At 38.9% G+C, this 72,089-nt stretch overlaps 3 protein-coding genes across 3 annotated transcripts; all 3 read left to right on the forward strand.

Moving 5' to 3' along the window:
* Positions 1 to 10,560: 10,560 nt before the first annotated feature.
* Positions 10,561 to 18,887, forward strand: LOC135733743 (high affinity immunoglobulin gamma Fc receptor I-like). Its single transcript, XM_065252533.2, has 9 exons — positions 10,561 to 10,588; positions 11,769 to 12,029; positions 12,213 to 12,485; positions 14,527 to 14,799; positions 16,755 to 16,958; positions 17,205 to 17,261; positions 17,427 to 17,513; positions 17,817 to 17,876; positions 17,987 to 18,887. Exons 1-9 carry the CDS (start codon positions 10,561 to 10,563, stop codon positions 18,061 to 18,063), a joined length of 1,320 nt encoding a protein of 439 aa, XP_065108605.2. The 3' UTR covers positions 18,064 to 18,887.
* A 12,339-nt stretch (positions 18,888 to 31,226) lies between these two features.
* On the forward strand, positions 31,227 to 31,931 carry LOC135733744 (ecto-ADP-ribosyltransferase 5-like). The gene has a single exon (XM_065252534.2). It carries the CDS (start codon positions 31,227 to 31,229, stop codon positions 31,929 to 31,931), a length of 705 nt encoding a protein of 234 aa, XP_065108606.2.
* Positions 31,932 to 59,047: 27,116 nt separating this feature from the next.
* LOC135733746 (ecto-ADP-ribosyltransferase 5-like) lies at positions 59,048 to 68,206 on the forward strand. Its single transcript, XM_073813744.1, has 2 exons — positions 59,048 to 59,089; positions 67,463 to 68,206. The coding sequence occupies exon 2, from the start codon at positions 67,505 to 67,507 to the stop codon at positions 68,204 to 68,206; it is 702 nt and encodes a 233-aa protein (XP_073669845.1). The 5' UTR covers positions 59,048 to 59,089; positions 67,463 to 67,504.
* The last annotated feature ends 3,883 nt before the right edge of the window (positions 68,207 to 72,089 follow it).

Raw genomic sequence — 72,089 nt, forward strand, 5'->3', positions numbered from 1 at the left:
TGGATCATTTGAAGTGGGTCGTGTTACTAATTGCTAATCGCAGCGATATTCTCCCGGACCCCGCCCACCTGTCATACATTATGACCGGAAGTAAAGAGAGATCAATTCAGAGTATTTTGTTGTGTGTTCCAGTCATGTACTGCTGCAAAGCGGAATGCATTACGTCCAATGGTAGTTAAAGTAGGAGGGGTACTCAGACCTGCCAACTTTGGAAAAATTTTTTGAGTACAGTAGCATCGGCCGAAAGGACAGAACACGGGTTTTTAACATATAATTTAACACATGCACGCGCACACACACGCACACATCTTGGTAACTTTCAAGGTAACATGCTGCACATTGCACTCACTTTTTTCCCATCCTGCCATAATCTGCTTTAAAAATTATTATAAATATGAATAAAATCATGTTGAACAAAATTTGCCATACATGGTGATTAATAACATTATTAATGTTAAATACTGTATTCTCCAAAGTTTAGCATGTCTGCCCCAATACTGTTAAATAGTAGGTGATAGTTCACCCACAACTGACATTCTGTTATCATTTAGTCACCCTCATATTATTTCTAACCTTAATGATTTCTTTCTTGAGTGAAACACACACAAAAAAAATGGTTGTTTTCCCTGACTAGCAAAAAATACAATGTTTGGTTACCAACACTCTTTAAAATAACTTAAGTTCCACACAATAAAGAAACTCATAAAGGTTTGGACAGTCTGTTCTGTTATGTAAACTATGACTGAATTACTTTTTTAAGTTAACTACCCATTTAACTGTGACAGTACTGCTGTTTACTGTATGTCTGTCTTTAATTTATTGTAGCTTTGTTTACAGTACAGTACAGTACGGCATAGGCACCTATTACGTGAGTGCTCGAGACACGAGATATTCTCCATTTATAAAACTTTATTTGAGGTGGTTTATGACATTTTATTTTATTGACAATTATCAAGAGCGCGTTATTGCATAGTGCATTTTAATCCGCTTCACTCGGATGTCTGGTGGATTCCCTTCACTGAGATTGAACTTTCCGTTTTTATTTGACTAAAACTGGATGCTCACCCATGGTAAAATCATGGTACTTTTTCATAAGCGCTCATTTACAAATCAGAAGTAATGTTGGCGCATATTGCGGTCAAGTACACGTTATGAAACGGAGCCCGCGAGACCGTCGACTTAATAGGATTAAGCTAAATCATTATTTCAACTTTGCACATCCACCCTGACCAGTTTACCTTAGGGGTCAGACGTCTTTACTCTCCATTGAAAAAGATTGTCAGAAACTGCGGGTCGAGGTCACGCGGGATTTTGTGGTTCCGTCGATAGCAGACTCTTGTTACTGATTGGCCATACGACTTGTCAGTCATCCCCACTTTCTATGTGGCGGATGAGCCCAGTGCTATGATTGGACATATTTTCTTTTTTTCTGCTTGTTTTGAGTACTTCGCCCGGCAGAGGCGTCATCAGGTTTTTGTGTAGTTTAGAGTGACAAATCGTACCACCGTACTTTGGGGTCAAAATGAGTACCTGCCACGCAAAATGCGTACAGGTTGGCAGGTCTGGGTATTGAACTTAATAAAAATAACTTGATTTTGTGTGATGGGTGTTACGAACGGCATGATGGAGAGATGACAAATAGAAGGGTGTCTTGCCCAAAATTGTCTTGTATAAAAAAGAAACCAATGATGGAGCTGTCAGGTATGAAAGGAGGGCCAAGAGGGCCAGCCCACCAGTTTTTACCGGTCACAGTGATGAGTGTGAAAATGTGCATTAGTAGCAAAACGGATGGCTGAATGATAGTGGGTGTCAAGTTTTGTTAGGGCTGTGTTTGGTGCCATTCTGTAGATAATATTGCCATAGTCCAAAATTGACAGTACAGTCATCTTACGGAGTTGCATTTGGTTGCATGAGTACAGGAAGCTTTATTGCGGATAAGAAAGGCTAGTCTCGCTTTGACTTTTGCTTGAAGGTTATTTATGTGTGTAATGAATGACAGTGATGAATCCAACCAGATGCCTAGGTATTTATATGTTTTGACATATTCCAAAGCCATGCAGGTGATTGTAAGCAAAGTCTTAGTAAAAGGTTTTCGGCTAAAGAGGATGCATTTTGTCTTACTGGTGTTAATACATAAGTGTAGGTTGTCAAAAAAAAAGCTTTATAGAGGTGAACCTGCTCTTCAGACTGGAAGCCGCAGAATTGGGAACAAAACGGTGTCATCTGCATTGGTTATATCATTAATATTGAAAGGGTTGGGCCCAGGAGAGAGCCTTAAAGCACACCTTTAGAGAAGATAAGTGGGTCTGACATGATGTTTTTAACCTTCAATAGCTGGACACGGTTGCTGAGATAACTGGCAAACCAGTCACAGCTGGAGATGGACAGGCCAATACTGGAAAGCCTTACGAAAAAGGCTTTTGCTTGTTTCATGACTACGAGATTTGCCTGCCCTACATTGCTGTGTTTGCTGTTGTTTGACCTTGCTTGTTGGAATATGAGTGTGTTTAATAAAAACCTGCAGATGGATCCTCAGTGTCAAAGTGCTTTGTTACACAAATAGTATACAATAAGTAACCTACTAGTTTACTCAGAGTACACTAACAGAACACTTGCATGTACACTTTCAGTATATGACTAGTAAACTACTAGTTAACTCAAAGTATATTTAAAGAACACTTGGAAGTAGAGCCCTGCGCGGGACTGTTTTTTTTAAACCCGCGCCCGCCCGCACCCGCTGAATTTATGACCAGTCCCGCCCGCTCCCGCAACCTGTGTGTTCCACTCCCGCCCGCGCCCGCAATATTTGTGTCCAGTCCCGCCCGCTCCCGCGGATTTTCTCAGAGCTTGTGAAAACTGTACACAAATGCTCATACAAAACATTGGTTCAGATTAACATCCAGAATAACAGATTTTCAACACTATAGTGTTTAAAATTAGGGATGTTCATGAATGGTCGAATATTTGATCTGCAATAATAATTCTTATGGAAAATATGCTATTGGAATGTTAGTTCGTTTGTTTTTAATGCGCCACCGCAGGGTAAATGCTACTATTCATTTAATGTTTTCACTTCATGTATTGTCTTTTACAGTCTTTAATGTAAATATACATCAAATATAAATTACATATACATGAAAATTTATTTGTTTGTATGTCTGATTGTTTTGGCAATTCAGATCGCAGACTAATTTAAGTATTTAGAGTTTTAACGCCGGGTTGTCAGTTTTTGTCCACCGGCTCAGGTTTAATTTAGACGTGCTTCTCCACCGCATCAGCGCGCATCATGAGAGATTTGTTAGCTTCTTTTTATGGCTTGTTTTATTTTGTTATTACAGCTAAACGAGACAGACATGGAAAACGAAACGGAGAACATTTATTATATGCGGTGCTCTATATGGAAAATAAAGCGGAACTGCAAATGCCTGTTTAAGCAGAGTTTTCTCCGGTGGCATTAATAACAGGCTTTCACCGGAGCAAGTAGGCTAAATATGGTTGTCTTTCTTCATTAAAACATGTCAAACCAAATAAAGAAGATATTCATATGCCGACTGTGCAGTCTGTTATATAGTCTATGTTTTTTCGTTTGCTCCGGGCTCTTACTTCGTGTTTCGAGTCTGGTTGATAGCGTACTTTGTCATGTCCTCAAACTTTAAACTTTGCTTGCGTTTGGGGTTAGAGTATAATATTTGCTATACTATAATTTCTGTAAGATCAAACAGTACTGAATTCGTACTAACGACCGCATTGAAACCAAGGATTTGACTCAGCCTTCCCTCCGCGTGGGGTTTTACGCAGTTAAAATGACATAATTTTTTAAGCAGTGTTTTGTTACATTAACCGTTAAAACAAAACCTCAGTTTATAAATGTATACTGCATGATACACACGCACCAAATGATTAATTAAACAAACAAACAAACAGTTTAACTGTTAACAACCTGATTTGTCACTAGTGCTCACCAGTTCTTCCAGACGCGAGGCACATAGTGTATAACAGCATTGGGCATGTGCTCCCCGAAATTGCCACGGTATGTCCCACATAATGTTTAGCTTAATTTTCTTTTCAACTTCATGTGTTGACCCCATTTCTATTACATGCAAAATCCCACCGGGACCCGCAGGTCTCCCGCAAAAAAATTCTGACCGCCCACTCCCGCCCGCAGCAAAGGTGAACCCGCCCGCCCCCGCGAGATTTGCGACCCGCGGGGAGTCCAATCCCAATGCAGCCCTCTACTTGGAAGTATACCTGCAGCACACAATAAGTAACCTACTAGTTTACTAAGAGTACACTAACAGAACACTTGCATGTACACTTTCAGTATATGACTAGTAAACTACTAGTTAACTAAAAGTATTTTAAAAGTGTGATAAATTGGTTTCTATGATAAGCCAAAAGGACCACCCCCTTTATGGTATAGTTCAAGCTCAAATTAGTTCCCACAGTGTAAGATTAATCCATCCCCGTAGACTGTACAATCAACAGTATATAAGATGAAGAACCCTATGGAATCATGTAGATGTCCAAATAATAATCATGCTCTGCAAATTGATACTGCACAAAAATTGGATGGTGTGTTATGAATGTTAATTCTGTGATGTATTTATTATGTTTTATTTTTTAATGTATTTTTTACTGTTGTATGAGACTTGCTGTGACATTCTAAATTTCCCTTTGGGATTAATAAAGTTATCAAATCAAATCGAATCAAATCAAAAAAAGAACACTTGGAAGTATACCTGCAGAACACAATAAGTAACCAACTAGTTTACTAAGAGAACACTAACAAAACACTTGCATGTACACTTTCAGTATATGACTAGTAAACTACTAGTTAACTAAAAGTATATTAAAAGAATACTTGGAAGTATACCTGCAGCACAAAATAAGTAACCTACTAGTTTACTAAGAGTACAGTACACTAACAGAACATTTGCATGTACACTTGAAGTATAAGTCTAGAAAACTACTAGTAAACTCATGAGTTCACTTGCAGTACAAATGAAGAACTAATTGTGCACTAGTTGTACAATTAAAGTTGACTACTCTTACACTTATAGTACACTTAGAAGTATATTTTTATATACTAAAAGTGGGCCAATTTAGTCCCAAACTGTATTCAAGCAGTACACTAACATGTATACTACTAGAACATAAATGTTAGTACACTTACTACATAAAATATACTTAAAACTATACTCCAACATTACTTAAGTATACTTAATAAAATGAACTTGAAGTATACTTCTTTTTCGTAAGGGGTGTTCATCCTGGACTTTGGAGGTAGAGAGAAGCGTAAAGGAGAAGCCGCTGTTTCTTGATGAAGAAGATTGAAGTGTCCATTGAGATTTAGGTTTGACATCGAAACTGTATGGGTTGCATTAATAAAGTGATTATTTAGAAGTGAGGCCTTGAGGTGTGAAAAATTGTGAGAAGTGTGAATGTTAATATTTGCAAGCCTTTGAAAAACGTTAATGATAAACGTTCCCTATTTAAGTTGCATATTAATCCGCGAATCGCATGGGAGCCAAACCGCGGGTCCGTCACAGCACTACCCAAAGCTTCCGATGAATGCCACAGCAACGGCCGGTGCAGTCGACATGTATGTTCACTAATGTGTGGCAGCGCGCACAGAGCATATACGTAGTATGTCACGTGTTACGTCGTGGGCAGGTTTTAGGTAACGGAGGGAGGGGAATAACAGCGATCTCATCAGACGTTTCCTAAAAATAAACATTGTTCACGAGTCTCGCGTCTTGAGTGTCGAGACGAGAGTCGAGTCTGAAGTTTTTGAGGACGAGTCTCAAGTCGAGTCTCAAGTCACTGTATGTACGACTTAAGTCGCACTCGAGTCCGAGTCTCAAACTCGAGTCCCCATCTCTGGATAAGGGCACTGCCCTTTGCCAGTTTTAAGTCATGGGACAGTCTTGAACACTAACTTCCTGTCTCTCGAGTGGCTAAGACCACAAATGTGGTTTATTAGTCACCATTAAACAACTTGCCGATTGTCTGATTTTCCCTGTGGTGAATTATATAATAAAATAAGGGAGTTCTGGACTTAAATTCGTTCATTAAGAACTGATTAGATTGTTTGAAGTTGGGTTTTGTTGCTAATTGCTGAAATTTTTTCCTGGACCCCGCCCACCTGCCATACCAAATGACCAGAAGAAAGGAGAGATTGTTTTGAGGAGGGAAGGAGATTCACATTTTTGATTAAAGATTATGAAGGCATAGGCCTGTCACAGTAGCTACAGTAGCTACTCATAGGTCGGTTAATTGCCCCAGAAATAATGGCAATAGTCGATAGTATTGTCTTCTTTATACCTATTTATGTCATTGATTAGATATGACAATAAAATAGTCCATCCCTTCTAAGAACACAATTTTGATTTTTAAGAATATTAAACTCTTAACATCTTGTCAGTATGTCACGTTAGCAAGCGGCTAACGCATTGCAACGCAAGTTTATCAGCTTTGTTTAAACCCTAAGTTTTTCTCTTTGTTTCTTTTACAGTGCTGATTTCAAACATCCACTCTCAACGAACTGAAGGTGAATACATTTATTTGAATTTAAAATATGTGTTTGATTGATTTAGTTTGTTTTGTAATTTGTATTATGCTGTACAAAAATTATTGCAATGTTTTTGTATTATTTTGATGTAATTTGCATATTGGTCTGCGCAGTTTTATATGAAGTCAAACACGCCCGCCAGCATGGATTTTGAAATGACTTACAGTGAGAGAAAAAAAATGTTTTAGTGGCATAACATTGGTTTTTGGAAACACTTTCATTTCATAATATTTTTACTAAAATTATATAATATTTAATACATTTAGTAAATATCTCTAAAGTTTTGCGCAAATCTTTAATAGAACCAGGCTGTTGTGAACTGGAATAAATAGTAAATAATCTGCTTTGGTGCTCAGTACAAGCTGCTTGAAGTTATTGTAGGAAATATAGATATTGCTTACTGAATCTCAGAGGACAAATAAATAGCCTGAAGTGATTAGCAAATAGTTGTGCTGCTCTTCAACTTCAAATCACCATGAAATGGAAGTTGCGATGGTGTTCGCTTTTATGATGTATACCCGAGTGTGATGGCTTCTGACATGAGAAAAATGTATGTCGGGGTTTGGCCCAATTGAAGTTGGGCGTTGCTAACAAAATTCAATTTGTCCCACAATAATAGGTGTGTTCGACTTCATGCGGCGCTGCACAGACCGATCGGTGGCTGACTTGAAGCAGTGCATTCCGGTTAGTAACTTTGTCCGACTTAAGCTGGCGCTGCAGGCACGTGACTGTGTCATATGGTTTTTAAGTACCGCGAGAGCGGTCGGAGATCAGCCGCCTGAGTTAGCCAGCGCAGTTCGCGGAGAGGAGCTGCACGGGCTGTAATGACGACACAGCTGTTTCACGATTGGTCGGATTCACCACATGACAACAATCACGTGTATTTCGTGTTTATTTTCACGCCCTCAGTTCCGCAAATGCTCACAAATCTATATTTTTATAACAGTTAAAGCTCTTTTCATGTAGTCGCGATGTTATATTGTGTCATCTTCATCGAAATAAAATGGATAAAAAAACGTAGACCCCACAACATTGGTATTTAAATAATATATGCTTATGTTGAACTTTATTCTTGTAAAAAAAGATGATGTAAGCCTCTTCAGTTCCACTCATGCTCATACACGGACATTCAAAACAGTATAATTCACTTTTTATGTAGTTTACATCTAACAAATCATGTTTAATGCGATTAAGCAAGCAAACGACACGTGATCAGCCATGCTTGACGTAAATGCCGCAAACTACGGGAACCACAGCGCGTACGACTTCACGTCTCCGTTTTCAGCTCCTCCCCGCTTGCACGCGGCTAATCTCACCGATCGGTTACATCCAGCCACAGCCGATGTCGAACACACCTAACAACATGCTTGTTATATCCTTCCATGACCATGTGACCAAATCCAACATGATCATTTCAAACTGACCAATCAGAAGACCACCTTTAACCCCCAGTGTACTTAACCAATCAACTCTGCCAATAGTCTTTAATCACTATCAGTGAGCACAGGAATGCAGATGCTATACATGATGGAAATGGGGGTTGTGACAGAGTAATAAATTCCTACATTTTCAATTTTACACCCCCTCCCCCCAAAAAAACAACAAACATCCCGAAGGCCTTAACGTTCTCTATAACACTCCGCTGAGAAACACTAAAACAAGCATGAATGAGATAATGAAGCATAAAATGTCTTTATATTAAAGAGTTATTAGATGCAGTGCACAACAAATGAAACTCAGTGTGGTACCTAAGCTGTTTGACACAAAACTGAAGCCGCCCTTGAGCAACAACAAATCTACTGTTAATTTATCTCACCCTATGGACAATCAATACTTATGTGACATTGCTTCAGTAGAACAATAAAGAAGCTTTTTAGCTGTAATCCCAGCAGCTCCCTATGATATATTTATGTCTTATCAAGTAAATCAATCTCTGAATGAAACAGAAAATTATTTACAGCATTTTCCCAGTAATCTAGCGTCTGCCAAATGTCCTAAACTTCAGGTGAATTTCAATCTCATCCATGTGTCCTATTGAGTCCTTGAAATGAGAAACTCTGGAGGGAGATGAGCAGTTATATCACATAATACTGTATAGCTGTTTGATCACATTTTCAAACGAAGTAATAAATAATGCCACATTTCTTTATCTGTGACGGCCTTTTGTGTCTCCTTGTTGCCTGTACAAATGTTTTTAGTTTGTAGGGCAGTTGGACAGAAATTATAGAGATGACGTCCAACCCCTATGAAGGATTTCAGATGACAGCATCTCTGAATCAACACAAAACTGACAAATGTTTCTTATTGTACTTGTTAAGATGTAAACATTGCTATAACATGCTCATACCAGTTACAGCAAGATCTTGTTGAAAAACATTCAAAGCTCTCAATGATTTTATATTGACAGATATAACACCAACTCTGACTGTGCAGCCACAGACGCCTGTGTTCATTGGAGACTCAGTTACTCTGATCTGTGAGGTTCATCAGTCCACTGAATGGGATTTTTTATTTACCACACCACTCACCAAGACTGAATCTGTTGAAACTACAGAAAATAAAACAATCAGATCTGTGCAAGTCTCTGATGGAGGAGAGTACAAGTGCAGAGCCAGAAGAAGAGGAAACGTTTATGTTTTAACACAATACAGTGAACCAATAACATTGACAGTACAGAGTAAGTATTTATACTCCCATAATACACTTTGCTCTGAGATCACAATGAAAATTATTTTATTGGACACTGAACGCGTGGCAATTACTGTTACATGGGATGCAACATTCAGTGTTTTGGTTTGAATTTCGCAAACTATGTACAGTAAAGGCGACAGAGAATGAAAAACCATTTTACCTTGTCTTTGTTGAATAATGGTAGTCTATACCCACATTCACAAACATACAAAAAGTGCTAGATATGCTAAATATCTCAGTCTCATAGAAATTCCTCTTTTAGAAATGTCAGCCAGACAACAGCCCAATCTGAAAAACTGATGCTTATGACATCACAGGCATCTAACTGCCCCTCCACTTTAAAATAATTGGCTACATTTTTTGAGTGGCAGCAAAGTCAGCCAATCAGTAATGAGATTGCAAGTTAAGCCAGTAGGGGGAGCCAAATAGGTGCAAAACCACTTTTTTTAAATCCCCCACACTGATAGAGCTATCTGAGAGAGGTTTTTAGGAAGCTTCAAAGGCATTACAGACCCAAACTAAAAAAAAATTGTCTACATGTCACATCACAGAATAAGGATAAATACTCCGTTCAATCATTCTATGTCACCTTAAGACTAGTTATATAAAATCTATTCAAAACATTATCCTAAAGAGTTTTCAATTTCTTAAATAGTGCCAAATTTAAAAAAAGCCAAAAAAAAATCCCTCAATATTTTAATTGTAATTACATTTTGATGTGTATATATTTAAACAAAAATATTATCCAGATAACCAGTTTTTTATCTGTCAGTTGTATGAGTTTTTAGATTTATCTGTAATATATGAATGCACTATAATGCTTTACCAGTTACAGTAACAAATTCTTGCTTGGACAAGTCTCATTGATTTTATATTGACAGATAAACCAATTCTGACTGTGCAGCCACAGAGGCCTGTGTTCATTGGAGACACAGTTACTCTGACCTGTGAGGTTTATCAGTCCACTGGATGGGAGTTTTTCTTTATCACACCACTCATAAAGACTGAATCCACTGAAACTACAGGAACTAAAACAATCAGATCTGTGAGAGTCTCTGATGGAGGAGAGTACAAGTGCATAGCCAGAAGAGGAAACCCTCAGGTTTACACACAATACAGTCAACCAATAACAGTGACAGTACAGGGTAAATATGTATACATAATGCACTTGGTTCTGAGAAATCAATGAACATTATTTGATATGACACTGAATGAGTGGCAATTACAGTAGATGATACAACTTTTAATGCTTTAAAGTAAATGAGGGCAATTATGTTTTTCCATTTTAGTCGGTCACTATGACGTCATGTTGTGGCCGACGAATTGGTAACGTGCTTTGCAGGACCAATCTACTTAGAGAAGATAATAAAGCACCAATGAACTTGGAATGCAGGTATTTGCATCTGCTGGCATCGTTGTAGCGATTCAGCAAGAGGAAAGGGAAATGTTATTTAAAACACTATTGAACCTCCTACCAACTTACCCGGAAATAACGCCTCACATGAAGGAGAAAGAACTTAATGTATGTTTTAAGAATCGCTCTGCATCTGATCTCTATCAAAAGTCCTTCACAAAAATTTAATTATCTCAGCTTTTTGCTCAAAATTTGGTGTTTTTGAAGAAACCTACCCATATTTGAGAGGTGATAAGAAGAGAAGTAATCAAGGTAGGATTAAAAAAAAAATTCGTCTGAAAGCAGAGGGTCTGTTTAATTTGATATATTGTTTGTTTATATATTTGAAGAAGAACATTTTCTAGAAGGCATTAAACTTTTGTGAAAATCACGAAAAATGCTGGCGCTGGCTGGCAACTTTTTTAAAAGCGCTGGCGAGGAAAGTGTTCTTGACTCTGTCACGTGACCACGAACCAATCGAAACTCTTCCTCATACTCTTACGCACACATGCAGCTGGACACACACACGCGCCTCACAAAAGCCGATGCTAGTATCATTTATTCAGTTGCTGTGCTAAGTTATTTTTTACATTTTGTAATTAAAACCAGTTTTACTAGTCCACTATCGTGGGTTTAAAAAAAATAAAAAATGGCTGATTTGGTATTGCACCTGCCTCTCGTTAAATACTTGTGCAGCGGTACAGCGTCAGCCAATGCAAATACCTGCATGCCAAGTTCTTTGTCGCTTTAGTAGCTTCTCGAAGTAGATTGGTCCCTCAAAGCACGTTCCCAATTTGCCGGTCATGACGTGACGTCTCCGTTTCCTTCCTTTAGGGAACAAGGGTTACATCCGTAACTGAGACGTTTTATTTTTTAAAATAGTGCTTAATTTAAAAAAAAGTTAAAACAATCCCCTTAATATTTTATAATTTAATTTGAATCGGTTCATTTTTAAATAAACAAAATTTTAAATACATTTTATGCTGATTTATCTTTAATATCAGTAAGAAAACACCACTAGAGTTCATTATACAGTGAACACACAGATTTCCTCTGTCAATCATACTGGATGAGTTTTCAGATTCACTGTTTACATTGATTTTATATTGACAGATAAACCAACTCTGAACGTGCAGCCACAGACGTCTGTGTTCATTGGAGACTCAGTTACTCTGATCTGTGGGGTTCATCAGTCCACTGGATGGGAGTTTATCTTCATAAACCCTTCAAACACTGAATCCAATGAAACTACAGGAACTAAAACAATCAGATCTGTGAGAGTCTCTGATGGAGGAGAGTACAAGTGCAGAGCTGGAAGAGGAAACCCTCAGGTTTACACACAATACAGTGAACCAGTAACTGTGACAGTACATGGTAAGTATTTATACTCACATTATACACTTTGTTTTAATGGCATGATAACATTATTTCCTAAGACATTGAACAAGTGGCAATAACAGTTACAGAGGAAAAACTATAATATGATACAGCATAAATGTTTTGCAGTCAAGTGTTTATTTGACATTATTTTCAATGTGAATTGTTGTCATTGTACAGAAAGACCAACACCTCAAGTGTCTGTTTGGCCTGCTGATCATGTATTCAGAGGAGAAACTGTCAATCTCACATGTGTCATCAATGAAGAAGGAGTCAGCAGCTGGGAGTACAGCTGGTATAAAAATGATTCAATCATCCAGCAGAATAAACTTCAGTATTACACAATCAGATCTGTTACTGCGTCTGACGCAGGTAAATACACCTGTAGAGGAACAGAGACCAGTGGATCAAGATACTCACACATCAGTAATGCAGTTACACTGACAGTATCAGGTGAGTCTGTTTATCATCATTCACAATATACAGTCATATTTAACTTTTTATGACAAATTTCACTTCAACCTGTAGTATTAAAATTACTTCTACAAGAGGGACCTGACCTATACAACAAAATTTCATTATTATGAAATAAGATGTAAACATTTAAACAACAATTGTATTGAAAGTTGAATATACCAATACTTTTAAAGGCAGAGTGCATGATTTCTAAAAAACACTTTGGAAAAGGTAGGGCCAACTACCAAAACACACTTGTAGCCAATCAGCAAAAAGGGGCGTGTCTACTTACCGACATGTTGCCTGGGTTGTGTATGAGTGGGGCCGGTCCATCAAATGAAAATCCAGATTCTATTGGGGTAAGGGCGTGTTTGTTTAGGTGATTTCAAATGTCAACATTGGCTTTCAAAGATCATGCACCCCAACTTTTTTTTTAGCATTTATTAGCAGGTAGGCCTAATGGGGGTTATATTTTATTTACAACACAATATTGAGACAGACTATTTAACTTTTTAACAAACCAATGAAGGAATTTCTTTAATGGAAGCAAATGAAGAGTGCAGATTGAGTGACCATTTTATTTTAAATATATTTAAAATGTAAATGTCATCTAAAAGGTAATTGACAATGCAGAGAGGAAGTTGGTGAGCTGTCAAAATGATGAAGATCATGGTATTTGTCAGGGTTGGAAATTAGCACCCGGCACCAGCCAAACGTGGGTGATTTTGTGCCGTGGCGGGTAAACTCGCTTCACCTACCTGCCACCATGGCGGGTAAATAAAAATAGTATACTGTTTCACCCGGATACTTTTAGAGGAGCCACACCTTCAAAAAATGTGCCGTTACATCGTAGGCGTTAAGAGGTTTGCAGAAAAAAAAACAGGAGGAGCCAGTGGACAAAGAGGCGAAAGTCAAAAATGTTTTTTTTTTTTTTTAAAGAACGATGGAGAAAAGCAGACGAGTCCTGCGATTGGTTAGTTTATGATGGTCCCGTACACACTCCATATTATTCGGTTTTCACTTCACCTTTCAATGCTTAATCCTGTTGTGTACACACACAGTTCAGTAATTTACGGTGTTGACAACCGCATTCTACAACCGAATTAACTCCTACAAAATGCAGGTAGTGACAACCACATTTATAGAAACTCTGCATCGTGTACATAACCAAACTGAACAACGAGTAGTTAATAAAGTGTTTAAACATGCCTCATGGACATGACACGTCTCTCTTCTGAAAAAATAAATGCCTAGAAGGGGAAAAGTTCTTCTGTAAGCGCTAAAATTAAGTTTTTAGCTGTCACAATCCGAAACATTCTCTGGGGGAGAAATCGTCAGACATCCATTATTTTGTTTTTCAGCACCCCTGGTCATATATAGGTTCCCACGCGCCTGGGCATGTTTGTTTACGTGATTTCAAATGTCAACATTGGCTTTCAGAGATTCTGCATCCTACCTTTAAATGTACAGTAAGTAGGATTTTCCCCTTTCTATTGGTCACATTTTTTATTTTCCATTCAAATGAATAGTGCTCTCTAGCGCCTCCCTTTGCTAAATGCGTGTTGCAACTACAGTAGCCGTTGATCTCACTGATTTCCTTGTCCGTTTCAGCTGGTTCACGTGTTCTGAATGAAAACGCATTGCGGTAGGCTAGTGCTTTTTGTCCCTCTCTGCTATTAGAGTTTTTCAATATGGCAGTATGACATGCAAGCCTCTTTGGCCTTACCCGTTCAATGTAAATAAAGAGAATAAATTCTAAGCTTACAAAGAAAAGATAGATCACTTGCAGAGGTCATTTGACACCAACGAGGACATATTTATGAATAAAGACATTGATTTTGACTAATAAAATACTTAAAAAACTACACATTGCCCATTTTACTTTTCGAATGCTTAAAGAAACATCAGTGTTCACTGGAGAGACTGAAGTGTGAGGTAGAGGATCAGTACAGTAACTGGAGATATCAGTGGTATAAAGACACAATGAAAGTGTTTGAGACTGAGCATGACAGAGACTCTGTGTTTTATTCTCTTATAGGAACAAAACCTAAACTCACATCAGATACTGAAGGATCTGTACTGACAGGTAACACAGTAACTCTGAAGTGTCACATTGATCATTGGTCTACTGGATTGAAGTTTTACTGGTACAACAACACACAAAACACTGAGAAGACAACAACAGAAACAAACACTTACACAATCCACAGTGTTAAAGTTTCAGATGAAGGTCAGTACTGGTGTAAAGCTAGAAGAGGAAAACCAGACTATTACACAAACTACAGTGATGGACTGTGGATAAATGTTAAAGGTGAGAAACAACTTGAATTTTAAGATCTCAGTCAGTGTGGATGCCATATTTAATCTGACAGTCTGTGATAGGTTGTTAAAAAGTATTTTTTAGACAAAAATATTTAGGTCCCCAATTCTTTTGGTATTCCATAACTTTATAACTTTGTGTGAGAAATTGATGAAGATTAGCTTTAGAAGAATTGAAAAGACTATAATTTAATGCATATATGTTGCTTTTGTGTCAGTATATTCCGGTCTGAGTGAACACGGCGTGTGTCTTCCGCTACGTGTTTTAGACATTTTAAAGTTTTAAAGTGGTACTTGTGGCCTTTCAACGATTAAAGGGCTCAAAATGATTTAAAAGGACTGTCCTCACGGTTTGGAGACTATGTAACGCAATCTGTTTCTTCGGCTTGTCAAGAGTCTGAGATAAATAACGCGCAACAGGTCGATGCCTCTTGATTTCTGCTTTCTGCGCATCTATGGTAGGATCGATTACATCCCAACTGGCTCTGGACTGTACGGGGGAGTTGATAATATTATTCCTGCTGCTGGTCTTTGTTTGTTTATCTCAATCTTATCTGCCAACCTGCATGCTCAGACTATTTTATTTTCTTCAATGTGGTTTTACACTATTCATCATCTGATTTATTACGTTTAAAATCTTCGCTCCGCTTGCCAGCCGGAGTTTATAAACATTGTGCTGCCCTGGGAATTACGTGTCAGCCACGGTATGTGCATTGTATGTGCAGCTTTCAATCAGCTTCCTCTGACCGTTACATTCCGGTCATCTGGTTTATCTAAATATTGTGAAACGGGATGTCAATTTCAACAAGTTCAGCGTGTTAAAATATACTACAAGTGTCCTGTCGGGAAAGTCTGAAATTTACTTCTATAAAAGTGGGTCTCTTAAATGCTCATTCTATCAAACAAGCCTTTTATTTTGAATTACTTTTTACATCGCGCTTGTTGGATTTTTTTGTTTATTAGTGAGACTTGGTTAAATTCTGGTGATCAAATGGCTTTGGATGAGCTGACACCAACTGGCTGTGGCTTTCTGAACTCTCCCCAGGTCACTGGACGAGGCGTTGGTGTAGCCACTCTTTTCAAAGACTCTTTTAAATGCAAATTGTTATCCACAGAAATATATTCAAGTTTTGACGTACAGTAGCTTCTTCTGTGCCTTGGTTTAGACCTCCTAAACCGAATAAGGATTTCACCCAGAATTTTTCTGATTTTCTCTCTGGATTAGTGTCTCGTTGTGATAAACTTTAGGTCCTTTTAATGTTCATTGGATTTTAATTTTCATTTATGCTTCCCATCGAAGCCACTGGTTAATGAATTTCTTTCTCTTATTGAGACTTAATTTCACACAACATGTCACTGGTTCTGCTCATAAGAAGGTCATACATTAGATCTTATCTTTCAATCTGTCTCGTCTTGTCTCAGCTAGGTTTTTAACAGGAGCTAGGAAGAGGGTCCATATTACACCCGTACTGCAATCCTTAAAATTGCTTCCTGTCAAATTCCGAATAGATTTTAAATTCTCTTGTTTGTCTTCAAGGCAATTTCAGGATTAATTACTCAGTACATTATCAAACTTCTCATTCATTGGGTTTATGCAACATTAAATGTTGTTTTCTTTTTAATGTTTTCATTTTATTTTTGTAAAGCACTTTGGAGCAACGGCTGTTGTTTAAAAATGTGCTTGCTTGCCATATGGATAGCCTTGGTCCTTATTCACCTTTATTAAACTAAAACATTTGCCTGCATATTTTTCAATATTATTTGTTGTGCTTATGGATGAAAGACCTTCATGCAGGTTTGAACAATGTTCTAATTTTCACAACACAGTTTTTTTGTGAATTGAGAAAGTTTAGCTTTAATCATTTATTAAGGTGGATAAGCACAGTATTTTTTTTGCACAATTTGCATATGCACTGGTTATAAAAGGATGTATTTCTGCTTTTCCAGCCTCAGGATCTTCATCTCTTGGTCTTATTGTTGGTCTGTGTCTTGGACTGAGCGTCATGTTTTTGATCTTTTTCTTGGTCCTGCTGTGGTGCTACAAAAACAAAAAACTCTCCCAGTCTCCGTCAGCTTTCAGTCCACAGCAGAACATCAGTCAGACATCAGATCAGAAACAGACTGAAGATGGTTATAATCACCTGCATACTGGTCAGTTTACTGTACATTCATACAGTACTATCAGTGCCAGAAATCTGCTTTTATAAGAGCTGATGCATCCCAACATATACCCAGAACACCCTAGTAACTGCATACTGTAGCAACAGACTAGAAACACTATCACTAATGCTTAGTCAATATCAACATATTAAACAATATTTCTATTAAGGCTTTACTAGACCTAAAACTTTGACACATTGTCTTTTGAAACTTGATTAATTATTTTATTCATTACAGGAGAGGCTCATCTTTATGACTCTATTAATACAACAGACAATAAAGACACAAGCTCAGGTATTGATGTTATTTAATGTTCATCTCATTACAGTAAAACTATTTTTAAGGGTCAAATATTTTTCCTTTCTCAGTGACTCTGAAACTAAAGAGCAAATGTAGAAACTACTAGAAGAGTAAGACTGAGAGAAAACTCTTAATCATTTCTTTTATTCTTCACTGTAGACAATGTAAATGAATCAGCTGATCTCACCTATGCTGATATTGAACTGAAACCTAAGAAAGAAATGAAGAAAAAGAAAGAGAAGAAAGGTAAAACAAAATATCATGATCAACAGAGATATCCAAACATTTAAAATAACAAATAACTTATAATGCTTCAATAACATGCTGAATCACAGATGTGGTTTTATGTTGCTTTTATTGAACATATCTATAAACAGAAAGATAATCTGTTTAATATCTTTTTAATATTTATTTTTTATATTTCTGTTTAATATCTTTTAACAGGATCCTAAACTGTCATCTTTTCTCGGAAGTTACACTAACTGTCAGAAGAGATTTATGAATGTTGAGTTGTTTATAATGAAGTTTCCTCATTCTTGTTATTTTTAGGGAATAACAGTGAAGAAGGTGACATTGTGTACTCTAAACTGAAGAAACCAGGAGATCAAGGTGAGAAACTAAAATATTAAACAAATACAGGTATGAACCAAACAGCACCTATAAGCTTCACTTTGTATCTGGGTTCAGTATCCATTTTAAGTATTTTGCATTTTTTTCAGATGTTGCTTCTGGATCTGTTGATGTGACTTATGCTCAGATTAAAAGATCAGAGGAGAAAAAGACACCAATGCATTAACCAATGCTTAATATTATCAATCCAAACATTCAAGATTCCTAATCTTTGATTTTTCTAATAGCATAAAGGAGCATAGGTGCGGTTTAGCACTTAAAATGGTTTCCCTATGATCACGAGCCAGTAAACCAGTTTTAGTGCTACTTAGCACCATTTTTTTAAAGAGTGTACATTAATAAACTTTTCAATACAGTACATTCTCATAATGGCACAAATGCTACAGCAAGACTGTTGATATCTAAACGCTTTGTTTGTCTCTTGATACTTTTTTCAGCCTAATGGCCTAATAGGGAACATAGTGATATACAAAAGTTATATTTTTCTGTACACAGTAACAAATTTATGTAAAATAAACAAATCCTTACTATAGACATTTGTGCAGAATTCCGAATTATGGAAATTAAATCCTGTGTAATCTCACAACTGTTTACATGAACAATGTACATGAGCATTTCTTAAAAAAATTATTCAACGATCAAAATAAAAATAGGGTGCACCAAAGTCCTTTTAGGGAAGTCACGCTACTAGACGCCGGCCATCTTTGCAACGCCTCTGGAAAGTTATTTTAATCATGCAAGATTTCAAGTTAGTATCTAATTTATTAGGGAAATACAGATATCTGTCAAATTACATGCTATAGTCACAATTAAACAACATCTCTCTGACAAACACTCTGTACAGAATTTGGGATTTAAAACTATATTTTGTTAATCCTTTATTTTTTTACTGTATTTTTAGTCTGTTACAGTTTTTAAGAATGTTCTCACCATACTCATTTGCATACTACTTCTCAACTTGTGCTTTCTGTAAATAAATATAAAACTTAACACCAGTTGTAGTTGTAGTTTCTATTAACTTATCAGCTTTTTAATGTCACTGTTTGCACCCGTGTACACTTTCATAGTACAGCATACTTTTACAAGTTACCATTTTATCTAAAGACTTTTCTCACAAGGTTATATTTCATACACATGAATTTGTAACTATGCCCAATTCAACATTTAGCGTAGAAAACATGATCACTGATTTGCACTGTTGAATACTCAATGCCATTTCTGGTGTAAAATACAGTATTGTATTTTAGAGATTTTAGTAGGAGTTTTTCTACATAGTGGGTTGACCACTAAGTAAACTAGACACACTTAAAAGACTTTTAGTAATGTGTTCTATGTGTTCAACAAATACACCCCCTGCCCACCCTTGACTTTTTCATCATTTAAGTCTTATATTCAATCCCTGTTTATGGAGAGAAGTGTAAATAAGTTTACAATGATGATTTATATTAACATGCCAGCTCACTCAGGCCCAATGAAATCTACTTTTTCATTTTTTTATTTTTGTGCCATCCAAATCGCTTAGGTTTATTAGATTTTGTATACACACCGGACACTTTATTAGGTACACCTGTCCAACTGTGCGTTAATGCAAATTTCAAATCAGCCAATCACATGGCAGCAACTTGATATGGTCAAGACGATCTGCTGCAGTTCAAACCGAGCATCAGAATGGGGAAGAAAGGTGATTCAAGTGACTTTGAAAGTGGCATGGTTGTATTGGAGTATTTCAGAAACTGCTGATCTAATGGGAATTTTACGCACAACCATCTCAAGGGTTTTACAGTGAATGGTCCGAAAAAGAGATAATATCCAGTGAGTGGCAGTTTTGTGGGCGCAAATTCCTTCTTGATGCCAAAAGTCAGAGAAGAATGGCCAGCCAAATAACCACTTGTTACAACCGAGATATACAGAAGAGCATCTCTGAACGCAAAACGCGTCGAACCTTGAGGCGGATGGGCTACAACAGCAGAAGACCACACCGGGTGCCACTCCTGACAGTTATGAACGAAGCCTACAATTCACACAGGCTCACAATAGAACATTGGAAAAACGTTGCCTGGTCTGATAAGTCTTGATTTCTGCTGCGACATTCAGATAGTAAAGTCAGAATTTGGCGTCAACAACATGAAAGCATGGATCCATCTTGCCTTGTATCAACGGTTCAGGCTGGTGGTGTAATGGTGTGGGGGATATTTTCTTGGCACACTTTGGGCCCATTAGTACCAATTGAGCATCGTGTATGGTTTCTGACCATGTTCATCCCTTTATGACCACAGTTTACCCATCCTCTGATGGCTATTTCCAGCAGGATAACGTGCCATGTCATAAAGCACAAATCATCTCAGACTGGTTTCTTGAACATGACAATGAGTTCACTGTACTAAAATGGCCTCCACAGTCACCAATTCTCAACCCAATGGAGCATCTTTGGGATGTGGTGGAACGGGAGCTTCGTGCCGTGGATGTGCAGCCGACAAATCTGCAGCAACTGCGAGATGTTATCATGTCAATATGGACCAAAATCTCTGAGGAATGTTTCCAGTAACTTGTTGAATCTGTGTCACGAAGGATTAAGGCAGTTCTGAAGGCGAAAGGGGGTCAAACCCGGTACTAGTAAGGTGTACCTAATAAAGTGGCCGGTGAGTGTATAAGGACTTAAATAAGACAGCAATTTTGTTTGAAGAGCGTTTGTGCCTTGCAAACATGCTCACAGACAAATGGAAAACTATGTTTGAATTTTAGATATTACAATGGGAACTATGACAAACTTACATTTAATATTCACATGTATTCAGTTTTAGAACTGATCATGTTTTCTTAGAATTGGGTGCCTGCCAACATTAAAATAGTAAACCCCTCTTAGTTTGTTAATGATATGCATGAGATGTGCAACTTCTGTGCACGTCCTATCTTGATATTTTTGTTATAAACTTGTACTGTAGCCAAATTTATCTGACTTGAATGTCAAACTAATCATTCTGGATCATCAATTTAAAGAATTAGCAGAATTCATGAGGGTTCAAAAAAAACAAAAAACATCTTATTTCGAAATGAAGCATGATATTTTTTATATCCCTGGATCAAAAGTCTGATCTAAACTGGCAAATTTATGCAACTGTAAAACCTGTTGTGTGCTATAAACATGATTGACTGCATAATGCATTTGAATATTAAATGAAGGGTTTGTCATGGTTCCCATTATAACATCTGAGAATTAAATCTTTAATTTGCTGCTATAAAGATGGATGACTGCTGTAATGTTGTGTTTTTTTTTACCTTTCCAACTTCATTCCTTAACTTTAAATTAGGTACTTCATTCATTGTTCTACTTTTTACTATTGATCCTGATGTATTTGATGATGTTGTTCAGGACATTAATGAGAATTATTTGACAAAATTTTGCTGTCCTGTTTGTGAATTAAAATTTATTTAAATACCACTTTCACAAATTTAAAACTCTAAGAATGTCAGAACCAGAGACAGATGACTTAAAGGGACTTTTTAGTAATGTACGTGTTCAACAACTGCCCACCCTTGAATTCTGCATCATTCAAGTCTTAAATTTCAATCATCCGTTTATGGACAGTCTAAATAAACTATAAATAAAGTTTCAAAATGACAATTTATATTAAAATTCCTTGATCTTTCAGACCCAATGAAAACCAATTTTTCATTCTGTTTTTAATTTTTGTTTTTTTATGCCACTCAAATCACAAAGGATTATTAGATCTTGTATATGATGACTTAGTTTGAAGAGCGTGTGCTTCTGATCTTTGATATTTTTGGTTCATGACATGATGTGACACATTGAGGCCACATGTTAAGGTGTGAACATGTAGCTGAGTAAAGTATATTTGGGCCTTGCGAACATCCTTACAGATAAATTGAAAACTATGATCAAATTCTCAGATGTTTTAATGGGAACTTTGACAAACCCTTCATTTAGAGCAGACCTAAAATAAAATAACCCCTCTTAGTTTGTTCTTCTTTGCAACTCTCTGTTCGTGATATGCATATGAGATATTTTGTGCATGTCTTATTCTTATACCTCTCTTTAAATTTTGATATTTATTTTAAACTTGTATCGGACCTTTATGACAAATAAATAATTTTGCATTTTCAATTCAAAGGATAAGACTTCACTGCATGAGTTTTAAATGTTCAAAAACAACAAAAAATAATACTTTGGGGTTTTACACGGTCTAGTGAATTAATGAATATTAAATTAATCAGTGAATATAAAGGATATCGATGACAGGAATCAGACTCTAAATAAACTTTATGATGCATTGAATTTGTACTTTCACAATGAGTTATTCAAAGATGTTTTACTTTCATAGGAAACATTTACGGTTCAGAATTAACCATTACTGATGGTTATATAACAACTGAATAAGTTCATAATCCAAACACTGCTTCATCATACAGTATAAAATCACCTGGAGGTGTATTAACTTCTCAAATGTTAGTTTAGTACTGTAAGTATTTCGGTCTTACAAAGATGCTTGTGAATATGTAATTAATAGTGTGGATGTATTGTATGAATATATTCACAGGTAATGTTTTGCATCACAGGATAAGTTACACATGAGCTTTTCTGCTTTATAAAGTTTTTTTACTCCTCTTCCAGCTCTCAATCTTTATTTTTACTCAATTCTTGTATAGAATACACTGTAAAGTGTTACATTGTTGCCACCTACAGGTTATAACATGAATAACAACTAATCACCACATGCATCTGAGGATTCAGACTCAATCAGGATGTTGACCTCTGCAAGCTCTTATTTTCATAGTCACCAGTAAAGCTGTCATAAGACAAGTGAGCTTACATTTTAAGTGTGAATATTACAACCGTGATGACATGAATTTATAATTATGTTCCTGTAGCTCAATGGTGTCCTGTAGTTCATTTGAAGAAACAATAAGAAACAATTAGTAATAAACTATTCTCATTTTATATCCATCTGAGCCATATTATAATTATCAAGTCATCTCAAGTGAATGCTAAAAACTACTAGGCTACATTACCATGAAAATATGTTTGTTAACTATTTTCCCATGTTTTTCCAAAGCCAGAAATGTCTGCACAGATTTCTTTGTTTAGATATTTTGCCTTCCCCAGACTTTCCATGTCCGCCGTACAACCATCATACCGACAATCAACTGAATTCTTTGCTCTGCATATATTGGTACTTCAACATCCACGTTGTGATCCTATAGCATTGAGAAAAAATATCAGTAATAATACTTGTACGGCAGGGTTCCTCATATCTTACCCTGGAAGGCCGGAGCACTACAGAGGCTGCGTCCGAAAACTCTAAATTGTTGCCTTCTGCAGCAGCCTTCCAGGGCAAGAAGGCATCAAGGCATGTCTGAATTCAATGTTAGGTTCACTTCCTGACCCCTGAGATCTTGTCCCACAATTGTATGCGTGTGTGCGCATGGGGAATGTGATTGGTCGAGCCTGGTTGAGTTCGAAAAAAAAATGGCGGCCAAGAAAGTGGCTGGAGCACAAATTTAGTGTAAATAAATGTATTTTTCCCCTTTTACACCCTTTAATTCCATTTCTAGCGAGAAATTAGTATTGCATTTTTTAAATATGTGATTAGTTATCACAAAGGCGCTCTCTGTTTATATTTCAAACACGCTGCCTTTGAAGGGTGTCCGAAAGCCTTTCTCTGAGCTGCCCTCATGCCTCCGAAGTCACTGCCTCATGAGGCAGCAAGGCAACAAGTCAGCTGCCTATGGACGCAGCCAGAGTTTAGCTACAACACTAATCAAAGTATACCCACCTGTGATTTTCTAGCAATCATGAAGACCTTGGCTGCGTCAAATAACCACACTTGTGGTCTTGCCACTTGAGAGCGCGTGCACGCGACAGGAAGTAAGTGCGCAAGACTGTCCCATGTACTTGTATTCAATGTACTTGGTATTCAAGGCTCAGCGTATCCTGTCATGCATCATGTTCAGGATGTAAATCATGAGACTTTTGCCCAAATCTCGCGAGATGTTGTGGAAACTTTTAATTGTAAGTTAATAAATGGATTTTACATATTTTGGTAGTAAAACGGAAAGTGTTCCACATTTCATTGGTGCAAACATTGTTATGTATTTTGTAAAACATCTGTAACTACTTTATAACATTAAAACAACATTAATGTTGTCATTTATTCAAAGACTATATAAAGAATAAACTTTAATAAAGCTACATGCACAAAATTAAGAGTTTTTTACGGGTGCAAAGAATTCTGCGTCTGAAAGTTTCAGATAAGTGTAGATAATATTCTTTAAATGTTCATTTATTTATTCATTTGTTTATGTGTTCATTTTATTTAAAGAAAACCTTGAAAATGTATATTAGTAGCCTAAATAAAAAATGAACACATTTTGATGCAAATTGCTACCATTACTTGGATTGACATCTTAACACTTCTTAAGTGTGCCCCATTGGGTGAATAGTTTTTATATGCATGCTTGGGATCTTCACTCCCACTAGAACACTTGGGCAAAATACAGGAAATACATCATGTAAGTATTCAAACGGTCAAGTGCAAAGACCGAAAGTGTGGTTATTTGGACGCAGCCCTTGATAAGCTTGCTCAGGTGTGTTTGATCAGGGTTGAAGCTAAACAGTGCTCCAGACCTCCAGAGTAAGATTTAAGGAACACTGTTGTGGTATTATACAGACTCATAATTCAGTCTTACCTGTCATAGTACAATTTACTGGTGATAAGGAGAATAAGAGCTGCAGTGGTCAACATCCTGATTTACTCTGAATTTTCAGATGCACAACAAACAGGGATCAGGTAAATAAAGTAGAGTGAAGAAGCTGCAAAAGACAACAAGAACCTCTATCGTTTCCTGCCAACAATGGGGGTTTAACCCACAACTAAGCTTTGCGTTACAAGTGAAGAGTTCAAATGCAAAACCTTTGCGTCTAGCATGATTTCTTATTAATTAGCATTTTTTTCAGACTCTTTAAGCTTCATAAAAGCTCTTCACAAACCTATGGGTGACGTCACAGACACTACGTCCATATTTTGTCTATGGTGGTATAATAGTTTAGTCTTATGCAAATTGAGGTGGATATGTCAACTGGATATGACTTTATTTCGATTTTTATAATAACCATGAGTGTAAATATATTGTTTGATGTCTACATGCTCTATACATGGCACGCTAACTGTTCTACATATGTGATTTTAAGAGCCAATGAAGTACATAAAATGTTTCAAAAAACTGCTAATCCAATAATAAACATCAACAGATGGAGTAATATATTATATACCAAAAAACATATAAAGTGTTCAATCCACATGTGAGCAACAGAAATAACTCAATTTAAACCAGAAAGTGATGCTTAATCTTAAACGTAAAGTTAAAAGTCAAACAGTCATGTATTAGAGTGTGATTCAATAAACAATGTTTATATACTGTAACATACGAAAAACTAACTTACTTAATAAGCATAGCACAATGCTCAGGCCAGCTGACAGAATGACAGAAGACTCGAAACAAATCCCAACACCTTCGTTTTATAAGGTTTTTGTGCACCTCAAGCAACACCCAAAAACGATAAAGAAAGCACACAAAAGAATTTCAAAATGCAGTCATTATAAGCAATTGAGAAATTAAACGTGTGTGTAATAGTAGGCTATATTGGATCTGTGCACTTTAAAGACTATGCAACATTATTTTACATTTAACTACTTCAGTTTCTGTACTGTACCTGTAAACTAAAGACCAACCTGAAAAACATGAAACACACTGTTTATATTATTTCTAAGTTTGTTTTAATGTATTTATTTGTGCTATTGCTCATAAAGTCCTTAGCATTGAGTCAGCTGCTTTGAAAGTTTAGTCTCTCCACTGATCTATTAGGAAGATAGGCAAACTGTAAAGGGTCAAGGTTGTTGACCTCTGCAGCTCTTATTCTCATAGTCACCAGTAAAGTTGTTCTAAGACAAGTGAGCTTACATTTTGAGTGTGAATATTACAACTGTGATGACATGAAGTTATTATTATGTTCCTGTAGCTCAATGGTGTCCTGTAATTCAATTGAAGAAAAATAAGAAACAATTAGTAATAAACTATTCTCATTTTATATCCATCTCAGCCATATTGTAATTATCAAATCATCTCAAGTGAATTGCTAGATTATGAACTACTGTACTAGATATAGGGCTCTATCAAACACCCGGTGCAATGCAGCGCAATGTAGCGCAATGCGCGACACAATTGTCTTTTGCTAGTTTCAACCCGGCGCAATGATAATTTTCACGTTTAGCGTCACATTGTACAAATAGCAAATGCATTTGCGCCCAATTTTGCGCCCATGGGCGTTTTGGTCTGAAAACGAGGTGTTGGAGCGTTGTTATTTTGAGGCAACTAAAATAGACTACGCCATTGAACAACAAAAAGCGTGTTAGTAATATATGCCTATAAATGGGACAACAACGCAGGTTTGCTTATCACATTCATAATGCGCAGCAGCAAAAATCCATTTTTAAATATGAAAGATTAAAGGATTGAATGTAAAAGATTATTATTGAGTCTCTTGGACATAAATGAGGACAGATTATGAGACGTTAGAAAGCGTAACGAGCTGCTTCACATGTAGCATGGTAAGTAAAAAAATGCTTTGTACCTGTGGATATGATGAGATGAGAAACAGTTTAAGTAATGCTTTTTAAAAATCCTATGGCGCTGTTCAAATGCGGAAAGGCTTCGGCTCTTCGCACGTTTGTAAATTTTTCTCTCTTGTTGGTATTTTTAGAATACAAACCTTTTCTTGCATATTTGCAAATCATTTTATGAGATAACAATGATTATGTAGGATATCAATACATTTACAGCAATTAAAAGCCTGCTATTTTTACTTCTATGACTGAAAGAAAACGGCTTTTAAAGATTTTAATCAAAAAATTAAAATGTCAATAAAAATGAAAACAAATTTTTTTTTTACATTATTCTTAAACTGGTGGTCTTCTTCCTCTGCTTAGTTTTTCAGTTTACAAAGTCCGCCATCTTAATAGGGATTAAACATAGCGCCAGCGCAACTGGCTTTTAAAGGGGATGAGAGCTGAGACACTCATTGGTTTATTGCACGTTACGCCCAAAACACCCCCATTACTCATTACGAGAATATGAACAACCCTTCCCGTCGTCAAATTAGGAAAGTGGCATTGGACATGCCCATTTAGACAGTGCGCCGTGTGCTTTAGATAATGCGCTTAGATCGTTTAAGTAGGGCCCATAGGCTACATTACCATGAAAATATGTTTGTTAAAAATAGAGTATGCTGTAGTTATTTGTTTTCACTATTTTGGATATTGGTCCTTCAACAGCCACTTTGTGATCCTATAGCAATGAGAAAAATATATTATCAGTAATAATACTTGTACAATTAATTACTACAACAAGAATACTATTTGTTAAAGTGACCTAACTGACAATGTACCTGTAAACTAAAGACCAACCTGAAAAACCTGAAACAGACTGTTTATATAATTTTTAAGTTTGTTTTAACGTATTTATTTGTGCTATTGCTCATAAGTCCTTAGCGTTGAGTCAGCTGCTTTGAAAGTTTAGTCTCTCCACATTACTCCCCTCAAACTTTACCATGTGGGTGCGTTGTAGTCACCACAACGTGAGTCAAGAGGGGGAGTGGTAGAGGGTGTTTTCTACAGTACACATCATGCAAGTTAATACACTTATTTTGAATATAGTCTTTTAGCAATGTCCAAGTTCATTTATAAACTAAAGTTATTATTTTTTTTTAAATTCACTCTTTCTGGTTGGGGGTGGCCAGGATCTTTTTAGGGGTGGCCATGGCCCCCCTGGGCCCCCATTAAGGGCGCTACTGGGAACATAGACTTTTCCGGTGAGTCAAATACTGCTGAATAAACCGTGTATGTGTAAGACAACCAGATATTGATGGGCAGGATCTTATATAAATAACATTTGTCAACAAGAGACACTACTTGTGTAAAGAAACACTTGTTTTTTATGGTTGGCTAGACATTTTTGGAGGGGCAGAGGGAAAATCTGCCTGGGGGAAGATTCAACCCGCACCTACACTTGATTTTAGATATCCTTTTTCAAAACAGTCAAATGACTTTTACTAAAATATAAAGAGTACAGTATTTATTTCAGGAAATGTCTACAATTCTTCGTTAAAACAAGCTTTGCCAATTTGAGTTGTTATATTATAATAAATGTGTTTGTACAGGTCGAAATTGACAAAAAGCTGAATACTGCGTAAGAGACATTCCAAGCATGTAGTAGAGGGGGCACATCATGGTTTTTGGAAGGAGCACACTGGCTACACACAGCCTGATCAGAAATGCAAACAAAGATTCACAAGCCAAGTCTCCATTAGACCTAGTAAAAGTAGAACTTATTTTTAGGTATAACATTTTATTTTTGGTATAAAGTATTTTTGCCCTAACAGCAAATGTATCTTCATCTTATTATATTTTTCTCACACAGAAGTAGTTGTCTGTAATTTCTACATTTCTCTTAGGGCTGCTTTACAGGGAAAATGAATGATGAACACAAATTCCTAAACAAGTTTCTCATTCTGATTGATTGTATATTATATTTTCAATATTATGTATGTAATATTGAAATACATACATACCTATAAATATACAATAGATTACATACATTCCAATGCAAAACTGAGAGATAAGACACATACATAAGGGGCAATTTCAATACGCAATGTTATGTCTATAAAACCTTGTCTTTTTTATCTTTTTCTAGAGGGCACTGTTACTTGTTTACACTTGTGATGGGGAAAAATCTTTGTCTTTACATGCATTTTGTTTTTTTCCAAGCCGTTTTATATTTATAAATAATAATAATTGGCATTTTCTGAAGTTTTTATCTTTTTTCTGATTTAAAATTTGAGAAACATAACCTTGCCTTTTGGAGGCCCTGAATATCATTAAGCAGTCCTAAAGGATGAGTACACATAGATCTGTAAGAATCGTTCTACCTTCGTGATGTAAACATTTCTTCTGTACACTGTAACAAAAACAATGCAGCATGAAGTTGAAACGACTTGGTTTTGCAAGTCAATTCAACATAATTCTGCTTCCTTTAGGATCCCACAGGAAAATAATCACAAAAATCCTCAGGGAATAAATGTATATTATTGTAGTCGTGCTGTTGGAAAGAACAAGCACATGCTTGTCCTGAATCAGAGCACAAAACCTCCACAGGGCAAGCAAGACTGCCAGCAGTTTGAGGCAATTGATGTGCCAATAAAGACAGGGTCCTGTCCAGGAGCTCGCGGCCACATGCTTGTTGCACACAGCACCCCAGCCCATACTCGAGGTATCGGTCGTAACGACACCAGCTAGCAGGAAACTGAGGTCTGACCACAGGCTGAACAGATGACAACACGCAGGGGAGATGGGAATCTGCTGTGTGTCGTGGCGCCATGCCCACCAAGGGACTCGGCAATAAAGCCAATACTGAAGCGGTCACCTATGTGCTCGAGCACTAGGTCCCTGTAAGCACACAACTGTTCCCGAGAATGAGCTTAGATTAGTCAGGCATCAAGAGTGGCTTCCACGACCTTCGTGAATACCCTGCACTTAAATGCCCACCCTTAAATGCAAACTGCAGGACCCTCACCCTAGGGACGCCCATGGGGGGGTCTTGGTGGCCTGGCGTGACGATGAGTTCCTCCTGCAGTTGGATCTGAAAAACCGGGTGCGCACGGCATTAACGGGACTTCCACGACTTCATCAACTCTTATGCACCTCCGGAAAGAGAGGCACAGGGGCGGGCATGACTGGGTGTCACGTCTCGACGCTGGATACTGATTGTCCAGCTGCGAATGTTCTGGAGAGCGCTCCATTAACAGCTCCTACTCGCGAGTCCCAAAGGTGATGCATCCAATGTATCTATCCATTGTTTGTTTGTTTCAATGTTTGCCCTCCTGAGTGGATTCATGATTTTACAGTATGAGTACTTTTAAAACCATACGAAAAACACAATGTCACCTAGAATTATTTGCATGCATTTCACCACAAATACAATAATTAAAGAAACCCATTTCATAAGATTTAATCACTTACTGTAGTATTACATACGTAGTATATTGTCCCTAGTTACAAAAAATTGTTTGGCCATGTTTATATTGGCTTCATATAATATTTACATTGATATTTCTTAAAATACCACTTTCCTCTCGTTAAAGGCAGGGTTCATGATCTCTGAAAGCCAATGTTGACATTTGAAATCACCTAAACAAACACGGCCCTACCCCAACAGAATCTGGACCTTCTTTCGATAGACCCGCCCCACACATACGCAACCCAGGCAACAATGTCGGTTAGACAGTAGTCGGTCCAACTACGGTACCAAAAGTTTTTCATAAATTATGGACCCCGCCTTTAATATCAGAACTTTGACCATAATGCTTTGTATGAAATCTGACACAGCTGTTTTAAAAAGCTTTTTTTGTGATTTGGTGCTTGCCAAAATCGCAAATTATTATTAAATATGGTGCATGTGAAATGAAATAAGGTAGTTTTGTGTCTGTGCTCTTTGACACCTGTGGCCTATTAAAAGCACATGTAGGCTGGTGTCTAGCTTAAACAAATAAATCAGTGCATTGCAAACATGACAAACTGTGTGACAGGATTCTCAGATGTTAATGATACCAACTGTGGAAAACCCATTTAATATTCAGATGTATTCAGTTTTCTTAGGAACTTTTGACCCGCCTACTACTTTCAAATATAAAACCCTCTTAGTCAGTTCCTTATTGAAATTCTCCATATGTGATCTACACATTATATCGCAGCATTTCTTCATAATTACTGAACCATAACTTGGATACTTTGATACTTGTTACTCCATTTATCAAACCCTGGAACAAACATCACCTTAGGTCCCAACATCTGAAAAGGTTTGTTACTGTAAATGTTACTGTAAATCTGTCTCACAAAGTTAATTTGTATGATTAGATATCCACAATGCTCGAGGTAAAATACTGTGTGTTTATTTTGAAAAGTAAAAATGTCTCTTTAACACAATCATTGTCTTGCACATTCTTCACTGTATTATATCCTATAACTGATTTTTTTCCATTCATCTAAGGATTGAGACTAAATCAGGATGTTGACCACTGCAGCTCTTATTCTCACTGTCACCAGTAAAGTTGTCCTAGGACAGGTAAGACTGAATTATGAATTGATATATTACTGTATGATTATCATGATAACGATATGAATTTATTATTATTTTTTCTCATTGTTATAGGATTACAGACAGGCTGTTATATCCCAAGCACCAATATATTCATTAAATATGTCTGAGAGTTCAGTTGATGACTGGTATGATGGTTGTACAGAGACGATGGCAAACCTGGTGGAGACAAAATATCTATCTGAAGAAATCACTGCTAACATATCAGGCTTTGGAACTGCTTGGAAGACCAGTGAAGGAGAAATCCCTGAACCAAAAGAAAACTTAAATAGAAACCATTTAATTGCCATTTCCGTGTACACTGGTCGTACCGTATATAATCAATTTAATCAGGATGTAAGGAGTGGTAAACTAAAATACAAAAACACGAAATACGCATGGTATTCACTTCACTTTTTGTTGACAGAAGCGATACAGATATTAAAGAAAACACAAGAGAAATGTATATTAACTTATCGTCGTACCAATGTTACGTTTAATGAGACTGTTCTGTACAAAGAGATTCGTTTTGGCTCATTTGCGTCCTCCTCTCTTGATCAAGAAGCAGCAAAGATATTTGGAAGTGAATTTTGTTTTGAAATCAAGACTTGTCATGGCGCTGATGTGGCAAAATACTCCCTGTATCCTCATGAGAGAGAAGTGCTGATTCCTCCATATGAAAAGTTTAAAGTGACTGAAATCAAGAAGGATGACTGGTGTAAGACTGTGTTTGTGTTGAAAAGCTTTGGAATAAGAAGTGACTTAAACTGTGCAGTTGCATCAGCCGGGTCCCAAATATATATCACAGATGTCTGTTGCTGTGGCTGACCAGCTTTGACATCTTCATTCATTTCTCTTTTTAATATTAAATATTAATTTCACTTCTTATTGAGCCTTACACATAACATGCAGAGAAAATTATATCCTGGCCATAAATTAAGAATTTATTCCCACGATTTATTAACCCTCTGGGGTTAGACCATTTTTTTGACAATGGCAGAGGTTCTGACATGCTCTTGCATTTGGTCTTTTTTCAGTCGCTTTAAACATATAAATGGCTTATATCACATAAAATTGTATTCAGCACAAACTGTGCTAAAATAATATGCGAGTAACATGTATGAACATGTTTGTATTTTTAAGTAAATGATGTTTATGTGTGGTTAGTAAAAATAAAAAAGATGCTGAAATAAGCCCAAGGAACACATAGTAAACATTTTTTCATCAACAAAAAACTGGGTCTCGAAGAGCTGGAAATTTGCTACAAAAATATGTAAAAACCATTTTACCCACTCATTCACATGAAACAATATAAAGAGTTTGGTTGCAAAACGAGATAACTCAGAAATCTCGGTTTTTGGGTGTGCATTTCAATTAATATCAATTCAACTGCAGTTGGTTTGTTTTGATTTGAACCTTCATAACTTAAAAAATACAGCTATGTAGCACCATAAAACAAAATAATAACATAAAAACATAATAATAAACATGTTTTGACCAAAATGTTAAAAACGGTGTTATCTCGTTTTGCAACGAAACTTTTCATATATTGATATAACTTTTGTAAGACACTTTTTCTTGTGTAATGGCAATATGCAAGGGAGGGTCAATGGTCATGAATATTGATGTGATTTAGAACTGGAGATAAAGACCCAACCCCTAATAACTAAATGAGTTGTGATAGAGTGAATGTGAGGAGACAAAAAATTCAAAATACTGTACAATAAAATCTAAATAATAAGTGTCAAATATAAATTTTATACACATACATTTTAGCAGACAACTTTGTGTCAGTTTGGAAAACAGTTCCTGAAGATACAAGTGAATTATTTATAGCTTCTGTTTTTAACGCGTGTTTCTGTAAGCCGTATAACTGTTTCTAAAAATAAGTTGCATATGGTATCGCGTACATGTGCGCGAGTTCAGAACTCGCGTCTCCTCACGTGTAAACAATGCGTTTTGTGTGCAAGGAAACATATTACAGCACAGACCTAAAATATCCTGTAGTGCAGCCTTACTGAAAGTCAAAGAAAACTTGATTACTGTGTCTAAACTGCACGGCATGTAAAGAGTTATCCGCCATTACGCGAGTAAAAGTGTCCTCGTTTGCAAACAATGGCTGTTTCTCAAACCGAAGCATGCAGTTTGCTGAGGTTGCATATGCAGGCTGAACTGCACCAGCCATAAGCATAATACATGATAGAAAATATAGAAAAGAGGGTAAATTATTACTTCAGGAATATTATTCTCCTTCAGTTGGTCTTTCATTGTTCTTCTGAGGTAACGTTACTCTTCCTCATTGTCCAGCTATAACTGAAGATCCTCACATGTGTATAATGTTTATCATCCAAACACACAATAAAGTCTTTAAATCTGATAAAACTTTATGCTTTGTTTGTCACTATTTGAACTGTTTGTGTGTTCTTTACAATGTGAACAGCGTGTACCGCTTGTGGGTGTGACCTCATTACAGATAATGAGATCTGCCAGGAAAAACGATAGTCTTTTTACTTCAATAGAGATTATGTAAATTATAATATATATTTGTTTTGTACAGTATGTTCAATGTATCACTTTACTTTAGCTGGCTTTATGCCATGTCTGAGATAATAAAATATTTCAAATCAATATTTCATGTCCAAATATTTTTTATAGCTAATCATATGGCAAGCAGTCGTTCACTTCATTCTTATGTAACCAGGCTTGGGAGGGATACTTTAAAAATGTATTCCATTACAGATACAAATTACTTCATTAAAAGTATTTAGTAACGTAATCCAAGTACCACAATATGAAAGTAATGTAACTGATTACTTTTGGATTACTTCAAGATCATATATTATTTTAAAAAACATTAACTTTTATTTATTAAGAATTTCATAGAATTGTATGGTAAGGACTATACAGACATCTAGTGGCTACAGTATGGTATTACAGATTATTTTGTTTTATTTTTAACTAACATGCAGGCTTCGATAAAGAAAGGGTTCTCATAGCTGTAAGGCACAGTTTGCACTGTACTGTACAACCATTTTGTTGGCATTTTCTTCTTAAAAAACAAAATAGCAGCGGAATTTCCCACAAATTAAAGCAGTTTTTCTCACAGGCAGCATCATTTCTAGCAGCAGTGATTCAATAATATTTTATGTTTGACCATCAGACACCGGAGGGCAGAGCAGCTGCACTGAGACAGGGACAAATTTCAGGACTTGCCGAGATGAGGCTGCCCTCGGCGGTGTATACATCGCTGACCACCTGCTGATTCCCCGGAACTCACATGAACAAAATGAAATTTTAATATAGGCACTATCTTTACTAACTGACAACATATTTGAAGTTTATTCATCTATATTCTAAACTAAACAGCTCTTAAAACTACATTTAATGACACAGAAAGAGTAATTTTCCAATATTGTGCAAGTTTTTAGCTTCATTGCCATTGACACGAAATTAACTAGGCTTGATGCGAACTTTGATTTGGAACAGTACTTGGGCCACAACTGATGACATTTTACAAGTCCACAAGAACACAAGTACAGACAAGAACCTTTCTTTTACTGTCTATGACAAGAACAAATATTGAGAAATGGCCTGTGTATGAGGAGATTTTTAGAGAGCTGTTAATTTGCGCATGTGTCACAAGGTGACGATCTTTTCGGGGGCGGAACCAAAGTTAGGGAAGTTTGGTTCCGCCCGGAAGGTTTCCCACCGGGCCGCATTCGAAGACGGACCGTCTCACTTCCTGGTTTCCAGGGCAACATAATCGGGGCTTATGAGCCACAGGTGTAAAGAGTGAAGCGAGTGAAGTGTGATTGGAGGCTGTGTGAGAGGGAGATGAATAAATAGCTCTGCAAGAACACAAAGCAGGGGCTCAGACACGAGAGGCGATTGACACGGGGAAGCTCCTTTGCCAAAGGCAGACAAAGACACGCACCTTTTGAAGAGCCCGAAGCTCTGTTGATCCGGCGACCGCTGAAGCGGGCGGAAAGAGGACAGAGTCACAGAGGGTGAAAGGAAGGCAAGTCGTGGATCTTTTAAAAAGGAGCACCCCGAAATCGCGGATGTTATCCACTGATGTGTTGATCGATGGAAACGAGGACATCGAAGACCTTATAGGAGAAGTACTAGACGGACACTGATACTGGTTGAGAGAAACGGAACGAGAGGAAAACTTACCGCTGTGAGTATAGATATCTGTGGGAAAAGTGGTGTTTGTGGCTGGAAAGCGCCCTGTCTAGATGCTTGAGTCACTATTTGCATGAAGACAACCTAGGACGAAGAAAGACAGAGATCGTGAGTAACCAAAACCCTTGAAGTGAGTGTTTATATATATATGCTGGATTGATTCATTGTTTGAGTGTTCTCAAGAGAGATCGAGTGGCCCTACCCCTGTACCAGCGTGGTGGGTGAGCCGAAGGCTTCCGTGGGAAAGCAGCTACAGCAACGATAACAAACAAACGCTAGGCCAGTTACCATCTCCCTATTCTCGCCCAGAGCGACGTGGAAGAGGACGGGTGTCTATTGTTGTGCACTGAGCGTGGTGGGGTGAGTCTTTTGGAAATTTTCACTTGAAGTGGTGCTGTGTAATGCCGTGTATTGCAGTGTGAGTGCTGTGTCCTGTTTGACGTAATCCCGTTTCCAGTCACTCGTCCCGGGACGGTGAAGAGGAAAGAACGGCGCTAGGAAAAACCTGTATAATACTGCTGTAGTGTGCTTTCAATTCCACAGAATTACAGAGTGGCGGCGGAGAACTGTGCGAGTAGCAGTGTGTGTGAGTACTGCATCCATCATTGTTATCTTACTCGTGTTCTTTCATCATCACAGAGTAGAGGCAGGAGAGGTCCGCTGGCCCGAGGTCTCGACGAAAGGGCGCCCCGGTCCAGTTTTCGATTGACCAACGGGTCTCGAGGAACGGGCAGCGTTCGACCCGGTGTGCCGGCGTGGTTTTCCTTGCCCCTCTGTTCATCAACGAGTTCGCCGAGAGGGTCTTGGCCCCCGGCGTTTCCATTACAAACCATTGCAGAGTCATCTGTGGAGAGGAAGAGAGCCAACGTGAACACTGAGATATTGAGTGTGGAGAGAGCCATATCTACCTAGAAGCTGTAATCAGCGTAGAGGTGAGCAAACGTCTTGAGAACGATACATTGTGGCCCTGTATCCCAGCAGCCGTCTGTGGAGAGAAAGAGAGAGCCAACGTGAACACTGAGATATTGAGCTATGGAGAGAGCCTTACCTGCCTAGAAGCTGTAACCAGCGCAGAGCAGCCGTCTGTGGAGAGAAAGAGAGCCAACGTGAACACTGAGATATTGAGCTGTGGAGGAGAGCCTAGAGTGGCCGTTATGTTAAGTTCCCCTTTCCCCTTCCCTATTTAATATTTTTAAGTAAATTAAATAAAGTATATTTTAATTTTATGCTTACCTTGTGTGTCTGGTCATTGGGGTGGCTTTGGGAATCTCCTCGAGGTGGAGAAAGGGGCGTGACCTTATTTACACCTGGGTCCACCCCTACCTGTGACACATGCACCAGCGGGTGGCACACGTGACTCGCGGTGTGAGTTATTAATCAAGCAACGCTCAGAGGTGGGTAGTAACGAATTACGTTTACTTCGTTACATTTACTTGAGTAATTTTTTTGGGTAACTAGTACTTTTAGAGTTAATTTAAGGATGGGTACTTTTTACTCTTACTCAAGTACATTTCTAGTGAAAAAACTGTACTTTTACTTCGCTACTTTCGGCAGCGTTACTGCGTTACTGTCAAATGGTAATAATTAATGAATATATATTGAAAAAAAGTTTATAGGGCGTGTTCGAAAGTTTCGCGAGACAGTCTGCATCACCGTTTAGCGCGCGACCGTGCGGTCACCCTTTAGATGATAGGAGAAGCAGATGAGGGCGCGTGTGCGTTGTGCGAGATATCGGAGGCAGATCATGCGTGGCTTCAAGTTCGGTCTATGTTTTCACTCCAAGAGGTCAAAAAGAATAGTTTCATAATGCGATGCATGCTTTGTTCAGTAAACAATCTGACAACTCAGCGTACAGGAATTAAAGATCCAACCTGAAGTGTGTCAGTATTGTCTATTTGAACACTATTAATGGTCATTCCACACACTGTCCGAGTTTTTTGCCATATGAACTCTTGTGCAAGCGACGACAAAACCTAGTGTACGTTAAACCATACAAAAAACACGTTCACATCTGCACATTTCCATATCATTTCCCCACAACTAAACAAACTGAACAGCATAATGTAGCGACGTCTTGGATTTATACACAAATCCGGACACCTCACTAATGTGTAAAAAATACATTCAAATAAAAACGGGATTGTATTTTATTTAAATCCTTCCAAAAGCATGAATGAATAAAAATAAAAGAATAAAGTTTGATTTTAAAGAAACATGTATTATATATTATAATAAATGTAGAGTTGATTTGCACAAACAGATAAGTTCCATATGAAATTCTAAAATGAGAATTTTATTCTGTTTATGTTCAGTAATTGCACTTTAATGGCAATGAAAATAACCTATTCATATAAAAACATGATAACAAACAGACACACACGTTCTTTTTTGTTTACTGTTTGCATGTTCAAAGGCAGACGCTGACAAGTTTGTGTTGTGAACATGAAAATAAATACAGAATTAACCGTCAGAAAAACATCTGTGTGTGAGTTTGAGATGTTTTCTCAAATGACACGTTATGTGATGTTATGTAGGCTACCCATTGCAGGACTGATAAGCTGCTTTACTTGTATATAAGCAGAACAATGAGACTTTTAAGGAGAGGTTTGTGAAAACCCTCCAAATAGTCAGAAATTTGAGTGCTTTTGCGCTACTTCTCTATCAAATCGAAAGTAACGAGTAACTAACTACTTGAGTAGTTTTTTCATCTAATACTTTTTTACTCTTACTCAAGTAAATAATTTGATTTGATACTTTTACTTTAACTTGAGTACATTTTTGTATAAGTACTTGTACTTTTACTTGAGTACAGATTTTGGGTACTCTACCCACCTTAGTGATATTGATTTATTTAGTTTTAAAGTGCATATTGAAGGTTACATTTTTTGTGAGATAAATATATAACCTTGTATGAAAGTACCATATAAAAATTAAATGCGAAAGCAAAAAAAATTTACAATACTCTAAGCGCATAAATTTAGTAAAAAAGGTGACATTTACTAAGACCGTTCTCAAAATCCCTGTTTTTTTCAACAACGCTGTTGTGTTGTGTTGATTTACAAATAAAGACTGCTGCTTTGAGTGTTTCCCGTGTCACTTTATTTATCAACTACAACCATAACGTGTCCCTCACTTATTCATCTAATCCCTGCCATGCAGTCCTCAGGCATTACACATGTCAGTGTTGCCCTCTAGTGGTAACATGTAATATAGATTACACCACATCCCCCTTACTGAAAGTAAAGTAAACCACTCTTAGCTGTAACTCAAACCATTAGTATTTCTCCATTGATTTTACTTCTAACATGTCACATAGGTCAGCTGAACTGTAATGTTCTGGGCACAACATTGTCATAACATTTCTTTTCCCTTATCAAACAGCTATTGTAAACAATAAACACTTTTTTAATGCCAAAACTCTGATTAGATTAAGGCATATTTCAGAACTTATGCACACATAACAAAAACGTTAACACGTTCCTTCACAGATCCAGTCTTATTGGTTTCACCACTTCTCTACCAGACCTAGTTCGAACAACATCTGGTGTTTGTTGTACTGGTTGCTCAGAAAGTGTCTCTGCAGGAGGGCTACTTTCATTAGACTGGGTCAGCTGTGATTCAGTATGAGACTCTGAGATAGGCAAAGACACAAGATGACTGCGGTTCCTTCTGACTGTACCCTGCGATCTACTGATGACATAGGACCGTGGGGTTGTGTGGACAGATGTCACTGTGCCTGTTGCTTTTGCATCTGTAATCCAAACAGGGTTTCCAGGTATCAGTTTGTCCAGATCTCTTGTTCGGTGTCTTTTGTTGAAACATTCTGTTTGTCTCATCCTGCTCTCCCTCTCCACATGACGAAGCAGTTGAAGATCAGGCAGACATGGCTGTAAAGCCTCTGGTAGCATCGGTAGGGTGGTACGGAGCCGACGCCCCATGAGCAGCTGAGCAGGGCTGTAACCATTTGCCAGCGCTGTGGTCCTATAAGCCAATAGAGCCCTGTACGGATCACCAGCCTTCTTGAGGAGATTTTTAACAGTGCGGACAGCTCTCTCCGCCTCGCCATTGCTTTGGGGGTACCTGGGACTACTGGTCACGTGCTCAAAACAGTACTCACTTGCAAAGTCTTTCATTTCCTGACATGCAAACTGCGGGCCGTTGTCTGTGATCAGTATCTCTGGTATTCCGTGACGAGCAAATATTGATTTCAAATGCACAATGACATCAGCAGAACGAATTGGGCTGAGCTGAGCAATCTCTATATACCTAGAGAAGTAGTCCACTATTAACAGGTAGTTTTTATCTTGCAGAGTGAACAAGTCAGCACCTAACTTCTGCCACGGTCTGTCGGGTAAATCTGTGGGCATCAAAGGCTCTCTTACATTGACTGTTTCCTGTATGCACTGTCTGCATTTAAGGACAAGTTCACTGATCTGGTTGCTTAAACCCGGCCACCACACTGCCTGACGAGCACGCTCTCTGCACTTAACCACTCCCTGGTGACCCTCGTGTATTTTATCCAAAACCGAGTTTCTCATGTTCGCAGGAATAACTAACCTTGTGCCCCTAAGTAGCAGTCCATTGTGCACACTCAGAACACCTCTCTCAGGCCAGTAATGCTTCACCGCTCCTTGCAGCTGGTTACGATCCGGCCAGCCTTCTGCGCAGTACCTCATTAAGCGCATACGGAATCTCTGTATCCGTGGCGGAAGCGCATCCAAAGCTTGTCCTCCCAGAAGACTCACTAGTGGCTTGTGGTCTGTTTCAAGTTCAAAGTGGAGACCTAGGATAAAGTCATTAAACCTCTCACAGGCCCATGTAAGAGCCAGCGCCTCTTTCTCCACCTGTGCGTAGCGCTGCTCGGTAGGTGTTAATGATCGGGAAGCATAAGCCACTGGCAACCACACATCACCCGATTGCTGCAGCATGACCGCCCCCAGGCCAAACGAAGAGGCATCCGCGGAGATTTTCTGGGGCTTATTCGGGTCGTAGAGCTGTAACACAGGAGGAGAAGACAGTTCAAGTTTAAGGTTGTGAAACGCTTTTTGCTGGTCGTGCCCCCAGTACCATGCATTTTTGGTTGAAAGTAAATCTCTTAGTGGCTTATCCTTTTCAGAAAGGTTGGGAATAAACTTCCCCAGTTGGTTCACCAAACCAAGGAAGCTCCTCAGCTCACTCACATTGCTTGGCTCTTTCATGTCCTGAACAGCTTGGGTTTTGTCCGGATCGGGGCTCATTCCGTCCGCTGCGACGATGAATCCAAGGAATTTGACTTTTCTTTTATTAAACTCACATTTTGACATGTTCAATGTAACACCAGCTTCCTCTGCTCGCTGCAGGACAGCATGCAGTCTTGCGTCGTGCTCCTCTACGGTCGACCCCCAGACCAGGATATCGTCCATGTGACAAACGACACCCTCGAGACCTGCCGTAACCTCTGTCACCATCATGTTTTGAAAATGTTCGGGTGCGCTGGAAATCCCGAATGGCAAACGGTTAAAGTGGTACCTGCCAAATGGTGTAATAAAGGTAGTGAGGAGTGCCGACTCTGCAGATAGTGGTATTTGCCAAAAGCCCATGTTTGCGTCGAGTTTTGAAAAATATTGAGCACCTGTGAGCATGCCTAGTGTTTGGTCTACAGAAGGAAGTATGTATCTTTCACGACACACGGACTCATTTAAAGGTGTCATGTCCACACAGATACGCACCTGCTCTGTGTCCTTTTTGGGAGCTACTACCATGCCACAGCACCAGTCGGTCGGCTCGTCCACACGACTAATAACTCCCATTCCTTCCATTCTGTCCAGCTCCTTTTTAACTTTGCCCATGAGCGGCAGTGGCACACGCCTTGGCACTTTGAGGGAAAAGGGCTTGGCATCAGGTTTTAGTTTTATGGTGTATGGCTTACGAACTAGCCCGAGTCCTTTGCATAACTTGGGGTAGGCTTTACTCACTGTCTCCTCGTTTATAGTATCAACTCTGGCGATAAGCTTCAGTCTCACCGAGGCTGCTCTACTCAGCAGTGCCATGCGCAGGTTTTGGACTACATAGATTTTCTCTGTAGTGCTCCTCTCACCATATGCAATAGTCTCTGTGGTAGACCCCAAAACAGCTAACGCGGCCCCTCCCGGCCCGTACAGTGGTTTTTCAGCCTTGTCCAATACTTTGTCTCTGAGGTTGAAGCTCACAAATGTCTGTTCGGAAATGGCGGACACATCTGCCCCGGAATCTAGCTTGAAAGTCACCTTATGTCCGCTCACATTTATGTCAGCCAGCCATGGTTCTTCTCCAGAATCCACCACGCCCAGAAAAAGTCCAGCCGCGCTGTCCGCGACCTCATTCACAGATGTACTGGACTTACAGACTCTACCGTAGTGTCCTCGTTTCCCACAGTTGTGACATTCTGCATTTTTTGCTGGGCACTGTGCTGCTGCATGCGCGGGTGCTTTGCCACACTTGAAACATGCTTTACTGTCGTGTTTGGTCTGCTGACACTTTGCGAACTTTAACTGTTTCTGTTCTTTGGTTTTAAACTTATACGGCTTCGCTTTTCTAACCTGTACTGCATCCATAGCTGTTTTGCTGGCGATAACTTCTCCTCTCAGGTCAGTTTGCTGTCTGTTTATTTCCTCAGATTGTCTCGCCATTGTGATAGCTTTAGCTAGGGTAAGATCTTTGTCAAGCTGCATTCTTTCTGACAGAGACGAATCTTTAAGACCCACTACAAGCCTATCTCTCAAAAGGTCATCATGAAGAGCGCCGTACTCACAGTTTTCTGCCAATGCGTATAGGGCTGTAATGAATATGTCCACGGGTTCTGATGGCTGTTGCACTCTCTTGTTAAATTTTGCCCTCTCATAAATTACATTCTTTCTAGGGACAAAATGCCTGTCGAAAGCTGTTTTGACTGCATTGTATTGCTGGCGCTGCATGGCTGTTAGCTCAAGCCCTCTTAGCACGTCGTCAGCCTCATCTCCCATGCAATAAACTAAAGTATTGACTTGGTTTGCTTCCGAAGAGTTATTCAGATTACTTGCCAGTCTAAAACGCTCGAACCGTCTGATCCACCTTTCCCACTCCTGGGGCTTTGCAAAATCAAATGGCTCCGGTGGTTTAATGGTGAAGGTAGCTGCTGGAGTCGCCGCCGCCATCACCGGCGCCGCTGCGGCTGCTGGGGCTCCTCTCGCTAAGTCTTCCTCGCTCATAGTCGCTAGCCGGGCGCAAAGCTGACTACAACTTTCTCAAAGCACAGCCACTTCTGACACCATGTTGTGTTGTGTTGATTTACAAATAAAGACTGCTGCTTTGAGTGTTTCCCGTGTCACTTTATTTATCAACTACAACCATAACGTGTCCCTCACTTATTCATCTAATCCCTGCCATGCAGTCCTCAGGCATTACACATGTCAGTGTTGCCCTCTAGTGGTAACATGTAATATAGATTACACCACAAACGCGTCATATGACTTAGTCAGAGGCGATCGTCTGACAGGCTCTACGTTGGCTTAGTGCTGCGGTTGCATTCAGCAAAAGCAGTCGCAAATTGATGTGATTCTCCGTAGTTTCAATTTAGCATCGTTATGGTTAATTATTGTGTTAGTGGAGGTTTTACAAACTCCAGCCTGTCAGGACAGCGGGTCCGTTTCCTTTGAAGAATAAAGACCGCGCTATCTTCCGTGTCTGGGTGTGTTTAGCGCAGCACGAGGAAAGAGACGAGAGACGGACTTCACTTCAGCATGTGCTTCAGAAAAAGCGGTGGTGTATAGCGTTCACGTTAGATCAGAGGATTATCATCCCGGCAATATGATGGAGTTAAACATTGGATGCCGAAGCAAGAACCACGTGAGGCCTGTGTTTTTGCCACCGCGAGAAAACATGAATCGATCACGGTCTGTCAGAGATGCAGCTCGAAGATAACGTGAACTATGCACAGTAAGTTTTGTTTTTTTAACATTTGCTAACTACCAAATCATTTAACATAATGATTTCATTCAAGTTTCTTATAAATATGGAAATCAACTAACTGATAACCTTAGTTTGCAAATAGTATAACCATCAAATCGAGTTACATCTTATTTACTTTGTTTGCATAGCTAATTCGTAATTCGTTTATTGTCATGTGGTGTGTTCATGTATGTACCTAAGAAGTGACATGCTGTTATACAATTATATAAAGGTGAATCTGTTTTAATTCTAGTTGTCCAGCTACAGATTAAGATGCTTAGTATGATTAATCATCCTCTGTTGTCATGGACGAACCTGGTGATGTGTTATGGAGGAGGAAAAAACACAAAAAAGACTCATCTGATGAGAAACCACTGCAAGAATCTCATCCTGTTCACACAAGTAAGACTTATTCATGTCTATCAAAGTCAAAAATAATGTTTTTCTTTTTATTCAGGGCTGTTGGCAGTTCATTGTTTGCCAAAGCCAGCTGATGTCTGTTGTACCGTACATAACGTATTTTTGGTTTTATATGCAATGGTATAGTAATTTTCAGCTTTTTATATACATCTCTTAGGTCTGTGCAGCATGCATGTATCAGCATTTTTGGTGACCAGTGACTTCTCTTCTGAGGGGCGTGAATTCCAAATATGTGTTTGTTGTGACGTGTGTGAACCATGTGCATCATGCCTCTTGTCACAATACGTGCCTGCTGCACACGCGTTGAAAAGGTTTATGATAAAAGAAGCACTCATGTTCACAAAATACTCGCAAGACACTAACTTGACACTAAACTGTGATTACACAGGAGATTAAGTGAGTATCAGGCAAACGTGAGCGTATCTTTTATCATAAACCCTTTACATGCGTGTGCAGCAGACTTGTATTTTGACATCACGTGTGATGCACATAAGTTTACATGACGTGCTCAACACATATTTTGAAATGACGAGACACACATGACGAGCTCAATGCATGTGACCAGCTTCGCAACGTGCGCCCTCAAAAAAGAAGTCACCGGCCGACACTGACCCAGATCATCAAGATGTTAAAGCTGTTTGGGCTTCAGAGCATCTTGTCAGCACCTTCTTCCACCATGTACACAATTCCTACCATCGTGAAGGCATGGCAATATGAGAGATTTGCAGTAAGCGGTTGTTTATTGTTAAAAGATTGTAAATGTTTGAACAATAGCATTGCATAACGCTTTCAAAAATTAATATAAAGCTGAATCATCACCAAAACCATCAAAACCACTTTGACTATATTTTTTTTTATCAGAACTGTATTACTTTGGTGTACACTGTTAACAGGGACAAATAAATTTAATCTATTTAAATATTCTGTTCTGGAATACTCCAGGTCACCACAGGCTCTACGAGAATGCAGCACTGTCCTGTCTTCCACTACACCTGCTCCCCTCTCCAGAGCCATCCAGAGGATCAACAAGGATGAGGCTGTTGGGATCTATTAAACACAGCATTCACAATTTAACACACTTCAACACATTATTATAATACCCGCACATATGATGGGAAAGAAAGATACTGAAAAATTGTTAAATGTTTTTAAATGGGTCAGATTGTATATCTTTCTTTCGGTGCTACATAAATAAAACTAAATCGAATTACAAATGCAGATCTGCTTGGTATATATCTGATCTAAACTTCATAAACCAGTTTTTATACAGTAAGACAATTTGTGATTATTGTTTATTGATTGTCATAAAATGGGGGTATTCAAACCATTTATAAAGTCCTCCTTCCTCTGGAACCTGTCCTCGAATGGCTGACACATGCAGGTAAGGGTGCCTGCACAGAATTCCTTAGACGCCCAGCGGATAACTTGCCTATGCTGTATTTAGTGGTATTGTCTGGAGATGGAAAAACTATTCATATTGTTAATTTGAATATTGACTAGTGCCAGCAAAAATAGTGACTTAGTCATGACCTATAGGCAACTTGTAATTAAAACAAATTCATTATAGTTGTTTTAAAACAAATGTATTAAGATTGTTTTAACATTCAAATATTTAATTCACTGTTAATTTATCCTGATCCGAATCCGCTGTACTGCCGGCGGCACACTGCATGTGTTTTGGTTGATAACATTGGGAAATACAACAACTTAAAAAAGACAAACCTAAACATATTATATAACATTAAAAAGCTGAGATTCTTGTGATTCGAACGATGTAAACCATTTTAAGATCCAGTCAACACAGTCAGTGCAATCAGAGTGTTTGTCAAACAACCAACAACCAAAAAACCAGCTACAAAATGTGTATGAAAATGAAAAAACTGACCTATGACGCCTTCTTGTAGTCCAAAGATCCATAAAATTCCAACAAAAACGGTGTAGTTACACTCTGAGGGGTCCAGTAAATCCAATTCAGTGAAATATTTAGTCCACAGCACATGTATATGTCAATAAACATCCAAGGAACATAGTAGTATCATGTACAAATAGCCAACAAAGCCACCAAATCTCCGACGCATTCCGTCGTGTAGCGTCTCTTCACTTGTAAACATTGCAGATGTGTTGGAGTCACCTCACTTGAGCGAATAGGTGCTTCTCATAGGTGACAACAGGGAGAAATACACAAGGAACGCCCTTGAGCGAGGATGTAACCCGATTGGCCGTGCACAAACAATCATTCGTTGGGTTGCGCGCTGTGCGCAAATCCCAGTGGTGACTCGGGGCCGTGCGCTAAAGCTGCTAATGCTGTGCTAGGAAAGCATTGAGCGTCTAAAAAGTTTTACAATGTCGAAAAGAGCAATTAAAAGAAACTTTTCACTTGAAGAAGTTGTCGAGCAGTGTACCAGGGGTGAAAGTGATTTGTTGGAGGAAGACGTTTCAGACGAAGAGAGCGTTTCCGCCGTCGACTCGGTAGCAGGAAGAGCTATTTTGGATGGGGGAGACTTCACTCTCGACAAGTAAGTGTTTTATTGTATTATAAAACATATTTTACTGTTGGTACTGAGGTTTGTGTTTGGGTGCGTGTTGTGTTTTGATATCGTGTTCGTGTTTGGTGAGCTTGTGTGTGTTTGTATGCGCTCATGCACAGGTATTTGTGCCCGTATTTGCGTGTGTGTCTGTGTGTGCTTCTGCGTTACTTTATGCAAGTAAAATAGAGCTTTGTTTGGGTGCGTGTTGTGATATATTGTGCGTGTTTGGTGATCTCATGCACGAGTGTGTTTGTTTGCGCTCATGCACAGGTATTTGTGCCCGTATTTGCGTGTGTGTCTGTGTGTGATTCTGCGTTACTTTATGCAAGTAAAATAGAGCTTTGTTTGGGTGCGTGTTGTGATATCTTGTGCGTATAGTGTGTGTATGCGCTCATGCACAGGTATTTGTGCCCGTATTTGCGTGTGTGTGTGTGTGTGTGTGTGTGTCTGTGCTTCTGCGTTACTTTATGCAAGTAAAATAGTAGCATATGCAAGTAAAATAGTAGAATATAGATTATAAATGAAAAAAATATGTGCCTCAATGTTGTCTTTTCTGTCCATACAGGTGCATGGGTGGTGTGGACCTTTCCAATGCCCTTATCAGCTATTATAAAGTGATCCACAAAACCCAGAAGTGGTTAAGGCCTTTTTTATCATTTCTTAGACATTGCCATTGTGAATGCCTTCCTGATTTACAAGCATAATACCTAAAGGTAAAGGGGAGGTGCCAATGCACCAGAAGGCATTTAGTGAGACACTAGTGAGTTGCTGGTAGTGGCTGCTGACATGCCCGCTCCATCGCCCACTTCACACAGAGCACATCACAAGCCTTTGCATATTAGTGGAGACAGCACCACAGGTCGTCTAAGGTGCAGGCACTGCCATGCAAAGACAACTGTAAAATGTTCTTCATGTGATGTGCCTTTGTGCTTTTTGAAAAGCCGTGAGTGTAATAACGAGTGGCATGTTGCCAATAACCTGTAATATTATTGTAAAATTTCTAAATAGTTTTTTATATACATTGATATATTTAGATTGTGTTTTTTTCTAATATTAAAAGTATTTTATTACTATAGAACTTGTTTTGTATCTTTATTTTTACAAGTATAGTTTCAAGAATTTAGTTTTTTCAACACTATAATACTTCATTTACTATGTGTCAGCAATTATTGACAGTAAATTTGGACATGAAATAGAGTAGCTCTAAGTGTAACCTTTCATTAGAGCCCAAAAATATGATTGTACATTGAAGCATTCAAGAAAAACAGCATTTTATGTCAATGGTTACAAAGGGCCATTTGGTGTCTCCAAGTGCCCTTTATAGAAGGCCGCCTAGACATAAACTTGGATAAACATGTGAAAAAGACACATTTTCTAAGATATTGTAATCAAATTTGCTTGGTAAAGCTTTGTAAGGCTTCATGCTATGATCTGAATGGGTTTTCCAGCTAAAAGCTCCCCATTATTAGTCATCTGCAGGCAACTGTTTACAAAAAAAAGTAGGCGGAATAATTTTTTCCCCTCTTTCAGTGTGTTTAAAATTCTATTACTTTATAACAGTAAGACTTGCAGTGAATCTGACTATATAGGAACAAACTTCAGAGTCTTACCTTTCAAAAGACATCAAAATCATGCATATACTCCAAATACTTCAAGAACAGTATGCAATTTACTTTGGGTATGTTTTTTTTAGGCGTTTTTGCAAAATATAGCAGGATTGCTTATATGTCACAAGCCAGGGGCTGGCTGCTAGTGGTTAAGCCACGCCCCTTCTCAATTCCCACCTCGAGGAGGTCCCCAAAACCAACCCAATGACCAAACAACAACGAGGAACAGGTAAGTATAAAAAAATATTCTTTATTTATTTAAATATTTAAAAGGTACTGGAAATTTGGGGAAAGGTGAATTAAAAACTAATGTCCGGCTCTGCCCTCCAGGGGGCCACGAGCAAGTGAGTGCCAGGGGGTGGGGGTTGCGTCGGGGAACGGGCTCCCGCCTCTGGTTCCCTCTGTCCGTGGCGCACTCCTCTTCCTTCCTGGAGGCAGAATAGATCAAAGTCAGTGTTGGTATAGACTCTTTCTTATCCGTGTACCTGTAGCTAGCTAGAGGCGGTTCACCGCCTATCTCACACAGCTCCTTGCTTGTCGACTCACTCTCCTTCCCTGTTCCCTCTTTCTCCACAGACTACAGCCGGGACACGAGGACACGGTGGATCGACCTCAAAGGGTTCTCTCACCTCTTCACCGACTGCAGCTTTTGGTAAGTATGGGTTTCCTTCCTTGCTCGTTCCTTTAACATTCACACTGGTTCTCTCTCCTCCCCCACAGATGACTGCTGGGACACAAAGGCACAATGAATCGGTTTCCAATGGTCCTCTCACCTCTGCGCTGACTACAGCTTTGGGTAGGTATGGCTCTCTTCACAGTTCGGTATCTCAGCTGTATGTAATTTGGCTGACTACAGCGTTCGCGACGCTACCGGATGTCCGGTGTTTTCTCTTACCGGTCCGGGCGGAAACATCCGGGCGGAACCAAACTTTCCCAATTTTTGGTTCCGCCTAAAAGATCGTCACTCCTGTGACATATACATGCATATTAAATAAATTAGTAATAAATAATCTCTGCCATAAACATACTCTGCTAAAAAATAAAGCTGCTTTGATGCAATTACCAAATTGTGAAAAGCGCTATATAAATAAAATTGAATTGAATTGAATTGAAAAAAATTTAACTGGCCTGGCCTGTAGCACATATGGGTTCAGACAGCTCACCTCTCCTGCGGTGATGAGCAACATCTGTATCACGTAACGTAAGTGTGGATGGATATTAACATAACTTATAAGCATTAAACAGACGTAAAGTAGCAATACTATCTTTGCTATTGCATGATATATGATAATAATCTGTACAATCTTTTGATCTGAGCACAGTATTACATCTCGCTAGATAGTGTCTATAAACACTGATCTCACCCAGACATCTGTCCTTTTCTCATCACATAACACTTCAATTTGTCTCTTCTGACTGTTCTGTTTAACCCTGACCAGCCCATGCACTCTTGGCTGCATAGCAAACTCATAATTGTATGGCTGTAGTTCGCCATACGAGTATGAATAAACATTTACTCGTCTCTCAGCGTCCGAAGAACTGTCATTGCGATCCATCGTTTACCTCTATTTACGTCACTTCCGGTTTAGCGGTTTTTAGAGGCGGGACTAAAATTTCCTTACAAAAATGACTCCAAAAGCCTTACTAGTGTATTTATAATTATATTTTAAAGAAAATCTAGTTCCTACAGTATTTTTCTATACTTTGAGTGACTGTGTGGTTTAACTTACAATTTGCTCTTTAAATGAAACCATTGTAATCCTGAAAGTATTCCCCCTTTTTTCAAAAAAGTAACTATAATCTGATTACTACGTTTTTTGACGTAACTGTAATGAATGATAGTTACTGGATTTTTGTATCCCGATTACATAAGTCATTACACCATTACTCCCCAACCCTGCATGTAACTATAATCATGTGATAAGTAAAGGAAAAATATACCTGCCCTTAGGAAACTAATTTGCTATAACATCCTACTGGATGAACAAAATGTGATTGCATGGGAGTGAGTAAATGGTCACTCAATTTGAAACATTTTAAATATTCTTTTAAATTGAAAGACCAGGGCCATAATCACAAAACATGTTATATTACCACTAAAAGTTCTCCTAAAAAGCAGCAAAAGTTAAACTTATTCACAAAGCTGATGGGACCAACTTTTAACACATGAGGGAAAATCCTAAGTTAAGATAAAGGGTGGAGCTGACCTTGTTGCGATGGATGAGCTTACTGACTATGCCCACAGTGATTGGCTGATTGGGGATGGTCAGTTCTTTAATCATGCAAAAAATTGTAGAGCAATGCATCATGTTGACATGATTTTCCAGTGAACATCAGGGGCTGCATTCATAAAACATCTTGAGGCTAAAAATAACTCCTAACTTGGCAATTTCTTACTCCTCATTTTAGAACTTCTAAATGTTTGCTTTGAGAGTATTTCACAAACCGTATTTAAACTAAAACCAGCTCATCTGTGAAAAGTTGATAGTCAGGACAGGAGGACTACTGAGTCACCAAGCCCAAGTCACAAACAATCCAACATTAGCTTTTGCTAGCAGTCATGTACTGTACCCCTATGGAATTCTGAAGCTGAATAAATGATAATTGTGTGTGTGTGTTGTTAGATGACAGTTGTAGGTTATGGTTTGACAAGAGTTTACAGTTTGACAAAAGCACGTTTTGTTTTATTGCGACTGTACACAAATATAAGCCTATACTTTGCAGTTTGAATGATGTCCTGTATGAACAAAATGACGGATATGTATTTTTTTTTTTTTATTGTTTCCACTGTTCAATCATGCCCGCGTCTCTCTCTCTCAGTAAATTCAATCAACCAATGTTAACCAATAAAATACGCGATTGCAAACAGTACAATCCTTATTTAGTTGTGTCACGGTAGGATGAGTCCATCGTGACTTTCTGTGTTGTGTTGTCGTATGACTGGAGTATGCGTGTGTGTGTGTGTGTGTGATCACTAATCATCTGAGTGAGTGCAGGTGCGCATGATTGCTTGGCTCCAGCTGGTGGTAGTTATTGAGACGGCATATATACTCACCCATTCTCTCTTCTCACTGCCAGATGATTATGCTACATTGTCTTACCTGTGTTATCGTGTCGTGTGTTCCTGTGGTCTCGTCTTCGCGTGGAGTTCTGCCTGTCTGTGTATCCGGTTTCATCCGTCATCTTGACTTCACCCACGAGCACAAGAACTTGTCACCGCAGCCTTTGTCTGATCATACATTACTATCATATCATCTGTGTCATCTATTTAATAAATCATTTTCATCTTTACTGCATTTGCTTCCTGATCTTTATATCCAGTCATCACAGAATCATCTGGCCAAAAAATGGAAGCAGCAGGTAAAGGATCCCCGGCTCGGTTTGAAGAGTTTATCTCCGCTGCCATACATCGCTTCACCACCCAGGACAGTCGGATTGAGGAACTGAGCCGGGGAATGAAGGATAGTGATGGCCAAATGAGGCTTCCTGAACCACTGAGGCTTTCCAGCCCATTGGTTCGCAAAAAGGTTCAGTTACCCGAAGCCTCATGAACAGTGTTCTCTCTAGTGACACCTGCTGTGGAAAGCAATGTATTGCACACAAATCTATTCATTCTGAGCAACCAAATTGTCATGGTGTGTGCTTTATCTATTGCCTGTGTATTAAATAAAGTATTTTACTCTGCTTGTGTTAATTTGTACACACAACTCATACATACACAACTTTGTGTCCAACTATTCAGTAGTTCTTTGGGTTATTAACCGTGAATGCCCCGAATGAGTGTAAATAAATTATGAGTGCAGTGCTGACTGGGAATGCAATAGTGCAATGCTTATTGAACTGATGGGTGCAATATAGTGCATATGCTTATGGGACTGGAAGTGTGAAACGGCAAACTGCAACACGGAAAAGTGTTTACTGGTTTTTATTTAAAACAAAAGTTTTTTAACAGTATTTGGATTGAAGCGGTTTCTCTTTTTAGAAAGCTCCTCTCAAGCCTTAGAAAACACCCTTTCACAGGGCACTGATGATGCTGGACAACATAAGAAGGTCAGTGCCAGCTTATATAAATTGGGATATTGGAGCTTCTGTTTGTTTCAATATCCCAATGGATCCTCAGTCCTCCTAGGCTATCCCTAATAAAGTCTAGTCTTTTTTTAATTATAATAATAATAATAATAATAACAACAGCAATACTATATAATAATAATAATAAAACTACTACTAATATAGGCGATATATATATATCATAATATATATATCAAAATAATTACGTATTATAGGTATTAGAACTAGATATATGCTAATTTACTCTAATGATCTACTTTCCTAGGCTATGTATAATTTACTCTAATATAATCGTCAGTGTATATAATGTATAATACAGGCTATGATATATAATGATAACTATACTACAAACTCACTACAAACTCCACTACGTACAACCAACACCTCAACACCAATGCAAACGTACTGCAAAACCCACAAGAGGCGCGAGTTTCGAACCATTTTTATCCGGAGGCGATACTCAGAGTGAAGCAATGACGTATTCAACAGAAAACGAGGCCTCGTTTGTCATCGTCACGTGATTTTCACGGAAACGATACAAGCCTCGAATCGGGGCTTCATCTGGAACGCCCCTTTTTGCTCGACACAAGCTCCGGAGTTTCGCTTCAGATGTCACATCACTAATGAAGGACCTGACAGACAAAGTGTCCGAGCTCACCCAGGCGATCCAACAGCTGACGCTACCCACTGCGCCACCCGCACCGTCTGTTCCTCCTACACCACCCGCGAGCGCGTCCCGTCAGGAACCTAAACTATCTACGCCAGAGAAATACGCAGGTGATCCAGAATGTTGTAGACCATTTCTATCTCAATGCTCTCTCCATTTCTTTCTTCAGCCCCAGACCTACATCACGGAAGAGAGTAAAGTGGGATATTTTCCTGCATGGGTTAACCAGTCGCATCCAGCGTGAACTTCAACATGGGGAGATCCCAGCCTCTCTCAATGGTCTCATCGATGCGGCTATCCGAGCGGATATCCGACTGAGGAGTATTCCGGCTTACGACGATGAAGGCTTTTCTCACGCTGTTCTGGAAAGAAGACCGTCGTCGAGAGAGAGTGCGGCCGGTTCCTCCATGCCCGATCCGGAGCCCATGCAGGTGGGTCGAGCTCGGCTTTCCCGGGAGGAGAGGATTCGCCGTCGATCACTGGGGCTTTGCCTATACTGCGGAGAGGCCGGGCACCTCCTCCATCGGTGTCCGGTAAAAGGCAACGGCCGGGAGTAGTGCTGGGGTTACTTTCGGGCGGAATCTCTTCAGCAAAGACCCCGTTAACATCTACCCTCCTCCCGGCGAAGCTGCAGTGGCGCAACACACATCTCACCTGTGACGCACTACTGGACTCGGGAGCCGAGGGGAATTTAATCGATCACCACTTTGCACGTAAGCTCCAGGTTCCGTTGACACCTCTCTCCAAACCCATTTCACCCTTCGCACTCAATGGTAGTGAATTATCTGTCATCTCTCACATCACGGACCCGGTCACCATCTGTGTTTCTGGCAACCATTCTGAGACTTTGCAGTTTTATGTTACTATTTCCCCTCTGGCTCCCATTGTACTTGGACATCCTTGGCTGCTTAAACACAACCCATCTGTCAACTGGAGATTAGGAACTATCACCGGTTGGAGTGAAGCTTGTCATAAGTCTTGTCTTGTCTCTGCTTGTGTACCTGTCTCTGCGTCTGTGTTTCAGGAGGAGACGGTGGACTTAATTAGCGTGCCCCTTGAGTACCATGACCTGAAGGGAGTGTTCAGTAAGTCCCGAGCCGCTTCTCTACCTCCACATCGTCCCTATGACTGTGCCATAGATGTACTGCCAGGTACGTCTCCGCCTAAAGGCAAACTTTACTCTCTTTCTGTTCCTGAGATGGAGGCCATGGAGAAATACATTTCTGATTCTCTGGCAACCGGGTTCATTCGCCCTTCTTCATCTCCAGCGGGGGCGGGGTTCTTTTTTGTTGGTAAGAAGGATGGGTCCTTGCGTCCTTGTATTGATTACCGAGGGTTGAATAACATTACGGTAAAGAATACTTATCCTTTGCCGTTAATGTCTTCGGCTTTCGAGAGGTTGCAAGGAGCCTCCGTCTTCACAAAACTGGATTTACGTAATGCTTATAATTTGGTCCGCATAAGGGAGGGGGATGAATGGAAAACTGCTTTTAACACCCCTCGTGGCCATTTTGAGTACTGCGTGATGCCTTTCGGATTATCCAACTCGCCAGCAGTTTTCCAAGCACTCGTTAATGACGTGTTGCGAGACATGGTCGATCAGTTTCTGTATGTCTACCTGGACGACATACTGATTTTTTCTACGTCTCTCCAGGAACATGTGCAACACGTACGACGAGTGCTTCTTAGGTTGCTAGAGAATGGGCTTTTTGTCAAGGCGGAGAAATGCGAATTTCATGCACAGTCTGTTTCCTTCCTAGGGCACATAATTTCGACTGAGGGGGTCCGTATGGATCCGGAGAAAGTTAAGGCTGTGGTGGATTGGCCATCCCCAGAGTCTCGCAAGGCCCTGCAGAGATTTCTGGGGTTCGCCAATTTTTACCGGCGTTTTATTCGCAATTTCAGCCAACTAGCCGCGCCTCTGACCGCCTTGACCTCCCCTAGTACTGCGTTCAGGTGGTCGGATGCAGCTCAGGCTGCATTCTCCAAACTGAAAGGCTGCTTCGTTTCAGCCCCGATTATCGTGGCCCCTGATCGTAAACGCTAGTTCATAGTGGAGGTCGATGCGTCAGATGTGGGGGTAGGAGCCGTGTTATCTCAACGCACATCCTCAGACGGGAAGGTGCATCCCTGCACGTTTTACTCCCATCGCTTATCGCCTGCTGAACGTAATTATGACATTGGTAATCGGGAGTTGTTGGCTGTTAAACTAGCACTGGAGGAATGGCGTCATTGGCTTGAGGGGTCGGGTGTGCCTTTCATAGTTTACACTGATCACAAGAATCTCGAATACATCAAATCTGGTAAACGTTTGAACTCTAGGCAGGCTCGGTGGGCATATTTTTCGGTCGTTTCGAGTTCACATTGTCCTACCGTCCAGGTTCTAAAAACACCAAACCTGATGCTTTGTCCCGCATTTTTGAGCGTCCCGATCGTGTTTCCTCTCCCGAGCCCATTTTACCGGAGACTCTATTCATCTCCGCGCTCTCATGGGAGATCGAATCGAAGGTAACTAAAGCCTTAGAAGGGGTAACGCCCCCGGCCCGTTGCCCACCGAACCGGTTATTTGTGCCAGAGGGACTGAGATCAGAGGTACTTAAATGGAGCCATAATTCCAGTATAGCTTGCTATCCAGGGGTCAGTCGAACCAAGTTTTTGGTTAAGCAATGATTCTGGTGGCCAGGGATGGCTCGTGACACACACGATTTTGTATTGGCTTGTTCGGTTTGCGCTGTGGGTAAGGCGTCTAATCGTCCTCCTGACGGATTACTTAGACCGCTGCCGGTCCCTTCGAGACCCTGGTCCCATATTTCGCTCGATTTCATTACCGCCCTCCCACCCTCCCAGGGTAATACGGTGATTTTAACCGTAGTGGACCGATTCTCGAAGGCGGCTCATTTTATCCCCTTGCCCAAATTGCCTTCAGCCAAGGAGACAGCGGTCACTATCGTTGATCACGTATTCCGGTTACATGGCCTCCCGACAGACGTGGTCTCCGATAGGGGTCCCCAATTTATATCTAAATTTTGGCGAGACCGAACGAGCCAATCAGGATGTGGAAAGAGTGTTGCGATGTTTGGTCTCCAAGAATCCTTCCTCCTGGAGCCAACAATTCTCTATGGTGGAGTACACGCACAATTCATTACCAGTGTCAGCTACGGGCCTATCTCCGTTTAAGTGTAGTTTAGGGTACCAACCACCATTATTTCCCAGTCTGGAATCCGAGGTCGCGGTCCCCTCCGCGCACGCTTTCGTCCAGAGGTGCCGTCGCACTTGGAGCAGGGCACGTGAGGTCATACTCCAAGTGAGACAACGCACCAAGGCTAAGGCCGATCGCCACCGGTCGAAGCCTCCCGTTTACGTCGTGGGTCAAAAAGTGTGGCTTTCTACTCAGAATATTCCGATGCGTTCCGTCTCGAATAAGTTGACTCCCAAATTTATCGGCCCGTTCTCTGTTGCTAAGATCATTAACCCAGTAACAGTCCGCCTTAATCTCCCTCCTGTGTACAGACGTATTCATCCGGTTTTCCACATTTCCAAAATCAAACCCGTGTTTAAATCTCGTCTTAATCCGCCGGTCCCGGTCCCCCCCCCGCCTCGTATTGTAGATGGGGAACCAACTTATTCGATTAATCGTATTCTGGACTCTAGACGGAGGGGACGCGGATTTCAGTACTTGGTGGATTGGGAAGGTTACGGTCCGGAGGAGAGAAGTTGGGTTCCTGCTCGGGACATATTGGATCACTCCCTTATTGATGAATTCCATCACAGGTCAAGGAGCCCGGGAACGTCAGGTGACGTCCGTGGGGGAGGGGGTACTGTCACGGTAGGATGAGTCCATCGTGACTTTCTGTGTTGTGTTGTCGTATGACTGGAGTATGCGTGTGTGTCTGATCACTAATGATCTGAGTGAGTGCAGGTGCGCGTGATTGCTTGGCTCCAGCTGGTGGTAGTTATTGAGACGGCATATATACTCACCCATTCTCTCTTCTCACTGCCAGATGATTATGCTACATTGTCTTACCTGTGTTATCGTGTCGTGTGTTCCTGTGGTCTCGTCTTCGCGTGGAGTTCTGCCTGTCTGTGTATCCGGTTTCATCCGTCATCTTGACTTCACCCACGAGCACAAGAACTTGTCACCGCAGCCTTTGTCTGATCATACATTACTATCATATCATCTGTGTCATCTATTTAATAAATCATTTTCATCTTTACTGCATTTGCTTCTTGATCTTTATATCCAGTCATCACAAGTTGTGTCTAAGCGCATATCTCCGCACCGCAAGTTTATTAAACACAGGAACACTCGCGTGTGCACACATTCACTGCTTTCATGATCAACACATGAGGTAATTTTGTTTATTACAAAAACACAAATAAGAGTCCAGACAACGATAGGCAGTTGTTCTTTTTACTGCACAAAAGTAAACCTCTCGCTGGCCAACCAAACACAAAAACCCTGTGTTCATTTTACGATGGCCAAACAGTACCTTTACCATGATTAGGCTACTATGGATACTTGTGAAATTAATAGAATATATATTTATATATATATATATATATATATATATATATATATATATATATATATAGTGTGTGTGTGTGTGTGTGTATTTACATTATATTGAAAAGTAAACCTTATCATGGTTTTACTACAGAGAAAGTTACATTCCTGTTGAACATCCCCACAAGGCTCATTATGTGGCTCATTATTCAATTCTTTTGTTTCTCAGCTGTCAATCACTGATTATTCAGGAGCTTTCCTGCCTCCACGCATACAGCCTTTCCCAAGCAAAAGTGTCTTAGAAAATTGTAAATCAATATCTTGCTTTATGTGATTGAGTAGGACGAATGATTTTCACATAATTTTGAAGAAAAAACTCTAGACTACTAGATTCAGTTTGGAAAGTCTTGGGAAAACATGTTTATAATGAGTTTTGTGGTGTTATATCAGTGACTTAACAATTTTGCTTTTTCAAAAACCACGCATAAACATTTTTCTCTCAAAAATACAAACATGTATATACATGTTGATTATATGATATTGTAGCCCAGTTTATGATGAACACAGTGTTATGAGACTTTTGCCATTAATATGTTTTTAAGCAACTGAAAAAAGCACAAATGTCAGTGCATGTCAAAACTTCCCCAGGGCCCTAAAAACCCCTTAGACCTCATGGGTTAACCTGTTCGGTGGCATCAGTCAAGCCCAAGAAATATCACAATGTCATTATCTCTGACTGATCAGCATTTGCATATTTTCATTTATTTTTAGCATGGCTTTTATAATGGTTAAGGATTGCAGCTTTAGTCTATCTGAATGATAGTCATTTAGTTTTTTTTAGATTGCAGATATAAATGCATTTGTTGCATTTAAGCTGTTCTGTCACGTACGTGCACTGTAAAAATATTTTTTAGAGTCATCTGGACAGGTACAACTTAAGTTTAATGCTTTACTCCGCTGTCTGCTTTCTCATGCCATGTTTAAATTTGTTACAAAAAATTGAATAAAATATTTGAAATGTATCTTTTGTGTCAAATTCTTAATTAAAGCCAATCATATTTATTTATGCATTTGCCAGACACTTTTATTCACAACAACTTACAGTGCATTGCAAGCTTTCATATTTTTTAGTATGTGTGTTTCCTGGGTTTGAACCCATGACCTTTTGCACTGCAATACAGGAACAGGAGCTATACACAAACACTTTTGTAACAAGTAGTCGTTCATTTATTTACTCTCGTGTAATTATAATCATGTTATAAATAGGGAACACCTGCACTAGAAAAAAATATGGTTTAAGTTAAAGTGTAGTAACATATTGATAACAATTAACTATAGTTTCCTACACACAGCAGCTCATTATGTGACTCACTGATCAGTGGTGTAGCAAGTGAGTCCCGGGCCATATGCAAAAAAAATTGACGGGCCCCCTTAAGCCAAAGCCCCCTCCCAACCTTGCCCGTTGGCACTGTTAACTGTGGTGCGCAGGTCTGTTAACAACATATACTTTTAATAAGGTAGTCAAATATTTTTACTTTACTTTTTTACTTTAAAGGGTAGATTTAAATAAAGAAAAACAAAATGTTTTGGGTAGTTTTTGACTCGTGACTGAATATGGCGTAGTAGTCCACGGTAGCCGCGGAGTGCAAAAAAATAAACGCAAACAAGAAATGACGGAGAAATTAGACATTACGGACATTGTATATGCAAAAATATATAAATATACAAAAATATATTTATTGCTGCCACAAATAAAAATTAAATAGAAAAAAAAAATTATTATTGCATGCCCAGACGCTACGTTACGCCACTGTCACTGATATTAATGTTTCCAGCAGGAGGCGTCATCACACATTAATATACATCTGTGAACTAGTGATATACTAAGACGATTTATTCCTGATTCCTGCATTTACGCCAGTGAACTTTTATTTTTTCATTATTAACAAAGATTGTTGATAAACTATATTGATCATTGTTAGTTCATGTTAGCTAATAGCCTACAAGACCTTATTGTGAAGTGTTACCTTAAATGTTTATTATTGCTTATATGTTTATTAAGAGTGACACAATAATATAGATCAGGGGTTCTCAACCTTTTCGATTCAAGGCCCCCCCTATTGTTGACTACAAGAGCAAGTAGAAAGCATGTGGAGCAGTCTGCTCTCGCGATGCTTTGATATCATATGCCTCCGATTGCACATTAATGGGCATTTCACACAGTACGCGGCAACCGCGAGTGTTTAGTTCTTTTTCAGTATGAGACCTGCGGAAAGGGGGAGGAACGCGGCGGTTACAGAGGTGAAGCGGAGTTGGTCCACACGCATTGCTCGTGCACCCAGAATCCATTCCCTTTTACAAACATGACTCTTCATGGCAAGCGCTGTTGAAGATAAACATATTCCACTAAATCCTGCACAAAATGCTTCCACTACATGAGAAAAGCTGTAGCCGCGCGGCGATTCCGATCGGGAAGACGCAGCATTAACAGCAAATGTAAAAGAACAGTCCAAAATAAATAACACGCATCAATTTCAGGTCAGTTCAACAACCCTGTTAAAATGTATAGCTTTGATTGCTGACAACATCAAATCATCTGCGTGATTTAAATAATATAACAATGTACAAATTTATATCATGCAACAGTTGTTTAAATGATACTGTGCTACGTTGCGTTTGTAAAGATATATGCTTAATACATTCGTTGTATTGTATATGCTAATAACTACACTTATTTATTATTTAAATAATTATTTAAATAAATTATTTAAATAAACAAAATATATTAGCTAAATAATTAAGTTCTTAAATCAATCAAACACCTGTACAATTTAAGAACATAACCATACATACCAACTTTTGCTTTCCTTAAATGATGTTTTATTAACAAAGTTCGAGAGGAGCACGTTTAAATAATCTGCCAAACTATCTCGTAATTACGACCAGCTGTCAACAATCAGCAATCAGGTGTCCACCTGATCGGCATGAGTGGAAGCCTACTGTATATAAACATGCAGCCAACTCTCCCACGTCCTTCGACAGTTCTTAGCATCCCTCCACCACCCCGTATCCTCACACTTACTTGGTTACTTCCTAAATACGAGGGGGATGTTCTGGGTTCGGGCCTAATACAGACCCCTGAGCCCTCTCTTTGTTGAGGAGTGCTCCGGGCTTGGGCCAAATGCAGAGCTCAGAGCCCTCTCCTCGGACAGCACGCCAGATACGCATATCATGAATTCTATCTGACTTATTTGTAAGTGTGAACTCTTGAATAGACATCTGCTGTTTTCTTAAAGCTGACTTTTAATTTACTTACACAACCCAGTCTCACCCCATGGCGTCAATATTTGACGACACTTGACCATGCGTTTTTTGATGAACTGGGGACTTCAATACTATTAAGGCCGTTGCATTCTCTTTCCTATTTTCTTACCATTTTCGCGTCGGTTTAGGGTTAGATTTACATAATGACATCCCTACCCAAACCTAACTCTAACCCCAACGCCAGGTGACAACTGTTTAATTTCGCGTACCTAACTCTAACCCCAACGCCAGGTGACAACTGTTTAATATCGCGTACAGTGTTTAATTTTGCGTAATCTAACCCTAAACCGACGCGAAAATGGTAAGAAAATAGGAAAGAGAATGCAACGGACGTAATAGTATTGAAGTCGCATGGTCAAGTGTCGTCAAATATTGACGCCATGGGGTGAGACTGTGTTAACTTACAAGAAAGACATTTAGTAATTCTTCAAAATTGCTTGGATTTATATTGATATGTAAGATCAGCTTTGTCACATGAGATTAAGCCAAAGTCCATTAGCTACACAGGTAGAGATGCAGAAATATAATATATGTTGTTTTAATTGATTGACGCCTCAGATTTCTAAAGTGATTCTAAAGTCTGACACTCGATTGACAAGTTTACGTCCTGAATGCAGTCGCTCTGTGCATTCTTAACACGCATGTGAATGACGAAGAACACAGAAAAGGCAGATGACATGAAAGCAGCGCGAGAGCGATTTGAGAGTTCTTATGATTTCTCGAATCACTCTTGTGGTACTTTGATGTCACCTGCCTCTCGGTTTTTGCGGCGCCGCATAAACTCAAAAAAAACTAATGTCTGGGATACATATGGATGACGGAAAAGGTTGCATCTACAAACAATGCGCGCATACCCCTCCACCATCAGAAAATAAAACTCGTCGGTTATACGTGATTTAGACATGTCATCCCACCAAGGTCAGAAAATACGGAAATCCGTATTTATAAGGAAAACTCACATTCCTGGAATATGAATATCTTTTTTTCTTTCTATTGTACAGAAATATTTATATTTCTGTAAAGCTGCTTTGCTACATATTTTGAAAAGAGCTATTGAAATAAAATAAAATGTAGCCTACTCATTGACGGTTGCTTTGTTGAGCTGACTTTTCAAGTCATTTTTCATATTGTTGTTAAGCAAAATGGCTTTGATGTAAATGTCAACTGTCCTACTGTATGTTTCTAGTGTTACAGTATATTCGTGCCTGAGACGAAGCTGGCAAACCGCAAAAAAGTGTTGCTTGTCCATTTCCTAGTGAAATAGTTGTGAAACACAGAAACAAAGTTTGTAACCTAAAGATTTTCACTTTACTCTCCTTTTCTTTTTTTATGCTTTTTCTCATTTTGTGCAATCCAAATCATAAATGATTAGGATCTGGGGCCTTATTTATAAAGCGTTTGAAAGGAATTGTTCGCAGAGTGTGTGTACGCAAATATATAAAAAAAAAATTGACATTGAAAAGGGCTTATGTCAGGGTCTATGCAGACATAAACACTTTTTCTTGTCCAAGTGCTGGTTGTCTGGAAATGTAAGTAATTATTGCCACTTGTATTTAAACATTGACAGGTGCTCTTTTATATGGCAGATCTTCATGTCAATGGCCATGTGCTTTCAAACACCTTATTTTCAGACATTAAGAGTATTCTTAAGAACTGATGATGTTTTCTTAGTATTAAGTGTGCCTTTGACCCGCCTACTACTTTCAGAAAGTGTAAAAACCTCTGAGTTTGTTCCTCATTGCCACTCTTTCTCATGCATCAGGTATGATATCTTAACTTTCTATACACTTTAATTACTTTACTGAACTTAAGGGGGGGTTAATGGTATTTCATGCATTCTGACTTATTAACACAGTTTAACAGTTGGATTCATCATGCTAAACATAGGTGTCAAAGTGTCAAAATAGCAGTTGGACGTGTGACAGAGTATTTCTGTCCTGAAAGCACTTCGGCAGGGCTTGTACAAGTTTCTGAAAGGTTTTTTCCAACATGCACTGTAAAAAATGTATTACTGGTTACTGGTTGCCAGTAACTAACTATTGATTTTACAGTATTTTATGTTATTTACTGGCAACAGTTTGTTCAAAGTAAAATGAACATGAAACATTTCAGTTTTTATCTTCTACAGTAAGTTACTGGCAACCAGAGGCATAATTACAGCTAATGTTTTACAGTGTGGGTACATCTTACGTATCATGGATAGATATCATTTACTGGAAAAGCATGCCCACACGTCAATCAGCGTGTCCACACGTCAAAAGAGCGAGAACCGATAATGCTAGAAGTCAAAGACATCACTTTACTCGACAGCTTTGTTTAATATCAATACAACAATGGCACGAAAGAAGAAGTACATTTGGATTATTTTGAAGTAAGCCAGCCTTATGGAAACAATGGATATAGCTTGTTTATCCAGGGTAGCAGCGGCGTTTTGCGTGTTTGTGTAAAACTGGGTTTCGTTGAAAAGTGCCAACCAGGTCATGAGTTGCACAGGGTAAGTAAGACTTCTGTGTTATGTTGAAAATCGCATGTAAGTGAACAAACATGTAGTGAATCATAAGTTATCCAGTGTTGCTTGCTCGTGACTCGCTACACCCCTGGCACACCCCAAGGGGGTCAGTTTTTTTCTGGGAAAATTCGCTAGAGCTGATCTGTCTTTTGTTAATCTGATAAAACTAAAGACTCTGAGAGATGAAGGATTTAATTCTACTCTATAGGTACTCAAGATTACCGTGATACAGTGCCCTCCACAAATATTGGCACCCCTGTTTAAGATGTGGTCTAAAAATTCTCCTTTTTATTTAAACAACATAGAACCCAAATTCAAAAAAGACAAAAATACAACCTTTCATTTAAATATATTACTTTAATGGTAAAAAAAATTACACATTAAGAAAAAAAAACTTGAAATCATGCATCCCACAATTATTGGCACCCCTGAAGTTAATACTTTGTACAACCCCCTTTTGCCAACACAACAGCACCTAATCTCCTCCTATAACATTTCACAAGATTGGAGAACACAGAGAGAGGGATCTTTGACCATTTTTCTTTGCACAATCTTTCCAGATCATCCAGTTTCCTGGGTCCTCTCTTATGCACTCTCTTCTTTAGCTCGCCCCACAGGTTTTCAGAGGTGTATAATACTTAAGTATTTTAGTTACATTTTCCAAGCATCTGTGCTTTATCAGAGTGTTTGTCTTGGGAAAAAATTACTTTTCTTTACTAAAACATTTTCACAACATTCTAAAGCATAGAATCATACTGTGTATTCATTATATATTGCATATTAAAATTGATTTAATGCCTAATTACATAAAAATTTTGTACTTTTACTTTCTTAAATAAAGTACGATTTTTTTTACTTAAGTAAAAGTACAAAAAATACTAGATGTTTAATCAACTTAAATATTAAATATAAACCAAAAACTTGAAATTATGAAATAGTAAAAATTATGATAATGTGTTTTGGAATGTATGTTTTCCAAAGTAAAACACTAATAAAATACGATTAAATGAAAATGTACTTTTATGCAGAAAGTACAAATACTTAAGTACTATACAACTCTGTAGGTTTTCGATTGGGTTGAGGTCTGGGGACTGAGATGGCCATGGGAGGACTTTGAGTTTGTGACTGCTAAACCATTTTTGTGTAGATTTTGCCACGTTTTGGATCATTATCCTTCTGAAAGACCCAATGACGACCCATGGTCAGCTTTCTGGCAGAGGCCTTCAGGTTTTTATTTAAAATGTCCTGGTAGTTCAAAGTGTTCATAATGCCATGCACCCTAAGGTTTCCAGGGCCTTTGGAAGAGAAACAGGCCCACAGCATCACAGATCCTCCACCATACTTCACGGTGGGCATGAGGTGCTTTTCGGGATACTCATTTTTTGTTTTTTATGCCAGACCCACTTAGAGTGTTTGTCAGGGGCGATTCCAGGATTTTATAAATGGGGGGCACAGGGGGGACCAAGAACCAGTCGGGGGGGGGGGGGGGGGGGGGGCAATCAGAAAATTCAAATGAAAATAAATACTGGTTTAGAAAATATTAAGCAAGGTTCCCAAAATCTTGTGCAATGCCACGTGCTCTATAGATGGTATTATTTTTTTGTATTTTGCATGCATTAGACAACACAGTTATGTTCCAGAATAGTTCACTTTAAATAAATTGTCATAATTTACTCGTCCTAAAGTTATTTCAAACATGTATGAGTTTTTCTTCTGCTGAACACAAAATAAAATATTTTGAAGAATCTTAGTAGCCAGAAAGTTGATGAACCCCATTGACTGCCATGTTATTTTGTTCCTACATATGAAGTCAATGGGATCCATCAACTGATTTTGGTTACCGACATTCTTAACTCTTTTCTTTTTTGTGTTCAGCAGAAAGAAACTCATACAGGTTTGAAACAAGTTTAGGTATATGACCATTTAAATTAAGTGAACTATTCCTTTAAGTAGGTTATCTAAATTACACAGAGTTGCGTGTAGCTGGTATATTAGTTAACGTTCTGACATATCAGGATTTTGGGAAAATATTAGCCCTACTTAAAAATGTGTTTTTCTACTCTGTCTGATCTGACTTTCATTGTTTATTATTTTTATTTTAACACAACTGAATGCTATTTTTACATATTATCTGTTCTGTTGTCAGACATAAAGAAAGAGTTTAAAATAGTGACTAAACACGACCCAATAACACCTCGTGTTTAATCCAACCAGCTGTTACTTTATACTGCTAAAATCCTGATTTAAATGCGACATTGTCTGATACAATTTACATTGAAGAGCTGATTTTAAATTAAAATAGCTTTTTAGTTTAAATGTAGATCGCGTATAGCGCAGGCAATTCAGCGCAAATTCAAAAATATCAGAGAATACTGTTACGCGTGCGCGCGCAAACCGCACCATAGGGAGGGAGAGAGCTCGTGCACAGAGAACTGGTGTGTGTCTGTGTGGGAAAACACTACTAACCTTTAAGTCATGATACTCGATCAACAGTCTTCTCTGTCAGTAACATCTGTTGACTGTTAACTTTTACGTGAAAAGACAAGTACACGGAGGAACCCATGTGGAAAACACAGCCAACTTTTAACTCCTTCACTCAGTGTCATGTAAGAGAGGCACTGTTCCGCACGCAGCAGTGAGAAAGCGTGCACGAGAGAGAGAGAGAGAGGCGCTGCTGAGCGCTTGCAAAAGGGAACGAAGCCGTTTTAAACAGTAAAATAAAATGTAAATGGTAATCATGAAAAATCTATTTGATTTGTGTTGATTTGTGCCTGTGTTGAGTCTGTGGCGGGTTGCCCGCTCCTTCTTCGCGTTCGCACGAGTCTCAAATCAAACAGTGATTGACAACTGGTCCAAAGGTGCGGTGGGTGTCTTGGTGTCTCTTTCCTCCTGTTTAAAAATGCGCAACTACTGTGCTCACTTCGTCTTCGCGGGAGGCTCAAATCAAAAAGTGATTGACAGCTCTCTGGTCCAATGGTGCGGTGGGCATTTTCAGGTTGACAGTAAATCTAGTTGGCCCAATGAGATTGGAGGGGGGGCCAATCATATTCCAGGTTGGGCCGGTGCCACCCCATGCCCCCCCTCTAGACACGCCCCTGGTGTTTGTTGCCAAAAAGCTCAATCTTAGTCTCATCTGACCAAAGCACACGATTCCAGTTGAAGTTCCAGTACCGCTTAGCAAACTCCAGATGTTTATGTTTGTGAGTGTTAGTGAGAAAAGGCTTTTTCCTTGCATGCCTCCCAAACAGCTTGTTGGTATGTAGAGAGCGTTTGATGGTTGTTATGAAGACTTTGTGACCCTAAGATGCCACTCTTTGATGCAATTCTGTGAAAGTGAGCTTAGGAAATTAGTTTTCTTCTCTTACCATCCTCCTCACTGTGCGTTGTGGAAAGATAAACTTGGGACCTCTTCCAGCCTTGTTTGTCACTGTTATAGTTGTTTTAAACTTCTTAACTCTTTCTCCGCCAGCATTTTTTTTTAAAGTTGCCAGTCAGCGCCAGCGTTTTTCATGATTTTCACAAAAGTTTAATGCCTTCCAGAAAATGTTCTTCTTTAAATATATAAACATACAATGTTCCAAATGAAAGAGACCCTCTGCTTTAAAAAAAAAAAAAAAAAAAAAAAACAACGTTTCATCCTACCTTCAGTAGTTTTTTTGTAATCAGCTTTTGAATATGAGTAGGTTTCTGCAAAAACACCACATTTTGAGCAAAAAGCAGAGAAAATTCAGTTTTTGTGACAGACTTTTCATAGAGATCCCATTCAGAGCGATCTTTAAAACAGACACGGACATGCAGCCACTTGCCATATAATACTTCCGGGTTTAAAAAGTTGCGGAAGGGCGCTACCTGGTGAATAAAATAGCGGTATTGCGGAAAGCCGGAAATACTCGTCATTGGCAGGGAAGCGTTTTCTCTTGATCAATGGCGACGAAAGAGTTTTAATGATTCCTCTGACGGTTGATACGGGCAAGTTAAGGCGAGTGGCTATTTTCTTGTAGCCATTTCCTGACTTATGAAGGTCAATACACATCTGCCTTACTTAAATGGTGTGTTCTCTTTTCTTTGCCATATGTTTTGCCGTATGTTATGGGAGCTTTAAACTTTGATACTTTGAAACTTGTTACTCTATTAATCAAACCCTGGAACAAAAAAATCTGGACATCTTAAATGGTTTGTCAGTTGTCACTGTAATTTTTTTTTCACAAAGGATGCCTGTGAATTTAAACAATAATTTGCAAGTAATGTATGATTAGATATTCCCAGGTAATATTCAGATTAAAAAAATCTTTTCAAATGCTTTGAAAAGTAAAAATGTTTTGAATGGCTCTTTGGAAGGCTCCTTCAGTTGTACATTTTTAACTTTAAGAAGCTTTTGGACTTGTAACACAATGTTTTGAAGCTTCTTCACTGTACTTTATTGATGATCTCTATTTGTTTTGTGCATCTGAGGATTGAGACTAAATCAGGATGTTGACCAATGCAGCTCTTATTCTCATTGTCACCAGTAAAGTTGTCCTAGGACAGGTAAGATTAAAATATGATTCTGTATATTACTGTCCAATCATCATGATTTCTGTGAGATTATTTCTCCTTCCTATAGGATGACAGACGGGCTGTTAAAGGAGAGATATTACCATTAGATATGGCAGAGGATTCAGTTGATGACCGGTATAATGACTGTACAGAGAAGATGAAAAACCTGGTGGAGAAAAAATATCTACAAGATGAAATCACTGCTAACATATCAGGCTTTGGAACTGCTTGGATAAACAGTACAAAAAACATCACTGGATCAAAAGACAATCTGAAAAGAAACCATTTAATTGCCATTTCTGTGTATACTGGTGTTCAAGTATATAAGACATTCAATCGGGATGTTAGTACCAGTAAACAAAAATACAAAGACAAGACATACGCATGGTATTCGCTTCATTTTTGGTTAACATCAGCGATACAGACTCTAAAGAAAAAACAAACGAAATGCATATCAACTTATCGTGGTACCAAAGATAGGTTTAATGAGAATGTTCTGAACAAAGAGATTCGGTTTGGTTCATTTGCGTCCTCCTCTCTTGATCGTGCAATAGCAAAGGGTTTTGGAAATGAATCTTGTTTTGAAATCAATACTTGTCATGGTGCTAATGTGACAAAATACTCCTATTTACAGCATGAGAAAGAGGTGCTGATTCCCCCATATGAGAAATTTAATGTCACTGCTATAAAGAAGGGTGCCTGGTGTAAGACTGTGTTTGTGTTAAACAGCTCTGATATAAAAAGTAACTTAAACTGTGCAGTGGCATCAGTCAAGCCCAAGAAATATCACAATGCCATTATCTCTGACTAATCAGCCTTTAGATATTTTCATTTTTCTTTTATATATTAAGCTTGGCATTCATACAAGTTAACTTCTTACACCCTGAAGCTATTTTGGGGATTTTCGCCTGGATTTGGCCTACCCAATTTCAAAAGCATCCCATACCCACATGCAGAGGTTTACATACAAAAGTTTGGTATCATTTTACAGGTAACCCTTTGAAATTACATAAAACACTGTTAAAAGTGCTCAACATGGTTGTATGTGATATCAGTCCTCTAATAAACACAAAAATAAATAGGCGCTTTTTGATGTTTTTTTCTAAAGTTTTTATTTGAAAGTATATAACTCTGGTCCTGGGTATCTCAGGTCCCTGCAGACAGTTTTGTTTGATTCCAGCAATTGTCAGCTTACAGAGAAAAAAGGAATTTTTTCTCTATCATAATCTATGCAAAAGTTATTTTACTCCAACTGATGGGAGGAATAATACCCTTTTTGTATACAATTTCTGCCTAAGAACATTTGAAGTGTCCCCATAACCACATACAGTGGAATAACTGCAATTTCTTTATATCATTTTAAAGAAAACCCTTTGAAGTTACATAAAAAGCTGCTGTTTGTGACAAATATTGTTATTTATGTTGTTTTTCATATGATGAAACACAAAATTTTCTTTTTTATGTTGTAAACACTGTCTTTGATAGTGTATAACTCTGGTTCTGGGTGCTCTAGCAGACTGCAGATAGTTCTGGAGTTCTGGTTGTTAGCAGCAGCAGACAGTAAACACCCAAAAAAAGAATGAACTCTTTAGCATGTCGCATTCAAAAGTTATTCTCATTTTACTAAAGGGTGTGAAAATACATTTTTCATACAAATATTAATTTTTTGTTTTGCACATATAATAAATAGCAAGGGATTATATATGCACACAACCAAAGAAAATGCTGTGAATGGACTCATTGTTTAGAGTAGGACCTAAAATAAAAGATGATGTATCATTTGTGGCTATATGTGCTATCTGAGGCAGTTCACACACAAGTTTCCCATATGTTTACAAAAGACCATTTTTTACCTTATTATTCATTCAGCGATTGTTGGATATGTGTTGATAATAGATCAAAAATAACGCTGTAGCCTTATTCCTGAGAGTGAGAGCTTTCATTTGATATAAGACTTGCCCATGTTTGTCATTTTTGAAAAATATGAAATATGTAAATATTAAATGATATAATAAAATATTGGGGGGGTGATAGTGTAAATTAAGTGTAAATAACTTTCTTACAGTAAAAGATGTGTCAAAGTGATGCATATCTGCAGAAAGTAGAGACTCTAAGCTTTCAAACAGTATCTCATATGTGTTACTGGGGTCCATGACGGAGCATCAAAGATTAAAAGAATATTTTATATTAAGTCAAAATACGAAATTCTGGACCCGGGACAGGGTCCTCAGGGTTGAAGAGGTTAAGGATTGACGCTTTAATGATAATTTAGTTTTTTTATATTTCGTTTTTTAGACCATATGCAGAATTAAATACAGTTTAATTAAACACAATTGTTGCATATTTTTTGCATATGTACACAACTTTGCCATCCTGCTTTGGTACTAAAAATATCTTAATACCAGTTTTACAAACTTTAAGAACTACAAGAATTAAAGCATGTTAGTTACTGCATGAATAAATTACACTTATATTTTATTTATATTTGTTTAATGCTTTACTCCACTGTCTTTTTTCTCATGTCATGTTTGAATTTGTTACCAAAAATTTTTTTGTTTAATATTTTAAAATTGATATTTTGTGTCAAATTCTTAATTTTATCCATGAGACAAGTAGTCGTTCATTTACTCACCCTCATGTTATTATAATCATGTGAGAAATAAGGGATACCTGCACTTAGAAAAAATAAATCATTGTTTAATTATAGTTAAGTGTAGTACTGTGATTAACGAAGTGCCTGCCTTGTCCTCCGATCACCACTAGAGAGAGCCATCTCCCGAGTATTAGTTTATTCCGGACTGCATTTACCACAATCCCAATACTGGGACTGATTGCACTCCCATGTGTTTCCCATCATCCATCGCCTATATAAACTGAACTTGATTTCAGTGCGAAGCCTTAATTTGCCACTTTGATTATCATTCTGAAAGGTATTCTGTCTGTGATTACATGGTTTGTTACTTATTGTTACTGCTGACTTATTATGACCCTTCTGCCTGTATTATTGACGATGAGATTTGCCTTACCTGCAAATTGCTGTGTTTGCTGTTATTGACCCTCGCCTGTTTGACCACAAGTTAATAAAAGTCTGCAAATGGATCCTGGTTTTTGACCAAATGATAACAATTTGTATTACCAAAGTAATCAAACTCATGATCACCATGTGCTTGCTGAGAGACAGTGTAACACCACCATTCAGTCTTTTCCTATTTTAAGTAGATGTGCTTCAATGCCTTTTATCTACATACAAAGTTCTATAGGTTTCTGTCAGGGGATGTTAAAATGTAGTGAAAAAAGTATGTTTAAAGACGTCTCCTTACCTTGGCCAAATTCACAATGGTATAATAATGATTTATAATTTGAGCTGTCGTGTTGGTTTTCCTGGGAAAGTTTGAAAAAGTAATTTGGCTTTGCGTGATGACGTCACATCCGTAAACAAGAAAGAGGAGCTGGCCGCTTCATAGCATAAGCTCCAGATGGCAGCATGTAGTTAGTTTAAAAAACAGTTGCTTAGAGTTAAAGAGTGTAATCTAGATGATGGTGTTTAATCTGTGAAGGTTGGAAGCATATCCGCCAGTTGGATGAGTAAAAAATAGCCTGACTACGTCAGTCTTTGTACTTCCACTAAATTTCATTACGCTTCTGTACTCAGTCTGAGATACCTCCCATTCAAACTGTTTTCCTCAGGTCTCAAAACAACCGTCCAATCAACGAACAGAGGGCGGGCTGAAAGCCGTGACGTAGACGCTAAGAGTCGAATGAACGGTTGTAGTTTGTATCGAACATGGAGGCACAGAAAGCTATTTGCTCTGTTGTGGAGAACCGGCACTTGCCAACTTAAGCCTGAACAAGAAAAGTGTTTGTTAAACATTTTGAATGGAGATTATGTTGTTGCCCTACTCCCGACAGGTTTTGAGAAAAGTTTAATTTATCAGCTATTACCAATCGTCAGCAAGAAACTGTGTGCAGCACTGCTCGCCCCTCCCTAGTTTCCACCTCGAGGAGGTCCCAAAAACACCCCATGACCAGACACAAGAGAGAGAGTAAGTAAATTAAAACAATTTTTATTAATTTAATTTAAAAAGGTAGGTGGGGAAAGAGGTAAATCTAAAATTTGTTTTCTGGGCCTGGAGAACTTTAGCTCCGAGTCGCTTCTGACTCTCACGGGGATTTATAGATAGGTCGTCCAACTTCCTCCTCTCCTTTATCCACACGTGACTATGAATGAATACTCTCAGCTTCTTCCTCCTTTTGGTTTCCCAGGTGAACTGCAGACGGAGCCTTTCTACCTCCTTTCTGGACACAGAATGAGCCCAGGTCAACACACTGGTGAGTGGATGGGTAAGTACCTTGGACTAGCGGCCTTGATGGGTATGTGGCACACTGGTTCGAATCCTGAGAGTCCAGAAGGTTTACAAGTGCGTCCCTGGGTTCGGAGCTGAAGGCGCCTAGAAGGTACACAGGTGGGTACACAGGGAGGTACACTGGGCTCTTGGCTTTGGGCGTACAGGTAAGTACACAGGGAGGTACACTGGGCTCTTGGCTTTGGGCGTACAGGTGAGTATACTGGTAGGTACACTGGGCTCTTGGCTTTAGGCGTACAGGTGAGTATACTGGTAGGTACACTGGGCTCTTGGCTTTGGGCGTACAGGTGAGTATACAGGGAGGTACGCTGGGCTCTTAGCTTTAGGCGT

This window comes from Paramisgurnus dabryanus, chromosome 3, assembly GCF_030506205.2.
Source record: "Paramisgurnus dabryanus chromosome 3, PD_genome_1.1, whole genome shotgun sequence".
Classification (NCBI taxonomy): Eukaryota; Metazoa; Chordata; class Actinopteri; order Cypriniformes; family Cobitidae; genus Paramisgurnus; species Paramisgurnus dabryanus.

Coding starts and splice junctions, on each gene's coding strand:
- LOC135733743 (XM_065252533.2), top strand. CDS start 10,561: ATGACGTCATGTTGTGGCCGACGAATTG. Junction 12,030..12,212: donor AGTAACTGTGACAGTACATG/GTAAGTATTTAT, acceptor GTCATTGTACAG/AAAGACCAACACCTCAAGTG. Junction 12,486..14,526: donor AGTTACACTGACAGTATCAG/GTGAGTCTGTTT, acceptor ATTCTCTTATAG/GAACAAAACCTAAACTCACA.
- LOC135733744 (XM_065252534.2), top strand. CDS start 31,227: ATGTCTGAGAGTTCAGTTGATGACTGGTATGATGGTTGTACAGAGACG.
- LOC135733746 (XM_073813744.1), top strand. CDS start 67,505: ATGGCAGAGGATTCAGTTGATGACCGGTATAATGACTGTACAGAGAAG.